A 72,089-nucleotide genomic window follows, 5' to 3' on the forward strand; every position below is an offset into this window, starting at 1 on the left:
CACAGTCGAATTGGTACATATCGCAGCATAATGTCGCACATAGAGGAGAGAAAGGCTCGCTTAGCTGAGGTAAAGTGTTTTTTTTTTCAGCAGCATAACAGGTGACATGACTTGAACAATAACTTCGTGACAACTTGTCATGAAGCCTCCAAAACCCCAGGTTTTGCGTAAACGAAAAAGGTGATGTTGTCAGAATGTGCGCGCTAGGCTGAACTTCAGGCTCTTTCTCGGTCTCTGCCTGGACATTAAGAAACACCGACTAAAGGTTTGCTTCGATGACGTCGTTTGGGCAGTGATCTTTTGCAGCACTTTTCCGAATCCAGGTTTATTTTTCCGAACATACGCATTTCAATGAGCTTCAGAATGTTTAAAAGAGGAGCTAACGTATACTTCACAAGTTTAGCAGTTTCAGGTCGAAGAAGCCAAGCGAAACATGTGGTTTCTGTGGTTGTTGAACATCGCATTACTGTTTGGTAAGGCTGTACGCTATCTATTATGAGCGTTTTTTACTGTTGTTAGGTAGAATTTTAGATCACCCAAAGGCAAATACCTATCCGTAGCTTTTCCTGATAATTAGCTAAATGCATTGCATTTTTGCATATCAATCAAGAATTTCAAGTGCGCTTAAAACCTTTCAAAGAGAGCATTACTTTTCGATGAGAGACAAAATTAAGATCGACTTAATATTTTCGTAGCAAGGCTTAGGCATCTTTTTGATGCTTGGGTTGATATTTACTCGTGAGTGCTAACTGCTTTGTATTAGCTAGAAAATACCCAAAATTTTCGGCTAGTTGACCACCCGCCTTCATATATCGGTACTTTCACATGGACCAAAGTACATCTGACTTAAATATCATTAACTTAAACATCGGTAGAATACACAACAACTCCAGCCTCTGTCGAAACGTGCTTTATAAAGCCAGATGAGGTACGCAAAATAGAGAAATGCAGAAGTGAGAGGCATAGGCTGCAAACAGGAGTAGATAGTAGAATGCCTTTAAGACACATGGATGAAACCAGGAGGCCTGAGAGGTTTGTGGTCTGAATAAGCGTGCATGTTTTCGCTCTACACTTTGTAGTGTTGGGAACTCTCTAGCCTAGAGTTTTCTAGGGCTTGTGTAAGAAGCTATGTAACTACACATGCTGATATCAAGCAGAAATGGGTCTGGGTTCAATCAACTGCAGTCAAAGGTTTCTTGTTTGGGTTGTTTCGCAATTTGGTGCTGCTTCCCTAACAGGTATCATCCATTTCTTATTCAGCTTTTTTTCCACAATCAACAAAGAAAAAAAAACACTGGGACGGGAACAAAAACCTCGCCGAGGCGTGCATTTTACTGGAGAAGAAAGGTTTCACCAAATTTTCGCCAGAAACACGTTTTTTCTAATTTTTCCCTGCTGGGAAGATTGGCAAGCGTCTTCTTGAGAAAGTTTTTAAGGTTTTCATTTCAGGGAATCAAACACCTGATTTTAATCTATAGACAGCTACTGAACATGTTCTGTGGCCAACATTCTGATAAATGTTATCGACTGTGGAGTGCTTTCTGGAACTCAGGTTTTGCTCAATTCCGTTTCCTGCGTGCTGCTGCACATTACCAAACCAGATAATTTTACGCCGCATACCCTAACATCACGGTTTGAAAATTTTTTTAGGTATCACTTTTCTTGTGTGTTATCGGATGTTAGCAATCTTCCGTACCTTAGGTGGAGGTAATGTGTTAAGAGGGTTTGCGTACAAGAAAGCATGGTTGTTGAGATGATCGCCAGCGCTTCCTATTATTATTTCTGCACTCAAGGTGGACTTCCCAAGGGTTGTCTAATGATCACTGTATTTGAAGCCTTTCGTGAGTTTTCGAGAGCAAATCTACTACTGTTATGGATGTTCTGAATGTATTTTGTATGTATGAATGTATTTTGTATGTATGTATGAATGTATGAATTTTATGGATGTTCTGAATGTAAGGGTCCCGGGGACGTAATAAATAGTGCTCCAGAGGCATGAAGTGCGCACATTGGACAGACAGAACAATGCCTCTGTGCATAGCTTTCTCCATGTCTGCGCGTCTTGCATTCATTTATTGCTCTTCGCCTAACGACCCACATTCAACTCGCCCAGGCATTCACATTGCTAGGTTCATTTTTAAGGGCTGCAACTATGATATCATTTGGTGTCCACTGCATCATTAATGTTTTTCTATTGTCATCACCTCCTTTTCAACTCCCTTCCTTGTGTGCCTAATGCCATGTCCTCTATCTTAGGCTGTCAGTCGGAGTATACTATTATGCGACCAAAATGAGACACACGAATGTGCTCCAAGGCAACTGTAAGGACATAATAAGGGTATAAGATTCTCAGAGACCTTTATTAACGATAATGTAGTTAGCCGAGCTTTCTCGGCAGCCTTTTCTTGCAAAATGAGCACTCAGTCACTTTCTCAGTTTTATGGTGAAAATTTCAGCGCGATTTGAATTTTCGCTCTTGCACTTGGGAGTGTTGTTATTTTCATGCCAGTGCCTGGTGGTATTTGGATGTTTATAGTGCCATTCAACGCAACCTCGGGCCTCGCGGCTGTACAGGCTGCAGTGATCAATGTTCTAACATGAACACTTGCAAAGTGATAATTTTGCTTTGGTTTTATTATGAGCCTGCCTATTTATTTTGGAATATCCATGACGCAACGGAACCCATGATCGAATTTTTCTGCTCAGTAGGCTCCTTCCGTCCCACTGTTTATATTTTAAAATTTACAGTTCAAAGAAATAAAAATTTTGTCACGAACTGATAATCATAATCCGCATCCTTGGCTTTACAACTTTATTGTATTCCATTACAGTTTTCGAAACTTCGGTGGGAGACGCCCGTGGTGGTAAGAATTTATATCTATTGCAGGGCTTAAACTGAAGATGTGTGCCGTTTATATATATACCGCCCATCTGGTATGCAGGTTTTAAGCTTTTTCGATGAGTTAAACTTGTAACACGCAGCAAGATCAATAACAACATTTAGAGAAGCATTGAATGGAACGAATAAGCACAAAGGGATTTTGGCATGGTCGATACTATTCCGGGGGTAGAACTACATGAACAGCTCAGTTGGGCACGTTGGTCAGGCATGATTTGTAGCGCAACAGCGCAATGGCGCGACGCCGAAGAAAGAGAAGGGACGAGACACAGCGAGACACAGCGAGACGCAGGCGGTACATGCTTGTCATACCATACTTTGCATCCATGTAAAATGATACACAAATTTCCTTAACAACCGTTATGTGTCGTTCTAAAAAAGCGAGATGTGTTTCTGATACAATTATTCGAATCTGTGAGAAGCTATAAAAAGATTCCTGCATTCCTGCACGTTGCAGAGAATAAATTTCTTTCAATTGACTAGAAGCACAGTTTTACACACAGCTTAAACTGCGTCGTATTTGCAGTTAAAGGTTTTGCTTCGTAAACTCACCCTTATTTCTTTAGTTTGCATCTTTCTAAAAAGATATAGCTAAACCGCTATGGTAAATAAAGTTCTGTATTTCTGTGCTAGCTTTAGAGAAAGCCCGAAGAGTTAGCATCCAAGTTTGCTATCACCCATTTTTTGTTAGAAAGCTGCATAATACGTCACTTTGGTTGAGCTGACTTAACTAATGAAAATAAAGTATTTTATGACGATAATGAATTTTTTATGGTGCAATAGAATTTGGGGCCAAAGAGCGCCTAGGCACAAGGCTTTTTTCTTCTACTCAAGGTGGGGTCAAATACCTATTTCCCAAACATTTCAACGCAAAGAAGCCGAGCAGCTGGCAGGGGCATGCTTGTACCCTTTGTGCCAACTTTGGGCACCCAGCGGCACTCGTGAACGAACCCCGCACACTGCCACATGCGAGGCGGATATGCAGTATTTAATGTGAACGGAATAAGGATGACTTTGTCTGTTCACCTTTCGTTGCGAAAGCTCATAATACTAAGATTAGAGGCAATTATTAGGTGTGCGTAAACGGCGAGAGTGTTAGAAGAAAGGAACTTTGTTCTGAGGAGTGGATTACTGTTGCAAATTCACCGAGTTTAAATATTGCTGTACATAGTTGTTGGGGGCTGGCTTCTATTGGTGAAGCCTAATTCCGCGTTTATTTTTCATGTAGCAATAATATTTTTGATTTTATTCTGCCTTCTTGTGAATACTGATGAACTATAATCATCCTTTACACAGGTGCCGCAAGTGTTCCCGCAAACGCCAGTAAGCATAAAAATTTTCTTTATCAAAATTACCGGATACTCAAGCCTACTTCATGAAATATACTCAATGATTAGCTTCTAGATCTTGAGCTGTCAGTGCCATCAAAGCTGAGAAGAGGATAGAGGCAATTTCAACCTATAAACCACATAGATGAATACAGGTGTTTATACACGAAAAGTATCGTATATATCAGGCAGAATAAAAAAAAAAACCTATTCAGGTACAGCCTGTGAAGAAAAGTGCAGGCTGTATTGCGACACTTTGTGACAGTGCGACTGGCGCGACTTGACTGGTGAGACGCTAAGTTATATTGTGATCAATGCATCACGTACATCTCCGAAGTTTGCGATCGCATTTAGAGAGTTTTAGAAAGGAAGCTGCGATGGGAAGTAAGTTTTCATTTGCCAGGTTAGATTAGATCGTGTGAACTTAAAGAAATGCATACTGCTCAAACTGCACAAGCTGGAGCCAATGATTTCTTACCGGGGTCGTCATGAATAGACACTGTGGAAAATAGAAACATCTTCGATGTTCATCGTGCAACCTTCGAGCATACATGTACTCTTTTTATCGAAAGTGCACAGGCAGCGTGATTTGTTTGTCACTCGTATAATGGAGCCTTTCGGTTTCTCTCAAGATCAAAACATGACACAGGTGAGGGCAAGGGTTCACCTGCCCTTAAAGAGATTTATCGGCTGAAAGGTGGCATAGGTATCCCCTATCTAACTCAGAAGGGAAGCGTACTGCTTGGATAATTTTTGCGAAAATTGTACTTTCATAAAAAATAGCTGACAAGCACTACAGTCATTGAATTTCTGGAACGCGTGAGCAGACCGAGACTCCCACAGATGGTGAAATTTTGCTGTTGCGTAAGAACAGCTCCACGTAAGCGTTCAGTACTTTTCCTGCACTTGAGTAATGACGTGTTTGCGAAAGCAGCGCGTTTTAGAAGTTCTGTGTTCCCATATGCAATAACCCTAAATAAAAAAGCGCAACCACCCCCGACGGGACAGCGTACTGATTAACATAGCGTGGAAGATTACCACCGCTGTGCAGGTGATGTATCACCAGGGCACCGCCAGAGCTGCTGTCTGAAGACCTGATGGATCACTGTGATTGCGATTTCCACAGCAATGGTGTAGCACATAATCTTAATGTGTAAAGTTTACACTGTTTGATTTCTCAGCTGGAGGAGTATTTTGTAAATATATCAAAAACCTTGGGTCGAATTACCAGATGACGAATAAACACCGGCAAGACATCGAGCCTATCAAAAAAACAGCCTTTTGAGGCTCACTTGTCTCATTAGCTATACACTTCTTTTCTCTATTAGAGTGTTTTTATTTAAACATTTTTAGACAATTGTGGTAGTAAAAATGGCGTTTAAATTAGGTGTTGAAACAGCGAAAACAAAGTTAGGTACTCTCGGTACCCACCCAGCAGACTTCAAAATAATTCTTGTGTGCTCAGCCTGTTGTCATTCATAATTAGATTGATGATAATAGAAGCAAATATCATTGACGAGTAATGCAGGAGAAGTTAAAGCTGCAATAAACAGAATGCAATCAGCAATAAAGTACGCCGAGTAGAAAATGTGTGGGTACAGACATTCCACACGGCACCGCTGGAGTTACTACGTATCCTGCCAGAACGCGTTATTAAGCCAGCTCTGATGTTTTTGTTTTGCAAATGGCTGGGGAGGAATGATGGAATAAGCGTTCCAGCATTCTATAATAAATGATGTCTACTTTTTAAAAGGTATACCTGGATGCGAAGATGCCCAAACAACCCCAGGTAAGTTAGAAATTGAGATCGTAATCACTAGCCCTTTTGCGACATACTTCCCGCACGTAAGATCTCTTTGTGTGTGAGCAGTAGGTTTCTCCAAAGGGACTACATACCTCTGGTGAATGCTGTGGGTAGAGATGAGGTGAAGAAGTTATTTATGCCTATGAAGCTAAATGATGCTGTGTACTATTGAAAATAATTTCTAGGCCTGAGTGGCTTGATGCAAATTTAACTGCGACAAAAACCACACAGTTTTTACCAAAGGCAGTGGATTGGAAACATACAGCTATAAACTGCAAACAATTAATATTTTCCCACTACAGAGTTTCGAATTTATTGTAACGTATGATGTCTAGACTATACATGGACAGTTATACTTGTGAAATGGATATCCATGATACAAAAGAATAAACATAATAACATCATGCAATGCAGAGAGTCAGGTGTTTAGGTGAGCGTGTTTATCATAACAAAAAAGGGTCATGAAACTGTTTTTGTGAAGCCCAGCCGCAATTTAAATTTCATCGCATCGCTATTTAATGGCGTAGAAAATACTCGTATTGATTATAACTGCATCAGGGATCAACGGAATGGCTTTTAAATGAGACATGCATGTAGAACGTACTGAAGGAAAATTAGCCACCTGGAAGACTATCAGACAGGTCAAAATAATTTCTCTTTTATTTCCGTAGAAAAAGAGCGAAGGTATTCCAATGACAGTAAAAAATGTTGTGACTGGTAGATTGCGCACTAATTTTTGTAGCGAAAGTCCACGCTCTATTAGTCTTGGCGTCATCGGGAGCATTAGAGGCCCGTTGCGTAGTGGGCTGATTCCTTTATTGCTTCCCTCGCACTTGTGCTCGAAGTGGACGTACCGCGCCACTACTAAGATAAAGCTTGTCCCGAAAATAAATACGTGCAAAAGCTGAATGAAGGACAGTAGCTATTTTAAGTGTTGAAGAATATGCACACGCGATGCTTGGCCACGTCACAGTGTGCTCGCGTATATTAGTCACTTAATACACTAGCTAAATAATAGAAATAATAAAATCCACAGTGGTTCCGGAATATGCCAAATATAAATTCGGGAGCGTTGCTTTTGGTATCACTCGCGCAGATTGTTCACCACATTTACAAATTTTATACTTTTGCGTATACTACTTTTGAACTGCGCAAATGATTAATGTTTCGTGATGGGGATGCACAGGCACACATGATGCTCCTTGAACAAACCTCCTTAATGTTTCGAAAAGCTCTAGCGGATAGAGACCGAATCAGTGAGGTATATAAGGGAAATAATACTTCGAAATACTTACTTCGGCGTGCGACTGAACCACCGGCGAGGAAGGCAAGAGAGAGAGAGAGAGATACGCCTTTTTATGATTACAGGAGAGGTGTGCCAGGTAAAGCTAAGCTGGCATGCTACGGCAGGTGAGGGCGAATAAGGAAAAGGAAACGAAAAAAGGTGAAATGGAAATAAAGCACGCACAAAACTCATGCACCGACATACAGAGACTATTTTCAAAGGGTGCACGTCTATCAAGCCTGTGTCTTTAAGATAAGCTACTGGGGACTTCGTCTCACGTGGAGCCGAAGTTGCATCACGGCAGTGTCCAAGGAGACGCTCCAGGCTCAGAATGCCGTCTTGGCAAAGTGCTATGGGTATTTTTAGTGCCTTGCGAAATGCATTATAATTCTGGCAGCAGCAGGGCAAGTATTCAACATCGGCGGGCACACCACAAGTAGTGGCCTGTATCGACGCTCCGGATCACACCGCAGAGAGCGTTACGCCCATTAGGATTCAGTAGCCGCAAGTCTGGAACCATCACTTCGTGAAAAGGGTATGAGAATTGTCATGCGCAAAGGGAAGAGAACAGAAAGTAATGTGAAGATAGTGAGCTTTGCAAAGCAGAAAGTTTCATTTTCTCAGAGAGCAGATTCTATTTTTGGGCTCTAGTTTAGAATACCCAAGCCTTGGGCATTATGCTTAGAGCCCAGAATTTGTAGGCTATTTTAAACATTCGTTCGCATGTCTTCCCACATTTAGTAAGATTGCGGGTCAAATTAGTCTGAATAATAATTGCGCATTTTTTCTTCAGAAGTGATACATTGCAGCCATGGCATAGCAAAGTAGCTTGAACTCCTTCAATAGTGCCTTCACTCGCTCAGCTCGCAAAGTAGGGTTACTGTAGTTAAAAATCAAAGATTTTTGATATTATTTCTAAACGTGAGCATTGAATTTTACCATCACAAGAAGTGGTCTGTTTAACGTGACCTGCATACAGTGTGCGGCAGTGTTTAAGTGTTTAACTTCACTTCTCGTAATTTTCCAGTGGGAATTCAAGGAAGCACCCTAGAAGTCTGGTCGAACTTTACCTGTTGCATGATAAGAGAGCGGAAAGAAGTGTTATGAGTATTTTAGTTTGTTCGCTACTATAAAGATTCACCGATGCAGTGTAGCTTGAAAAGAATAATTTTCGTAGGATAAAAGACACAAGGCCTTAAAGTATCCTCGTGGCTTTGTACTTAGCACACGCGCGGCTATGCAATCATACTTTTTCCTTATTGAGTGCTAAATAATGACATTTTCTATATGCGAGGCACAAGGTTATTCACATGCTACTTATCTTACTTCTCTGAAGCAGCACCAGAAGATCAGCCGAAGCATTATGGTAAGTTTAAGAACGTTTACTTTATTGGGGCATAGGAAGTACTACTTAACTAAACAATTTTGCAATGCGCCTGAATGTGTACTACTCTCTTAAGATGCTCCAAGACGCTAGTTCAGGACAGCATTTTTTAAATTTAACCTTTGGTGTCAAGAAAAGAACTCAACGGTTTTATTGCAAAAAGCTGCCTTTATGGTTCCTAAATTTTGAAGAGCGGACTTCGTGTTTTATAACATTCGCAACAGCGAAATGGACATCTTTTAACTTTGTTACATGCATGGTGCGGAGACATGAGTCCTTTTAGAAACCAAAACAATAATACATGCGCAACACAGTAAATATTGGACCAAAAGAAAAAAAAAACATACTTCCATAGTACGTAGCTTGTTATCTTTATTTGTAATGACTCATGAGAACTAAAAGAGCACCTTGGCTGCCAGGTGCTACTTTAATGATTCTGCCACAGAATGAAAGAGACCGAAATGAAATGAGGCAAGGTCTACAATACTTCTGTTCAGTTGGCTGTCCAGCGCTAAGAAGTAGCCAAAAAGGGGCTAAATGATGGGAAGGCAGGAGTTGGTAGGTGAATCCAACGAGAGACTATGCGCATCAACAGTATGTAAGTGATAATTTTTTGATGTGAAAATGCATACCTTCCTTTTTGAACATTACACATCGTGTTCGCATCAGGCTTGGCACAAAGGAACATGCATGCTCTGAATCTGAACGAAAACTCTTTACTCGAGGACACTTAGGTTAAATCTTTTCTGCCTTACGATTTATCCTATTCGAAGTGGTATTGAACCGCATGAGATTTTAACAGATTTCACTATAGGCCAAGTATTTGTTCAGCGCAGTTATAGGAGAACAAAATATGTTTTTTTAATTGTGGGTCTTTTTTACACGCAATCGCGGCTGTGCATTCCTGCAGGAAGACACAGTTATTGAATCACCTAACAATAATTTACATTTTTAGAATCTAAAATTCATGTGGTGCAAGCTGAAAAGAGAAGCGATTTCGTTGGTTTATAAACTGCGCTCCCTCAGTTCGTGTTCCAAAGTAAAGGTTTGTACTAGAATGAGCTACGTGACTTCAAGAAACTTTCCTTACTGAGATGAAGATTTTTGGGACCCTAGACACGGTAGAAAAAACAAAAAGTGCATGCATGCGCCACGGAGTGAAACAATCGAGAAACGTCGTTTTTCCTGCCGATAAGTGTTGTTTAGAGGCTAAAGACTTTCATGCCTGGATTCTCTAGGTAGTTAATAAAGGCAGACGATTCCTCTGTGTTTGTGTACCAATGGGATTGTACCAAATAGATGTTGCAAGTTGTTTCAATGGAATCGTTGTAACGGAAGTTGAAGGTATGTCCGCCAAGCGATCGAAAGGTAGTAAGGTGTTAGAATTATTTTCAGGCTATTTATTAGTACATATTTGATTAGCGGCACTTCACTGAACATGGAGCGTGACAAGCAGTTAGAATGCTTTTTCTTGAAAGATACATTCGTGCATAAAGAAACAACAGGTCTCACACTTGCCACTTTGCGTATAGCGAGTAAAGTTGCTGGTCGTCCTTTGAGAAAAAAGTAAAGGCATCAGTTTATTTTTTCGGTATCATCTTTTTGAGAACAAGCATTTTGGTTTGCGCAAAGGTAGAACGTTGATATTGTTAGTTCGTGGCTCAGAAAACACTAGTGCTGGCGCACACACGGGGCAGATCAGAGTCGTTGACAGGTCACTAGCGTAGCGTTTTTTAAACCTCACTACTCTCTCTTATGGCCAGTGGTCGGATGTTGTCTTGCTGAAGATTTGTTCTTGTTTCATTGCTTCAAACCCTGCATACTTGGGGCATATTAACGTTCTGTGCGTGATAAGCAATACTGATGATTAAGCAAAGATTGTTTCATTTTGGAGGCTAGCAGTTGGCATATCGCAATTTCGCGACGATCAGATAGATGTTCAAAGCCAGGGTGCGCAGTTGTGAGCTCCCCAAGCTAGGTAAATGAAGTAGCGGCAGGTAACGCTGCCTGATTGCACCAGCTGTGATATCTTCATTTTTTTATTATGCCTATTTATAACACACTTTTGTGTTTTTTTTTGCAGTCGTATACCGTGACGGGAACGGGTGTGAGGTCAAGATTATTGGAACGTGGATGACAAAGGTACGCTTATTCGGCACTGCTGACGTTTATTATTGCCAATACCTTTTAAGAACGTGCCTTGTATACGTGACGTGGTGACGGCAAAACACGGACAGTACCATCATTGCAGTGCTCTCGGTAGCTAAGCCGCCATGGCAGGCGACCGGGCATGCCAGAGGGGTGCAGAAAGCACCTTTGCTCGGCGCGCGACGTGTTCCAGTTCTTAGATATACTGCTTCTAAAATTTATATTTCTAATTTCTTAGACGATAAGGTTATAGTGCAAACCGTGAACCCTGTACGATTGACTTTATTTTTCGAAAATTCGGGAACGTTGCCAGTTAACATTACTCACAAATGTTTACTTTTGTAGCATAAGTTCATAAATTTTTTAAAATGTTTTTGGGACGCTCATACTGCAATCTGAACTTACCCAAGTTGCTTTGTTTCGATGCGTGCATGAAGAAACCACATAGCTTTGTTGCACACACAGTCGGATATAGAAATGTCTGTGGCTTTTAGAGGTTGTTAGAAGTATATCATGCTTATTTTATGATGAGCTCTTATAGTTCAGTGTGAGGGTCTTGCGGTTATATGTTGCGAAGCACACAGACAGGTTGAGGCTGAGGCAGGCAAGCGGAGGAAAGTAGTGAGAGAGAAAAAAAACATGACATGTGAGAAATGAAAGACAGTGCTGCCTAGCAAACCGAACAAAAACCTCCGAGATATTACAATTTAAACAGATGCTGAAACAGTTTGAACTCTCAAAATAAACTACATCAAACTGCCAGATCGTGTCCTGGTGTGCTCTGGCTGTTTTGAGGCAAAGGATAGAGAAATAAATTAAGTGAAAAACTTAATAATGTGCATTTAACTCTCATGTTACCGTTTAGGTCTGATTTTTTTAAGACCATAACACGACACCCCTCTATGAATTTTGGTTAGATGACATGAAAGGTCCACCTCCAACCTAATCCGCCGTATAACGTCAGTGGAAGGAATGCTGCGAAATTTAGCGGAAAACCTGTATATTTAGTGTTAGCGTCTCGTGCACACTGTCTGAGAGAAATTAAGCACATAGATGAGAAAAAAACTTATCAGGAATCGCGCTTTCCAGTGTATGCTCCTTGTTTTATTCTCTTCGATTTTCGGAATTAATGAACCCAATATATTGTGCTGCAGGCTTCAAACGTGCCGGGCGAAAGTAACGAAATGGATGATTTCTTTTATTCGCAGGAGGATTACAACTGTTTGCCAGATACTTTCCGCAAGAATCGCGCACCACACGGAAAAGTTAAGGTGAGAGAGTAATTTTGTCGAATCAGGCAGCCATACATGGTTTCTAGCGCGATTTAAAAACTTTAAAGTACTTGTAACTTGCGAGCTTTGCCAATACCATTAGCTGACAGGTGCGCACACGAACTTAAAGGGCTTCTCCTTTCGTGCCTCTGCTGCCATGCCCATATGGCACATTTCTAATTTATAGCGCAGGTTGCTAACAACAAAGTTACTCGCAGAGAGTCTTTCATGTCATAAAATGCTTTACGCAACCAGAAGTTCAGAAGTTTAATGGCTCAAGACGGGGCGCGTTTTTCTGGGCGAGAAATGTCTCGCAAGCGCCTTGAGTAAAAAAAACACATTTTCAGAAAAGTTGTGCCAGAGTTGAAGCTTTACTTGCAGACTTTGTGAATGCTAGATGAAGATGATGAAATGCCTTCAGTTTCATATTTTTTAGCAAAGTGTGCTTGGTTTTCATAAATCTTCAAACTCCACTGCTTCAGGGATTAAAGCATTGAAAGCTAGGCTACAAATATTCACAGATTTCAAATCACCTCTTTTGAATTCTATTTCACAAAAATGGCGTTGAACCTAAAAAATGGGACCTGATTTGCAATAGAGTTTGTTATTTAAGTTTCTTTTCTTCTGATAAAAAGTACATAAATGAGGATTCGTAGACTCAAAACTAAAAAAGTCTTGCTAGGAAAATGCTACCGGTCCGTATTTATAATTGGAGGGGATAAAGCACGAAGTTTTGTCCAATGCCGCCTTTTCTCTTGTCTTTCACAATGATACTGGAGTTGGCTGGTGTTTTAAAGCATCCTACCTATAATAACGGCCTTATAATGAGACACACTGCCTGTGTAAAGGGAAGAAAAATAGAGAGTTATATCAAGCCGACGCAACGACATCAGAATAATTCTGTAATTAAGAGCATATAGTGCAGTGCAGTGGCATGCAGTATGGCAACAGTATTGAACAGTGTGAATGCCTAAAGTCGTTTTGCTCTCGTACCTGTTCTTCGTGTTTCAGTGGGAAAAGATTTGAGCAGTTCAGCATGTTCGAATTATAAAGCCGCGAAGAGCTTTCTTTTTCTAAAGAAAGCAAGCGAAGATTTCTTCCTGCTTCCACTTTCATTGTTTTCGCGTATGTGCAGTTGCCCGCTTCCTGCAAGAAAACGTGCCGTGGTGCTGTGAAGAATTTGAAGGATGGAACTCCTTGTCGTCAGGTAAAGTTAATTAGTACACATTTTGTTATATAAATCAAGTTCATCTAAAGAATAAGCAAGAAGAAAACGGAATTTCTTAATGCGAAAACATTATATGACTCATGAGGCAGAAAATCTGTCGTCGATGTCCACAATAGATAGTCCAAAAACCTACGTGACCACATCACGCACAAAAAATGAAAATAAATTCTCTCAAATGAAATTTCTCCCGAAGTGAGTTTCCAACCTAGGCCGGCGCGAATAGATCAGCTTCGCTGTCCACTTCATTCGAGCACTCCGCCACCACAGCATCATAACAGCCCGCGCGCTAAACTTCCAGTTGATGTTGTTGTTGCTTTTGAAGCAATGGCCCGTACGCATAGGGGGGGACTGGACAGTGTTAGGGGCAGATCCGAACTGGAGAAAAAGTCAGTCTCCCACTGGATTTGGGTACCGTTGTCTTCGTCAACCTCTATTCGGACGGCGCTACCAAATCAGCTGCGCTAGCCACTGCATTAGAGTTGTAAGCAATCGCCGCGGTCGAACACCCTGCGTGCATGCTTTCGCATTCAAAGCACGTAAGTAGACTTAAGTGCCCTCCATAAGTTCTTCGTGATAGCGCATCGAAATATTTACAACTCTTATCCAGCCACTGTATATATACACAGCCAATGTAAACTGTTGCAGAGTTGGAGACATTTAGGCTAGCTGGTGTGGGTTTATCTTAAATAGAGCGCAAAAGACGGGACAAGAAAGAGACAACAGTATGAACCTTTTTTAAATGTAAACTGTTGGCGTAATTTGGTGATTATAATAAACACTCATTCCAAAGAAAAGAAACAGGTCATTCATTTTATAGGCTATGTTACGTAGATGATCGGAAGCCACTGCGATATTGTTTAAAACCCTCAGAAGATGAAACCTAAGTTCAAAACAAGCGCCAGATTCGGCCTTGCCAGGATGCCGCGATGAATAGGCAATAGTTCTTTATCGTTTTACATATTCCTGTACCAGCCCGTACAGCCGGTTCGGCTTACAGCTTCTTAATATGCAATGAAATCATCCAGTGGTATGACCTAAAAGGTACCACATACCCTGCGTAGACTATAAATAGGCAGCTTACTTATAATATTGAAACTGAGATGGCAATAAAACGTAAACCACAGAATACGATTCAAGCTGACGTCATCGCGCTGAACGCAACAAAGCAAGTAAGTTCTTTATTGCCTTCTTTTAACCGAAGGACATGCAGTTGCGATGCTTATATCCGCATTATATGATGTTATCCTCATTGGTGAAGTGCCGTCCTCCTTGCCCTGAGTAGAGCTGCATTGTCCTGAGTTCGCGTTTTGCATGGGAGTTTCTGCTATAATGGAATCACGCGAGAAAAGCACTCTTTTACGCTGAAAGGTAAAAGAAAAACTATAGAGGAAGCCTCTAATCTACTGCAATAAAAAAATCGAACACAATTAATAGGGAGATAGAAACATCACAGCGGTTGAGATAATTGACTTGCGGATGGATTGGTATCCAGCGTACATAAAAAGTGCAGTTCTTCAATTGTGTATTTAAGTTGCCGGTTGAGTAGTGCAGACTGGATATTAGAAACACGATCAGTACACATTGCGTCACATTAAAGAATCTGAGGCTTCGGTGGATAGCTGAACTAGTGACACAGGAAGTAAACTTCAACTCTTGGGTGGAGGGGTATTACGTTCTTCGATCGTGGGAACTTGGAGCTTATCTGTAGATCGGGACAAGTAGTAAGATGAAGCTGTCGGAGGAGATCAGCCAGCGCCACCTATATATCGCGGGTAGCAAAAAGAGACAGCCTTCTTCAACAAGGCCAGCAACAGAAGCGCAACTACAAGAGCGCATGCACTTTATTTCGCTCTATTGTTCGCATGCCTCCTTTAAAAACTTTAGCGATTAATGAAAACTGTCTTGTACGCAAGAAGTACGGGAAGATTTCTCTGAAATGTAGCTCTGCATTTGCGGAGGCGAGTTATACATATGCGTTTCCAAGTGCATGTCTTTTGGGCTTGAGCAACACACCCACACGGAGGAGACAGCTCTTTCAATTCAATTCAAGGATTTTATTTGTTGCTTTCAAAATACAAAACAGTTGCTGGACCCATAGCCATTGGCAGAAAAGCTCTCGAGGTTATAAGGTTGATTGCATATTTCCGACATGTGCATGAGTTGTTGCTGTGCGTTCACTTTCACGGGCCGGTGAGCAACGATTTCAAATGTGTCACTCGCCGCAGTGGCTCAGAGGCTGTGCAGTTTGACTGCCTAGATGAAGGTCGGAGGACCGAGTCTCGATGTGGCATCTGAATTTCGATGCAAAGGAAATGCAAAAAAGGTACGAGAACTCTACAATGTCAGGGAAGGTTTAAGAACTCCGAGTGGTTGAAATATACAGGAGACCTCCATCGCGATGTTTTGCGTAAGGAGTACGTACGGCGGGGATGTTAAACCTTAGATCAAATATAATATTCAAATATGAGTAAGAGAGACTGTGGAACGTGTATAGAATATACAGTAACATGTATGATTGGCCTAAGAAGGCTAGAATAAGGCATACGGACATCCAAATGCGAAAAAAACTTGAACTAAACGAAAATTGAAGATGCGTAATGTATAATCAAAGTAGAAAGGCGAGAAAGGTATACGCTACGATTCCCACCAATGAAAAGTTTTCAAATATTCGTGGCCTCCCTCTGTATGCGAGAATGTATCAGGACAGTTTACTACTAAAAAAGGTGCCTCAGTAGTCTCAGTAGTCAACTTAAGAGGTGTAAAGAAAATTTGCACAGATAGTGCTTGCTTCGGTTTTAGAAAAAAACCCGCAGAATTAGACCTTGGATGGAATCTGGAAAGAGCCGGAAGATAAAGGTGTGGCCTGAGGTTGCACCGTCTATGGCACTAGATTTTGCACGAAATAAAAAAAAATGCAGGGAAGCGGGGTATTCCAGTTGAATTTTAGGTCTGACGCAAAATAATTTCCATATACAAGCATTTAACAAACACTTAAGGGAAGCCATCAGGATTTGAACTTGTGGAATTGACGAGAAGCGCAAGTTCGTGCCATACAGAACATCTTTTTCTATGATACATGTTATTGAGGTGTGAGGCACGATGATTAAATGCGCGTTTGACGAGCGGCCATAACAATTGAGTTAATATGCTCAGCCTCAGAAATTAGCCCATGAACGTGTCGTAATGAAAATATATTCCACGATTTCGGGCCTCTGCTTCCATCGGGAACATGTGTGATATGCAATGTTGCAGCATTGATAATTTTGCACGCACCTGACAGCTGTCATGTGCTGTCAGTTGGACTTGAATTTACAGAAATGTGAGGGGGAGGGGGAGCGGGAGCGCATTAAAGCAGGGCGAACTAAAAGGAAAATGATAGTTTCGAAAAATGTTGTGATTGTGAGCAACTACCATGCAAAGCGGTTGTGTGGTTTTTGGTGCGTTTATTATGACTGAATATGCAACGCATGGAGTGCTGACGTTCGCATGGAACGTAAAGTGGCACATAAAGTAAAAATAGCTGGAACAAAAACTGGCTTAACTTGCACATGCCCTTTGCTTATTGTCGTTGTAGTCCGTCCTTAAGTTGTACTCTTCGAAGCCGAAAAGGCCCTTGTATGAATTATACTCTCAACAGGCAAACTGGAACGCGGTATCAGTATGAGGTCAAGAAGTTTGATTAGTTGGGAGCAAAAATAATTTGGCTTGTATGATAAATGTGAAAATGTATTTATTAGTTATTGTTCTCACGAAGGAAACTTCTAAGACTAAAATTTCTCCACAGTATCTTTCATAACAAAACTGGCATAAACCGGGAGCATTATCTGCGTCATCCCGACTATTTCTCACCGCGTCTTGATCATGCCTCCAAAATTAAAGAGATCAGGTGTAAAACAAACTTCTTCAAGATGTCCTTCTTCCTCCAAACAATTCGCGAATGGAATAAACTCCCACATGATATTGCTACCATTACCTCCCCTGATCTATTTTTTTCCTCTTTGCGAAATATGCATTGAATTAAGCCGTTGTTTTTTCTTCTTGTCTTTTTGTTTTTGTTAAAGTGTTGCCTGTTTGCTTGTTTGATTCAGTTGCTTGCCTATTTGCTTTTTATCTGCATTTCCTGCTTTTTCGATTGTGTTTGAGTTGTCGTCCCTCCCCCCCCCCCCCCCACCCCACTGTAATGCCTCACGGCGCTGTGGGTATAGTGATAAATAAATAAAAATAAATAAAACGTTGTAGATGGGGCACCTAGAATGATGGAATAACGTATTTTGTCCAAAGTTTTACACTGCTTTTGTCTTGAAGTCACTTTTCTCTTCCATTATTTCAGGTATTTGGAGATGCCGGAAGACGGAACCATATAAAGAATGGATGCACTGTAGGCAAGTGCGACTCCGGACTGTGCGTCGGCGACCACAGGAACATCAGTTGCTATATACCGCCAAATAGCACGGACACTACACCCACTATCGTGTCGTTCGCCGAGTAGCCAATACGCTACTATTGTTGTTCCTGGCATAATATAACAACGAAGAAAACAGAACCAGAAAGTTTCCTGATTAAATGACTACTTGCAGCTGAGGTCATTTCTTGCTATAAATGTATTTAATAGTTATTGTTCTCATCATGTGAAACAAGCACACTTCCATTTTCTGAAATAGCATGTAAGCAGATGCTCTCATTAATTTCGGCACAAACAAACCACTTCTTTCTAAGCCGTCTCGTGACAAAGATCCTCTGTTGCCATGCTCCCTCTGCAAGCAGTGCAGAAAAAAAAAACGTCAAAAACCGCGAGGTAAGGCATTTAGGCTAGTGGAAGGTACACTTGACGGGAACAATGACCTCCTCCCCGGGAAGCGTGTGTCGCAGCAGCTGCATAGCAACCGTGCTACATACCTCTGTTCGCGACATAATCTTACTCCTATCCACCTTGGAATGCATCTACGGCAACCATCCTCCAAGCCCACATTGCGCTCTCGTCATACATACCTCATTCCACAGCAAACAGCCTCCGGTTATTCTTTCCTAAACTCTAGCCATACCCACCTGCTTCCAAGGTAACCATCCTCCTGTTGCGAATTCCTGTGCTCTTGCCGTAGCCTCCTCCTTCCATTGTTTCAATAGCCTGGTTACGCCTTTCTACCCTCGCCACATCCTAGGCCTTTGATGGTAACCCGCCTCTTCCTTTCAGGGTAACTACCCTCCGGCAGGTTCCTGTGGCAACACCCCCATCGGTTATGCCTTCTTACGCTCTCGCCATACCCTTCTCCTCCTACGGTAACCGTCCTATGATTGTTGGGGATTCCTCCACTCAGCGTTACGCCCATTCTTCCACTGAAAGCACCTGCCAGATGTTTCCCGTCGTAACCACCCTCCGGTTAGGCCGTTCTACGCTCTTACCACACCGCCCTCCTTCCCTTGTAAGAATTCTCCGGTTACGTCTTTCTACCCTATCGCCATATCCTCCTTCTTCCAAGACAACTCTCCTCCGTCTTCCAAGGTAACTATTCTCCGGTTCGTTCCTGTGGCAATCATACACCCTTCGCACTTTTTTCGTTCTGGCCGTGCAATACTCCTTCCACGGTAAACACCTTTCAGATCAGATGGCCCCTGTCGGCTACGCCTTCCTACGCTGTCGCCATACCGTCCTCCTTGCAAGGTAACCCTCTTCTAGGGTAACTACCCGCCGGGTGGTTCCAGTGACAACCACCCACTCCATGCGCCTTTTTGCGTTCTGGGTGTACCCTCCTCCTCCTACAGTAAGCAGACTCCGGTTGGAGATTCCTCCCCTCTCGCGATACCCCACTCCTTCCACTGTAACCACCCTCACGGTAGTTCCCATGGCAAAGTATCGCTAGTTACCCGGAAGACTAATACGACGCGGAACCCAGAAACGGGCGCCTACAGCTGCCGATGTAAAATGGCTTTGAAGAAAGTCATTAGAATACACCATCTGCTGAGCGGCTTCATCGACTTCTCTGACTGGTGCAATTACCTGACATTCCTCTTTGTCAGACCACGCATAACGATGTTTCCGCCGGCGTTTCGACAAGAAACACCGGCGCTTTCCCTCTCTTTGCATTATGTGCACACCAGTACATGAAAAAAGTGCCTGCCTATAAGGTCTCCTTTCGTCAAAGTCAGCCATATAATTTCCCATCATACTGCAATTTTGCGTTGTAGAAATTCAGTAAAAGCTTTAGCGTGCGAATGACGATGCGCGCATGGCTGCGAGGAGTTCCAGATGTTTATGAGACTTTACCAGGTGGGCAAATGAGCAGCCCAATTTGCCGCGAACTGGCCCTCGGATAACCTAGCTAACAAAGAGACTCATTCAACAGAGATGCACCCTACTTCAGGTGAGAAGGGGACAATATTTCAAATGGAGCACAGCGCAAGATATTGAAATATCTTGCAAGCTTCGTTGTGCGTTGCTTAATAAGCAGCTTCGAAGAAAATTGATCACAACTACACTACGCACCCTCTTACTCATTTCGCCTAACAATAAAGAAATTAGATAAAATCACGCAGAAAGGCTTTCATTGCCACCCTATAGCCCTTATATAGAGCGGTTTTATTGTTTGCCGGTGTTTGGTGTTTGAAAAGCCAGGAGCGAAGAAAATGCTACGAGAGGCCAATAGCGATCGTGGCAGCAGTTCGTTTCTCTATGCATAAAACTCAAGGCGGGTACTTCCATATAGCCAGGAAACGTTCGCAGGAGCAAGTGCGAAGTACTTACAAAAGTTCGAACGAATACCTCTAAAATAAAATCATACATACTGTGGGGACCTGCCCTGTAGCCCCCTGAGTTTGCTTTCCCGCGAGGCACCGTGCAGCGGCGGTCTCACCTCGAGGCTGAGCGCATTCCCTTGTGAGTTACATTAACTGGCAAGAGAGGGCGCCAGCATCGCAGCGCGGAGACTGCCATAGCCCGCGCGCGGGAAAGTGGGGGCTTCGGCTGGGATCGTCGGCCTGAGCGGACGCGTCGCTCGCGGTTCCGCTCTTCGCCGGCGGGGCGAGGAAGCGACGGGGAGACAGGCTCCCGCACTCGTCCCGTCCGGCCTTCGGAGTATATATCCCTTGCCCTAGCGCGGGCGAACATTCGCTTGGAACCTTGCTGGTGAGTCGGACGACCTCGATTCATTAGCGTACCTTGTTGCTAGCTGGCGTTATTGTTTTTGTAGCAATAAATGCCTGTTTGTGTCAGCCAATGTGTCGTTCCTTTGTTTCCCTCAGAGCAAGGCCCGCCGTGATCGGCGAGCGCTCGGTAGCGTACGCGATCACGGGGTGGGGTCCGGGCGGCTTTGAACCGTGTCAGCCGCGATTGAGTGGGGAGAACGTATTTATCTCCCCAACTCAACTCCACAATACTTAATTTCAGTTATACTCAGGTACAATTTTAGAATTGTTGCTCACTACTTTTATGTCGGCTTGGAGCGTATTGCTCAGTTATTGTACTGAGTTTAATATAATTTCCAAACACTGGCGTTTATATTTCTGTGTTCAAAACCAAATAGAAAACATGACAGATGGAAAAAAATTACAACGCATACATTTCAGGGAGACAATATACAATAACGTGATATATAAAACTCGTGTGAGCACTTGAAGGGGGGGGGGGGGGGGGGCTTAAGCTTTATAAATGGCCTCCGCAACTATAGCATATCCGTAGTTCGACAATGGATACAAACTTTCCCCTTCCAGTTGCTCGGCTTCTTAAGGGTGAAATGCTTGGGAAATGGGTCTTCGACCCCACCATCTGCAATAAAAATCTACCTTGTGGCATGGAGCTCTGTGGCCAAAGCTTCCCTTGCGCCATAAAATTTCATCATCATCATCAGCAATTCTCGCTTTTATTTTTTAGGTTCTCTGGAAGACTCTGCAGTTAGCAGGGGGGCTCCAGAACTTTCATATATATTCAGAACAATAAATTGGCATTCACGTTTTTAGCTGACGAGTCTAATTGAGACTGATGTGATAGTTGACAGAGATCTTGTAGCTGACAAATATCTCTCACAAACTCCTTTCTTTATTCGATATTTAAGCGTCGCCACAATGAAGTAATTGACGTCATTATAACGCTGAACCCGCAGCTAACAACCCAAACAAAAAATACTAATCTATAACGTGGTAGCACGTCACCAGACATTATGTCAGGCTTGCAAATGATAACCAGAGATGAGCTCACAAGAACACAGCAGAAAATATTTTAAATATCGGAGGCACTGACGAAAATACCGGAATCTAACGCGCTCCCGATTCTGACGAGCACTGAAGTTTAATCCTTGAAAAAAATGAAAACATGTCAAAGCTTTCAGCTCTGTCATAGATTCTCCCGCATCAATCCTCGTACTCTCTTTATGAATTCTCAACGCTGTCATAATTAAGAGACGCCTAACAATATGCTTTCAAGCGCAGCAAAGTCAAGCGAATATCAATGACCACAACACAGCGCACTTTTCCCAACTTCCACAATCTCTTGCGGCCCACCTGAATACCGTGGTACGCTGCGAATCGGACTGCCACCGGTCACCTTAATTTTTCATCCAGTGCGACGGGCGCTAAGGAGGTTACCCTAAGTTAAGCAACAAGCCGGATATTTCCTCTCGCGCTGACTATTAGCGGTTAGGAAAAGAAACTGCCAGCAGGAGCCCATCCGGAAAATTAGTAAAGCGGGATGAAGAATTCTGCGCGTGCAATAGAGCTGCAAGAAGTTCCATCACTAAGGCACGCTACACACCCCGCCACTGGCCTGTGCATCCGGGTGCAAGTTCGTTGCCGAAGCTGGTGGGCAGCGTTGAGAGTGTGAACACATTGTGGAAATCAAGCCGTACTGAATAAAGTAACCTTCATAATATCTCTTTTCTACAGGCTTCGGTTTTATTTTGCACTTGACTGCTTCCAGAGCACAAGGGTAACACCTCTTGGTTACATGCCAGGATCGGTCTTGGGGTTGAGCAACAAGTGCTGGTAATTTTTCGTCTCCGTCTATCTTCATCCCGTCTTTTTTTTTCCCAAGTTGTTGTCAACTGTCCCTTACCAAGAACTGCAGAATCCGGTTGGTTATCACCGTGTAATGAAATGAAAAAGTGGAATTTACTAACGCTGCCCTATAAATTTTAGGCGCGCCGACGGTTTGTGGTGGAGGACCGATGAAATATCTGTGAAAAGCCTTAAAATATATTTGTCCTAAACACGCTTCTGCGTACGCCCGCTAATGATGACTGTTAACAAAAGCATGATGGCCGAAAATTATGCATATTGCAATTGTTGCAAACATATGACCAAATTATCTTCTTTCACTCCTTCCTTTATCCCTTCCCTTACGGCGCGGTTCAGGTGTCCAACGATATATGAGACAGATACTGCGCCATTTCCATTCCACCAAAAACCAATTATTATTATTAAATTCAACTGCTAGCCATGTATCTCGGGGTTATTTTGTCACTGTTGACAGCACAGGGGCTAGGAGGATGGCATAAGAGCGCTTCCTAACACAGCTTTGTATTTCAAAAAATTGCGCTCAAATAGAAAACATTTCGGCGGCGGCGGCGACAGCACAAAGCTTGCGCTACTGGCTTCGGTAAGAGATAGACATCCAGTTTGGTTACATTCACGGTAATGAGCACTCAGGAAAACTTCAAGTTATTATTCGCAGTCAAAGTTCATTCTTTTGCTCGTCGTAGATATGTTCACCTTTGTCTGGCAACAAATGACGCAGTTATCACTGAGAAAATTGAAGCCGCTACGGTGGGTGAGTGGTTATGGTTCCAGACCCGAAAGTCGCCGGTTCGTACCCGGCCTGCGGCGGTCGCTTTTCGATATAGACGAAATGCTGTAAGGCTGTGTTTCGACGGAGGCGAAACGCTAAGGCGCCCGTGTGCTGTGCGATGTCAACGCCCGTTAAAGATCCCCAGGTGGTCGAAATTATTCCGGAGCCCTCCACTAAGGCACCTCTCCCTTCTTCTTTCACTGCCTCCTTTATCCCTTCCCTTACGACGCGGTTCAGGTGTCCAACGATATGTGAGATAGGTTCTGCGTCATTGCCTTTCCCCCAAAACCAATTGTCATTTTCATTTCCGTGTACTGTGTGATGTCAGTGCACGTTAAAGAACCCCACGTGGTCGAAATTACCCGGAGCCCTTCACTACGGCGTCCCTCATAGCCCGAGTCGCTTTGGACGTTAAACCCCCATAAACCCGCAAAACCGAGAAAACGGGATTTTAATAACCTTCCCGCCAGACGATTCAAACTCTTGACGTCACTGCCTAAAAGTACCGGCTGCTGCCGTTTTGAAGTAAATGGTGGTGTGTAGCCTCTGGGATCTCCGGCTCAGTAATCTGTGTTACTGGCGAAATCGGCCGGGTATGCCGACACGTGTACTTATTTTTTTTCTTTTTAAGGTTATAACAGCTCACTTGTTGGGGACAATGATCTCTTCGTTATTATAACGGGGTGCTTCTCTGGACAGAGGCCGACTTCGATTTGCTGTCAGCGCCCCTTTGAGTTTTAGGCTTATGGGGTTTAACGTCCCAAAGCTACTCAGGTTACTAAGGACGCCGTAGTGGAGGGCTCCTCTGAAGACCACCGCAAACTTTGGCGAGAACAAGACTGAAATAGTGACTGTTACACACGAGTCGGAGAAAATACATGCAGACCGCTGTCATTCGTGTTTCGCGTCCAAAACATTAGCTGTAAGGACGGGAAGAGGCGGCGCTGACCGATGAACATCACAAAAGAAAACATCAAACCTCTTCTCACTTTTATATCTGCAAGGGACACCTGTTAGACTTCAAGCGAACAAGTTTATGAAGACAGAAAAATTTTTGCCCGGTTTTGCAAACTCTGATTTCTTAGACTTTTACATAGTCATTACAATGTCTCTTGTATTTGCTAACAGCGACGTGCGTTATGTGGCAAGTTATTTGAGCAAAAAGATGTGCGGTGGAGTTCGTTTGCACAGCATTAAATCATTAACGAATATATTTATTAGTGATATTGCTAAAGTACAGGTATAAGAGGCCAAATATGCTTCCAGAAAGGAAATATATAGCACGGGATTTCAAAGCAGATAAACACGAAATAAGAAAACTGAATTTTTTAAAAGTACAATATAATGCAGCAGCGCGGGAGCTAAGAGACTGGCAGAAGCACATTAGTCTAGTGTGTCGTATATTCGAGGAGCATGATTGGGCTGTTTGCTTTCAAAACCCTTGCTGGCGGACAAGACCACATGAGACTTAAAGGGGCTGTGAAAGCGGGTCTCAACAAAGATGCAATGTAGGATGCTAAAGGACGCCGCTTCACAAGTATCCTCCAGCAAGAATTATTTAGATGCGTTTTGTGGAAGCTAAGTTGTCTGTAGTAAAAATTTGAATTTCCGCTTCTTCGCGCCTTTCCCCCTCGTCTCGTCCCTTTTTGCACGCCGGTCTCTCGCACTCGCCCCCTCTGACGGCTGCAGACGCGTGCGGACCAATGCTAGCAGTCCGCTGCTGACGGAACGAGCGCCACATGACGGAACGAGCGCGGATTCGAGCGAAAGCCCAACACCGCAGGTCGCCGCTAGGCGCTAAAGCGGGTATTTTTAAAACTGTATTGAAAATTATCGGCTCGCTTTCGTGGTCCCGCACGCGGCATGAACGCTCGTTAACCTGTACTCTACATAAGGCGAGCATTTTATGGATAATTCAAACACCCTTTTCAGGGACCCTTTAAAGGTTGCTTCGTGCGTCACGGTAAGGAGCAGCTATGACGCGATGCATTGCATAAATAAGCAGTGTCTGTTTAATATGCTTCTGTCGCACGAAATGACAAAGTCGGGATCGTTTAAGAGCGAAAGCACTAAGCCAAAAGGTTCAGAGACTAACTAGATCGTGTCTTGCCGACTGTATGCCCGAGAAGCGGTAGCGTTCCGTCCGCGGCGCTGCCCGCGTCATTGTCGGCTTCTACGCAGCACAAATCCGTGCTGCTGCGAACGACTGACTGAAGTCAGAAGAATTGATTGCAACTCGTATACTTATACACCTGTCCATATGTGTGGTTTTATACCATGCTTGTGCGTGCTAAATGTACTGAAGGTTTACACAGCGCCATTTAGATTGATAAGCTACAAAGAAATATTAATGAGCATAAAATCCTACCAGGCTGTGCTGGATGAAAATACAAGCAAACATCGTCCGGAAACCGCGTCGATGCGAGGCCAGCCATAAAGCTCAGCTTTTCTGAAACATTAAGGAATCCTACTTCTGAAGGTTGCTGAGCTGAAAAATATCCTTCGCACAATAGTCGCCGTGCAGTTCAAACGAGTCCCAGTGAAAAGAGTGAAGCTTTGTTTCCCAATGTCTTATAAACTAAATAGAGTGTTCCCAAGAAATACTCGAACATACTACAAACTACAGAGGCAGAAGATTCCGATATCACCCGTCGCTCACATCTCTCACCAGTGAGGAAGCTGTCACTTGGAGACAATTACATACAAGTTCTTACCCAAACTTGCAGATACTGAACGAAGTGCACCTTAGGATATACGCAGACAAATTCCCTGGTGCGACGAAAAAGCCACAATATATGAAATCACATGGGCCTGTCAAAACATTGACGCGGTCCCCAAAATACAAAACCCGAGTGCAGAGCAGTGGGAGACTCTGCTGTCGAGCGACCGCTGTGCAGACCAACGAGGTCTGGAACAGCGAACTCAAAGGGTGGCAGTGGCCATTAGAGCTCTGGACTGAGGGCAACCGACCATTGATTAAAATTGGATGAGCTCGACAGAGAACACTCCCTGGGGATACAACCAAGGAGAAAACAACTCTGAAGATGCCCCAAAACCCCAAAACCGCAGAGTAGAATAAAGTTTCCTCCTCCTCCTCCTCCTCCTCCTCCTCCTCCTCCTCCTCCTCCTCCTCCTCCTCCTCCTCCTCCTCCTCCTCCTCCTCCTCCTCCTCCTCCTCCTCCTCCTCCCAATGTCTTACATTACTCGCCGCAGATTAAAATATCTTCCCTACGAAAAAACAGCACCCTCCTGGACGACCTAATGTGTTAAGTAAAGGAGTCGCATTCTGCGATCTCATAAATGCCTTCTGATGCCAGCATGCGCCTCATTGCACTCGGATACCGAAATTGCGGCAGAGACATAAGAATTTCAAGAAAGGACACCCGTGGAGAGGTTGATTCTGCCCATAATATACTTCCGCACTTAAGGTATAGCATTCTGTACAGACTTCCTTTGGCATTCTAGTTGTTCATGGCAACACATTATGCTGATTTTCGACACGCAAAACTGTCCCATGACCATGAAACGAATGCTCTCATTGATTAACTATTGAAATAAATATAGAGCTGTTATGGTTCATGGCGTGGTTTCGATGAGAGCTAATAGTAAAAACAGCCGTGTATCATTGGATGTTAGCAGAAGGTAAGACTCCTTAGTGCTGGAAGGTATACGGGAGGCGTTCTGCAAAAGCCAACTTCTTGGTTTTTTAAACGTGTTGACTTGATAATCACATCGAATCCCATAGACTCCCCTCACTGCGGAACAAAATAGCATTTTCATAAATACCGAGTAGAAGTATTTAAAAAGAGCAACAACCCAGGAACTGGAACATAGTTTCTTAATACTAAGTAGAGGTATTGAAAAAGGACAACAGCCTAAAAATCGAAACTTGGTTTCGGTGGCTCAGTGTTCAGGCTACTGAGCCGGAGTTACCGGAGGCCCAACTGCCACCTATAGTCCTTCTCTGGGGATCATTTGTGGATTTCACGCTCACGGCCAACGACGACGACACCGGATTTTCTGCTACACGAAACACTTAACAACATCGCGTTAATAGAAGTGGCAAGATCACATGACCAGGTTCATTAAACGTACCTTCGGACCTTTGCCATGCATAGTTACCTCTTGCGGATTGCCTTTTGTTGAAACTGGCAGATTCAAAGGTAAAAGGACGTTAACTTACAGAAGGTTCAAACACCAGCAGGAGAAGCATATAGGAAATTAATATTGACCATCTGTGAAGGTACAGTCTTGGTCAAAAGTCCTAAGGCCACAGCGTTCAGCTGCAGCGAAATGAATGTTCCAAGAATACTCCGTGTAGCGGATCATTCAAAACACAAGTCAAGCAGGAAGCTTCTCTACATCTAGAAGAAACCTTCTGCTAGCCTTTCGAGGTGATACGGTCTTTAATAGTGCCGTAATGGCTCTGTTGTGCGGCTGAAGCGAGAAGCCTTTGGCCTTAAGACTTTTGACCAAGACTGTACATGATTTCGTCCTTGAGGCAGAGAAAATCAATGGCTTCCTGACGAAGTCCCCCGCTTTTTTGAAAACAGCGAAAGCTTATATGACCTCTCCTGTGGCGACGTCGTGTTAAGATTGACCTTTCTTCTATCCAGCTCTTTTCTTTTTTTTTGCAATTATTCTCCAACTAGCGAAGTTCTCCACTTTGTTGCTCGCTCTTTGTTCTTGGCGCATCTGTGGTTCTCTATTCTAGACGATGAGGGCTCGTTTCGTTACATCACCGCTACAGATAATGCTTGCTGCCCTCAGGCGCAATAAAATGTCCACAACTTCTCACGAAGCATCTCTTGACCGCGCTAGGTACATAAAGGAGCTGAGGTCAAGCAACGCCTTCTTTGACGCTCTGAGAAGGGGGAACGCAGTGACGTGGCGGCATTACAACATAGACGCAGGAGCCAGAATGCCAAAAGCGCATGCTAGGGAGCAGGTGGCTCTAATATCAGCACGCTTATGGTGACGGTTTCTTCTTTTTTATAAGTATAGATATTGCATTAGGTCTAACACGTGTATTTCGCTATCACGCGTGCATAAATGTTAGCAGCAAATGCCACCGGCCAAACAAAACAAAGCGGTATTTATTACAAGAATGCGCGGACGTCAGCATCTTCGCCTCTTCATATCCGCAAATAATAAATTGTCCGCCCGTCTGTACATCCATACAAACCAGAACTAACCTGTCAAAAATATAAAACGCAATTTAAAATTTGACCCGCCGCGGTGGCTCAGTGGTTAGGGCGCTCGACTACTGATCCGGAGTTCCCGGGCTCGAACCCGACCGCGGCGGCTGCGTTTTTATGGAGGAAAAACGCTAAGGCACCCGTGTTCTGTGGCCACGGCAGCAACCAACTAGGTCATGCCTTAGATAACATCTGTATTCAACAAAGTGCTCATTGCACAGTAAAATATTGCAGGCGACGCTCCCACGCGGCTTGTAAGGGCGGCCATTGAAAAGTGATCTTGAGCCGCATACACCTCGCAGCAAAGGGCAGAACTCTGTGCAGACAGATATCTTTTAACGCGGCGAAGCTGTATCCAGATTCACCAGGTGACCTTTTCACAAAAGGTCCCTTGCCACAAAAAGAAAACTTGTACTGCAGGACGTGAGCTAAATGTGGCTGTAAAGTGACCGCTGAAGAATGTTCTATTAGAACCGACAATTAAGGCGCAGCATAACGCAAGGATCACTTTTCAGAGAAATGCTCAGACAAGCGGCAGTTTAGTGACCATGGCATGAATGTCACTCAAGTGCAGAGCTGCATCTTGGCTTTGAGAGTAAACGTGTAGAATTTAAAGCACAAAGTTTGCGCCGGATTGAATGTACGGCCTTAGTGAAAAGCCGTCCGCCATAGTCTGCGTTTGAGCCTTAAAGTGGAACACTCACGGGGCCGTTAAAGACCAAAGAGCCCTGAATGGCTGCTGCAATGGCTATTGTCGCCTTATAGAAGTTTCCAACCTGACGATTACCTGGAATGCTTCACTACACGGTTGAAAACAAGCCCTGTAGCCTGAGGAAATTTTGCAGGGGAAGTCATCATCATCTGCCTGACTACGCCCACTGCAGGGCAAAGGCCTCTCCCCATGTCTCTCCAATTAACCCTGTCCTTTGCCAGCCGCGGCCATCGTATTCCGGCCAAGTGCTTAATGTCATCCGCCACCTACTTTCTGCAGCCCTCTGCTACGCTTGTCTTCTCTTCCATGGAATTCAGCCCTTTGCCCTTAAGGACCAGCGGTTGTCTTGCAAGACACCGGCCGTGCATCCTGCTGTCAACTGGCTTTATTGCAATCATCTGGGCTTATCCCAGCTAAGGCTACCAGCATCACGGGAACATAGGTAGCTGAAGCATAGCGGACTACCCGAAAACGCAGCAATTAGAGTTTATAGTTGCTGTTCGCGCTTTCTATATAAAATTTCGTTACGTTGACAGGCGGTAACTGCTGTGTTAAAGTAGAAAACCAACGACGAGAAGCGAGAAATGGAGAAAAGTAACATCAACACAGAGGACAAGCGATGCAAATCCATTACGCCTCGATGGGAGTAGTGTGGGTCGGCCTGGGCTTCTTTCGTCTAGTTTAGGGTAGGAGAAGAAGTTTTTAGAACAAAAGCGAGGCCATTATGTTGACATTTAGAACCGAAACAATAACTACGAGTTTTCGAAAAGAGCGAAGTGTGAAGCGCCGCGCTCTTAGGACAAAAGAAAAACACATCCCTTGAAATTTTCATCTTTCAAAGTAGCGTTATTAGAAGCGATGTCCTTTGGATGTGGCCTTTGGAGAAACCGAATATGACAGCAGGCCGAAAGGCTGCGCTGTACGTCATAATCGAGAGCAATGAACTACAAAAAAAGCAGAGTGACGAGTTCATACCGTTAAGATGCCAGAAGAGAGAAAGAGGGTTGCCTCCCTCGAAACATGTCATCTGAGCACGATCAAGGAAAGTGAATTCATTTTCAGATGTTGGTTGCCCTTATAAAAAGGGCCTATGGACAGTCTATAGACTTCTTATAGACTATTGCCTTCCTATATATATATATATATATATATATATATATATATATATATATATATATATATGTCTATTTATAATCTATAGACTGTCTATAGACCAAAGTCTACTAAAAGTGTATGGCCATATATGTATAAATTGCCCATAGACTGTGTATAGGATCTGTATTGCCTATAGACTGCTCTCTATAGGTTTCGTGTATAGAGAGTCCATAGCCTTCACAGACAGAATGCTATGGACAGTCTATAGACTGTCTAAAGAAGTTTTGTAGCGATAGCTACATTACGGTAGTATTTCGAGCCTTCAGCGTGGCAGCGCCGTCACGCTGTCACGTGGTATGTCACTTGGTGCGGAACAGCTGCCGGCGGCGCGACCCCGTGGCTGATCACGTGGTTCGTCACCTGGTTCGTCACGTGACCAGTCCCGTGGTGCGGAGCAGCTGCTGCTTCCGGCGGCTCGCCGGCGAAACCGAGCTGCCACAGCTGTGCGCATGCGCCGTGTCAAGTGGGACGAAGATGAAGACGGACCGCCCAGCGAAAGGGAGCGGCGAAAGACTGACTGCAATTCAACTGAGCAAGCTCCAGTCGGCCAGCTGAGGCAATCGCGTCACTCCATTTTTAACCAGAGCTAAACGACCGCCATTTTTTTTGTAGGGGTGGTATGTTGATAGGCGAAGTGAAACGTTCCCAAGCTTCTCGCCGTAGAGGAGGTCTACGGAAAAATTGTGAACAGCACCGCAAGTTGAAGACACTACCGCAAGCTACAGAAAGAAAAATTATAGGTGTGACATCAAGAGACAGGAAGTAAGCAAGCCGGTCAGGGAAAAAACGCGGGTTTATTACACCGTAGTCAAAATCAAGAAAAAGAAATGGGCTTGAGCAGGGCATGCAACGTTAGGGCCAGGTAACCGATGGTCGTAAAGGTAACGGATTGGATTCCAAGAAAAGGCAAGCGTAGCAGTGTGTAGCAGAAATTGAGGTAGAGAGATAAGATCAAGAAGTTTGCTTAGATAAGGCGGCCGCAGCTGGCACAGGAGACGGTTAATTGGAGAGATATGAGAGAGACGTTCGTCCTTCAGGAACGTTGTCAAGGTAATGATGACCATACAGCACAGGACCATTTTTGCAATCCAGGTCCCCGAAAACGCGGTCGCTGTGATGGAATTTGCACCCGGTGTTCTTGCGCTCCGCTGTCGAAAGTTACAGCCACTCAGGAATTGCGGTGTGCATTTTGCTATAAGTGGTCGCACAGCCGATGCCATGAGGCAACCAAAATGGAGCAAGTGCATCTGTGCCTCCTGGCTAGACGGCGAATCCTGAACTCCTAAATGCTTTGAAACCGACAAGCTTTAATTGCAAAATCATGATCATAATCTTCATAATCATCATCAGCCTGACTACAACCGCTGCAGGGCAAAAGCCTCTCCCATGTCTCTGCAATTAACCCTGTCATTTGCCAGCAGCGTTCACCATATGCCTGCCAAGTTCTTAATCTCATCCGCCCCCTTAACTTTCTGCCGCCCCTGCTACGCTTGCCTTCCATTGGAATCCACTCCGTTAACCTGAAGGACGAGCGGAATTACTTGAAGCATTAACATAGCTGTGCGTTGGCTTGGCTGCATTTTGTAGCGATAGCTACATTACGGCAGCACTTGGAGCCTTCAGCGTGGCGGCGCCGCCACGCTGTCACGTGGTTGGTCACGTGGTTCGGGACAGCTGCCGGCGGCGCGGCGACGTGGCTGATCACGTTGTCGGTCATGTGAACAAATTCCACTCGGCCAGCTGTAGCTATCGCGTCACTCCAGGTTTAACCAGAGCTAAACCACCGACATTTTTTTTTCGTGTATGAGTGCTTTAGCTCTTTTTGCTATAGCAGCATACGAAAAATCCGCAACTGGGTGCAGACAGATCCGGCCATTATGCCATGTTAAAATCGCCTTTTATAGTTTCGTAAAATTATTGATTCAAAAACGTTTTGATTTGCTCGCGAGCATTTCAGATTTTAACATCCTTCAGAAAACACTCGGTAAAACAAGCGCGTTTGGTAATATGCTCATAAACGGATGCTTTCAGATACTATAGGGCGTGTCTGCCAAGATATGCAGCACAATGGATGCACACTGAAGCTTACTGAAGGTATGAACGCATAGAGAATCCGCGCAGCGCAGGGGAGTGTAGTGCATTTAGCATAAACAAACACGGTCGCGGTAGCCGGGCTTCGATTGCGCTACCCTGTGCTTTAGAGCAGGACGACGGCGTGCGCTACACTTAAATGTCGAAGCGCGACATCAGTGCAGACCAAAAGTTTCCTTAAGCCTGTTGGAACTGCCGTAGCCATCCTCCGTCCCACGACGAAACCTTTGTTGTCGAACACACCAAACCAAGCCATAGCGGAATACTAACACAATTGTGACTGCAATTATTACACTTGTATGGCTAAAAGGGCTGGACTCTGATGTCTTACCAACCAGATAGCTTCTACTGGCTTTATATTAACTCGCAAATCTAAGCGTGAATGCTGAAATTTCATATCACTGTTGGCATGATTTTGTAATGTGCGGTCTTGAGATTTTTTTCATAGTTTTTTGTTTTGTTTTTCTTCTTACTCTCATCTTGACCAGATCATGCCCTTCACTGCATTTCTTTAAATTTATTGACCGGCTTTTTTACTTTGCTTTACTTTTCACACAGCACTTTACATTATGTTTTGATATGTACATTTGGTTGTAGTGCATTATTCTGGATAATGCTGATTGTTCTTGTGCAACTGTTGCTGCGGAGAGCGACTGCTGACGCGCCACTGTTGCTGGCACTGTCTGCGCCCTCTGAGGCCAGGGCTTAGCCAGGAGGGCATGTTCCCTCATTTTGCCTTGCCTCAAGGGCATCAATAAACATCAATAAACAAAAACAAACAAAACAGAACCTAACAGAACGTTGGCGCCACGATTTGTAAATATCCGTTCTTTATTGGGGGCAGTGAACTCATGGATGCGGAGAAAGTAATGACGCTAGAAAAAGTGTCACGTGCTGGTTGCAATGTTGCTTTATTAAAATGGCTTACGTGCCCATGGTATAAGGCAAATGGGAGTCATTCGATCCACAAAGACGAGTAATTGCATTAACCACAGAGCCTTTTGAATAATTTAGGCATGACGTGATATTACCGTAAGCCGAAGGAAATATCTATGGATGAAGAACTACAATTTACTGAAATGCAGAACACTTTTTACGCCTACACGAAATGATTTATACAAAGAAATGTGTCGCTAATACAAATCGCGCACAGTGAAATTTGACGCTCAGCTGCAGATGATATATTAAGCTAACTTGACACTGCTAAGCTCTTATGCACAGCTGTTAATAAAAAAAAACTTTTTTGACTCTTGCTAAATTAAAATTATTTGCATTAGTGAAATTGAGGGTTTTCTAGGTAAATAGTCCTATATGTATGCGTCGCACCAAAATGCAATACGTAGCGCTTCAATTTAGCCGGACACTGTCGGCAACTTTTGATGCGGAAATAAAGGCAGTTCGAAAAGAAAGACTAAAAGCTTAACACGTGTCCCATCGTGCTGGTTCCATTGGCTGTTTACTGGAGATATGCCCAAGCGTGGATTGGGAACAGTTGGGGATAACAGAAACTGGAGAATATCTTAGTAATCTGTGACTCGCTGATGATATTGCCTTGCTAAGTCACTTAGGAAATGTATTGCAAAGAATAACCGATAGCTCAGACAAGCACAGCGCAACAGTGGGTTAAAATTTAATATGCTCAAAAACAAATGGATCTTCAACAGCCTCAGAAGAGGACCACAGTTTACGATTGGTAGTGAGGCGCTGGACGTTGTAAGGGAACGATTGAAGGGCGCACTTAAGTTCCTTTTTAAGGGCATGAGCGATAGGGCAATGGGTTAATTCCCATATATGCAGAAGGTCATTCTGTACATTGACAGATCTCTGGGAGTCCTCGTAGCCCTCCTGGCGCAGTGGTGCAGCGGTTAAGCGATGCGCCACTGCACTGCGATGGCAGGTGCTCCCAGTGATGGGCCTTGTGCGACACAGGTTGCTCTTCCGAGCGACTACTGACTAATTTAACTGCCATCTGCCACGGTGGGCAGTTCGCTCACTGTGTGGTGTGCAGGTTGTGATGACGCAGCAAGGTCACGGGACCTAGGTGGCCCACCTGCCTCCTATAGGTTGCTCTCTGGGGAACACCTGTCAGAGCCATACTTGTGTTTTTCGTTCACAACACCGACAAAACCGACGCTGACAGTGCTGACACCGGTTTTTATAGTGAACGGCGCCTTTAACGCTGTCGAGTTAATATGTGTAATTAGAGCTGGTAGTGACCGCAGATCCCATTCTTGATAGTGAAATAACTAGAAGTATAAGAATCGAGTGAAGCGCATTTGGAAGGTTCTCTCAGATCTTGAATGGCAGTTTGTCAATATTCCTTGACAGAAAAGTATATAACACCTGTACCTAACCAGTAGTCGCCTTTAAGGTCAGAAACATGTAAGGTAACGAAAAGGGTTCAACCTAAATTGAGCACAACACATCCAGCTATGGAAAAAAGTGATAGGTGTAACGTTAAGAGGCACGAAGAGAGCAGAGCTTGTGGATAAAAAAACGCGGATTAATGACATCCTATTCGAGATCGAAAAGAAAAATGGCTGTGGTTTAGCTCTCGTTAAACCTGGAGTGACGCGATAGCTACAGCTGGCCGAGTGGAACTCGCTCAGTCGAATTGCGAAGTCATCCTTTCGCCGCTGCGTGTCGCTGGTCGTTCCTTCTTCATCTTCGTCCCTGGACGTGGATTCACTCTGTCCCCCTCTACACTAATTTCCCACTCGGTTTCGCCGGCGCGCCACGCCTCCGGCAGCTGCCACGTAGGAGCATATACAGGAACACTACTGCCACGGTGCAGAGGAGACACGCGCGTTTAACGGGGACTTTGGCAGCTGCAGCGCCTCGAGTGCGAGTAAGAAAGGGTAATGTACCTCTTGAAATTGAAGAAATAGCCTTTTATTTTTGTTTTTCTAGCTTTTAACTGCACATAACAGAATTGACGGGCCACGTCGCACAGAGAGACGCGCTCAAAGGTTAAAAGGGCGTCGACAATATGACTCATGCTTAAGTAAACGAAAAAAAAAATAAAACGGATGCCCGCTTAATAAAGTAGCATGCTAGTCCGAGACATCGCACACAGCTTCTAAGGCCAGAGGAGGGCGTTTGGAAGAGGCATGGCGTTCTTGTGGATTTTCGCGCTTGCCATTGTCGCTGGTAAGTGATACGTCGCTTAATATTTGAAAGATTTAGTCCTGCGAACCGCGCACCGAAACAGAGACTTGAGGAGGGCTGCGAAATTGAACAGTATTGAATAGAATCGCTTCTGGCGAAATTTCAGCATGTTTTTTAAGAGATAAAATGCTAGGTCCGCTCAAATGCCTCCGCACTATGCAAAGCAGACCGGTTGATAGAAATGAGGAAAAAACTGCAGAGAATGCTTACTATATTCGAATAAGTGAGAAAGCACGGATTTATGCTGCAGAGAAGGTGACATGAGCGGGCAGTGCCGCGGCACGGAGCGCTCGCGCTAGGCCAGCTGCGAACAAAGAACGAAACCGACAACGGACGATTTAGCTCGCAGTTGGTACCCACCGGATTAGAGCTTACGCAATAACAAATTTCGTACTTTGCTTCTTTGCTCTAGAAACGTATCCCTCGGTAACTAAATAGTTAAGGACTCTACTCAATCAGAATGTGAGGTTTAAAAATATCTTCGGTGGCTCAACCGACATCCCATGTGACATGAAAGCCAGCATCTATATATAGGCCACCAAGTACGGCGTTCTGACAGAATCTCCACAGGCCTAAATAGATTCTTTTGCTTAAATTTAATTCTTCAGAAGTCTCATTGCCATACCGCTGCGCCTGTGTTGTCACCACACGAAAATGCGCGTCTGAGTGAAGATGTTTGGATAGTTGTCTTTGTTTATAGACAATTGAAGCGACAGCATTCGCAGCTAACAGATTGATCTGCCGAAACTGTGTTGGCTGAAAACTTCAGTAGGCGATAGAAGGCTACATTTTCAGATATAGGCAGCTAAGTTGTTGAAATTGCTAGGATCCCTGTGTTTTGATAATGACCATTACCATAACGGTTTACGGGAGGAGTTGCGAATTTCCTATGCCATCCCGTGTGGCTTCTTTTCGAAGAGAGAGGGCGGTGTATTCAGTTGGAAAAACACAATAAATACAATAAACGGCGTTACTTCTGCTGGCCAGAAGCGGGAGCTTGTCATTTCTGCATTTATACGTGTCGTCGCTTATGAGCTTTTGACCTTTTCTTTTGAAAAATTTAGGTGACCAATAACTTCAAATGCACATAAAACATACAAAGTGCGCATGCAACTGTTATTTTGAGAGCTCATCTACATCAAAGCACGTAGGAAGGATTATTTCAAAACACCTTGCGTACACCCTGTGAAAAGCTACACCACACATAGTCCCCCCCCCCCCCCCCCCCCCAACATCACCAACTGTGAAATAAAGGCAGTATATATATTTGCCTCTTTCCGCCATCTTAAGCTGGACTGCAGCTTCAGTGCGCTAACGTGCATGCAACCCGGCCTGTTTGTGGTCGTAGCTTGTTGACTTATGCTGATATCGGAGCTCAGAAATGCCTGTGACGTTTATTACATGGGCAAGTAAACATGGAAGCCAGTGGTGTGTTAATCCTAAAAAGAAACTACCTTGCGTTTATGTTTGATTTCTTTAGAAGTCTTTTGAAGCCCACAAAGATGAAGGATTCTCCTAAAGTTTTATCAACGCCATCATCGTTCACATGTTCTATATTTTCCATTTGAAATGAAAATATGCTACGAGCCATAAAGCAGCCGGCTTCCTTACAAGGGGCACATGTTTACGTAGCACGGTAAAGGACATTTTCCTCCGTTCGAGGTCCGCTGCATAAAAATGGCAGTTTTGGGCACTGTGAAAATTGCTGTGTTGCAAAAAAGCTTTTCGCTGTGGGGACTAGAAAAGCAGACGTCACAGCTAATGAACGCTGGAACATACGTCGCCTTTATGTGAATCGATTTACGTGGATCTAAAACCGATTGGCTCCGATGAACTCATTAGTTATCCTGTGAAATGACGACGGCTACTTCATATCAAGCCGGTCTTGGCGTGTGGTGTATAGCAAAATGCTTGGTGGCCACTGTGGGGTGTAATAAAAACTTTCTGCACGACATTCTGGATTATTGTGCTACATGGCGGCCAGGCGAACAAAAGGCGATGACGGATGCTGGCGAGATAATTTAAAGGCTGCTGTCCTAGTGCCATCGCTCTTTCCCGCGTAAACTGCCCGCTACGTCATCCACTAGTATGCGACTATGTTCGGTTGCAACCGAGTTATCGCCCCGATCACGAACTAGAAACATGACACTGAATATGAGGGCCTTGCGCTGTGCTGAGTTCTAGAGCACATAAGGATCTTAGTCTATTATGCTCTAAACACGAGGTTAAAAGTCTTTCTTTATTTATTTGACTACATTTTAAGCAATATCTGCTTTGCTTAACACATTTGAATCTTGGAAAGCATGAAAATTCAGGACATATTAATAACGCCACTTCCACCTAAAACCAGTTTTAGATGAAATGGTAAGCGTTATTTGTAAAACGCAGCAAAATGCCTTTTCCTTCACATGTTCAGTTTCCTGCATGAAAATAAAACATGGTCTACTATTACCTCATCTCCTCATATTTCACAAAGGGGCTTGCCTTTTATTGTGAGTATGAAGTTATGTGTAAGGTGAGCGTGCCCTATACGAAAACGGCAGAGAATAACTTCATTGAAACGTTCCTGCTGTGTGCAAGACTTCCATTCACGTAAAACTGGCTTTACCAAGTTAGTTTGTTATTTACTTTGTTGCTCAAAGCGGCATTTATTGCGGCATGAATCGGGAGCCAGCAGGGTTTTGTTTTCTCTTTGAGCTATGGCCTGTTGTAATGCTGTGTATGATGTCACCAAGTAGTGAAGTGATTGAATTTCTAGACTGGCACGGACAATGAGACGGAGGAGATGTAAATGAGCGTGACAGAATGGCTGAACACTGAAGAGAAGAAGGTTTATGGTTTGGTTTATGGGGGTTTAACGTCCCAAAGCGACTCAGGCTATGACGGACGCCGTAGTGAAGGGCTGCCGAAATTTCGACCACGTGGGGTTCTTTAACGTGCACTGACATCGCATAGTACACGGGCCTCTAGAATTTCGCCTTCATAGTAATTCTGCCGCCGCGGCCGGGATAGAACCCGCGTCTTTCGGGTCAGCAGCCGAGCGCCTTAACTACTGAGCCACCGCGGATGGTCTGAAGAAGAGAAGAAGGTGAAGAGCTTGCCGCCTCAATAAAAGAGATGAGCGGATGAACCCTGTTCGTCGAACGCTCGATAGCAACCGGTCGGGAGAAGCCAACAGCCGGGGCCCATGGCCGTACCCAATGGGAGCTGCGGGGCTTCTGAGGCGGAGAGGTGGCAGAAGTCTTAGATCAGTGGGGTGGAGTCGTCATGTCGTTGTGTCCTCTGGTCGAGGCTGGCGAACGCTGCGGAGCGGGGTGCCTCTGGCAGTCAGGGGCAGAGCCAGAAGGTGCAAACCACGGCTATGCCACCGAAGGCTTGGGCGGTCGACAGGATGCGAAGCAAGGAGACCAGTATGATGAGGACCATCAGACTACATAGAATGTTACGTGGTAGCCAGCCGATGAGACGTGATGACTTATGGCGATGAGACGATTTAATGGATGCTGGCCTAGCGCCAGGACTGCTTCCAGCGTCACTGCCCGCTTCATCTTAAAGTCCGTGGAAATATGATTGATGAACACTGCAAATACTTCTTTAGTCTTTAGTGCGAAAGTCATACTTTGCGAGATGTAACCGTCTCACTTATTTTCTGTGAAGCTTGACCCTCAAAGTAACTTTGCCACAACCTAGCATAGTAACAGACCATAGTGAAATAAAATAAATATTGCCGCGGCTGGATTTCGAACCCAGGGCGGCGCGAACAGATCAGCTTCGCTGGACACTGCACGAGGGCACTATACTATCGACGCAGCCGATCACGCCTCGTGTTAAACTGCAGCACACTCTCGTGCTGTGCACTGCTCATCGTCATCTACATCAACTTCCATCTGCGGCGCAAGCAGATTAAGGTCAGCTTAACCTCGGTCACAGCTTAACCTGGCTCTAATATCATCGCGAGACATGCCGATGTAAAGAAAAACAAAACTATGAGCCAACCAGGCTATACACATGCTTTCGCACGTCTACTCGATTTGGCTACGTTAAACTATCACTTTTTCTTCCTAGCACATCGGTTTAAAACCGTCAAGTTTTCTGAAACTTCTGACTTTTATGGGTATGGTATTAGGGGTAGCGACCTCGCTTCTAATCCACCAGATTTTTCATATTATTCAAGAGAGTTTTCGGTTAAAAACCGCGAGAGGTAATCAATCAAATGTCTTCATGTTTATTGTGCTGTAGAGCGTTTATTATTTTCGTGACAAAGTGGCATAAAAAGATGAAATCATAAAAAGCGAAACTAGGCCGCCAAGTGTAGGTCAACCCAGGTTTTAAGAGTACAACTGGCATCGAGGTTGGTGGTCTCAAATGTGAAAAGAGTGCTTTTGAAAGTTCATGTTGGCATATCCACGTTGCATTCTGGTAAAAGAGCGTCGCATCGGTCAAATGGAGTCGCAGTTTTAGCAATATCAAACGCGTCAAAGCTAACTTAGGGCGCGACTAAGACCGTATCTTTTCGTTCGATATTTCGAACCACAATTCTGATTAATCTATTTCATAAACTTCGTTGGAATTTCACGCTGAAGAACTTCAAGGTTTCAATTTAAGGTTGCGCCCTATCAAAAATTAAACGGTTGATTGGTAAGTTATTAACCTTTTTATTACGTGGAAGAAGATTTTCAATGCACAATACGAGATGCTACCAGTCGGAGTATTATGCGTGAGGCAACGCGCCTGGGTGAGCCAATAAAAGAAAATCAAGCTTGACGAGCTGTATAAGACAGCTCAAAGGGAAGTTGCTGTGTTCGCGCAGGCACATCTCTGAATCACGCTAGGGGCTATTGGTAAGTTGAGGTTATGTCTACTGCGTCAGTGATTCTCGCGGTATTTCGTGATTGACAGCGTTCATCCATGTGTTGTGGGTTTCTTCTAAACGTGAACGTGCTTCTTCGTTGCAGTTATGATACAAAAAAATTGTGATATTTTTATTGTTTTTTTTGAAGCACAACTTGAAACATCAATGGAGTATGCTTGTTGTCTGCTTCACGTGAGTTTACGTGACTGACATGTACGGATTGCTTCTATATCTTTTTTCTCAGTGTGCATCCTGGTCATAGTTTCCTCATGTTTTCTCTGTGTTGTTCTGAACTGTTCGAAAATTCTGGGCACGTTTGTTTAGGTTTGTCTACTTCAGTTATGCGTTCTGTTTTATAAATACTACCCTGCTGATCTCTTAGGGTCTTCGTGGATTTTAAGCAAGCAAATAAATAAAAAAAACTATTTAGGCTTCGCATAAGAAATGTTTGAGAAGCGTACATCGTCTACATTTGCAAAGACAAATTTCATTGCCTCTTTGGTGACAGTAAATTTTACGTAAGCCGAAACAGAATGAGAACTATGCAAATAAAATTGTATTTTTGTTCTTGAAACACGCTGGAGGAAGACAGCAATCAACTGAAACATTTCATTTTTATTTCACTCTAGTGGCTACAGCAGATGAAGAGAAAGTCGGCGGTGAGTTTGCAGCTATTCCTTGGATCTCATTTCTCAGTGTTCTACTATACTTGCGGCGAAAGCAATAACCTATATTTTTCTTCGCAACATACGCAAACCTTGGTAAAATATTACAATACCAGTAATGGGACTTTTATGCCCCTCAGGTTACATCCAAATCAAAAGAAGCTATCAGCCGAGGTATAGTTCCTGGCAGAACACTAAAACACGTAACCGATGGTGTCATTTTGCAAACTGCTGATTCTAGCTGCACTTCTGTCTCGGTGGTTTGCTTCAGAGAAAATTGTACACACCCTGTTTGCTATCTTGATAGGACCTATGGCTTAGCAACTCTATGAAATTACTCCTCATACTTGAACCATTGTATCATCTGTGCAGCAACTTGGCCGACTGAAGTGAAGGGGGAGTAGGGCATGCACCTAATAATTTATTTCAGTTTAATCAAGATCGTCTGGTCAAGCTATGCTAAGAGCGTTATTTTAGATATAGCTGCACACTGAACTTCTCTTTTACACTGTAATGAAACTGTTTTTATACATGCTACGAATGGGCGATCTCACACGTCTTCAAAAGCAGCCAGCTATATTGGTAGGAACAATGAAGACAATTTTTATTGCACTAAAAGTACGGCCTAAAAGGAGGCTTTGGTTTCTTGAGCAATTTTTCCGTAAATTCAGGTTGGTTTTTATACATTGTAAATTAAAACAGAATAATAAAAACAAGCGTCTCTTTCAAGATGCCATTGCTGAAAAAAATTGATCCATTTGGCGAATAAAATTTTCCCATAATGTCGTTGTTTTTATTTAAAATTAATAAACCTTGTCATATGATTTTAAAATTTGGTTATTTTCGTGCGCATAAAGTTTAATTTTTGTTTCATTTCGACCTGATTTCTTTGCTCAGTAGTTCAAGTAGAAATTTAACGGGTGGTGTTCGATGTCTACATTGTTACTTGTTATTTGGGGTTGACGTCTACATTGTTACTTGAAAATATTATAGCTGTTGCAACGCACCATGATTTTTTGGTAGTCGTTCTAAACAACTACATAATTTTTGTTTTTGTTTCGGATGTACGAGGAGGCTCGATATTTTGGCAGATATCAATAAAATTATAAATTAAAGCGCAACCATGGTTCATGCCGATTTGTTCGGAAGCACGTTGTGAACAGCCAACGCCATGTTTTTTCTTTTAATAGCTTCCTAGTTTTCCCGATAGTCTTGTGAGAATTACAACTAACACTAGGAAACCGTGGATGTAAAGCTCCAAATATTTAGCTCGAAAGAACGCTGCTAATTGTCTCAAGACCATGCCGTTGCCAATCGATATTTCTTCACTCATTACTGGAAGTGCGCCAGCCAGTTAGGCGCCATTGTAATGGTTTATGGTTTAGGGGTGTTTAACGTCCCAAAGCGACTCAGGCTATGAGGGATGCCGTAGTGAAGGGCTCCGGAAATTTCGACCACCTGGGGCTCTTTAACGTGCGCTGACATCGCACAGCACACGGAGCTCTAGAATTTCGCCTCCATCGAAGTTCGACCGCCGCGGCCGGGATCGAACCCGCATCTTTCGGGCCGGCAGCCGAGCGCCATTACCACTCAGCCACCGCGGCGGCGCCATTGTAATGATTGAACTATTTCAACGACCTAGGCTGAGGTCGGTTCGGTCGATTTAATTCTTGCAATTCAGTGAAACACATTTATGAAGCAGGCCATGAAAGTGATACCTTTCCGAGTCGCTGACAAAAACAGCAGCGCGTAGCAGCGCGTACGCACATACAGTGTCTCAATTTCTGCTACTGAACAGAATAACTATGACATTGTTTCTTTTTGTTCATATTAGAGAGTAACTAAATTTCCGATTTTTTAAGTAATTCGTAAACATATGCGCTAACTGACCAGGCTGTTCAGTGAAAGTGAATTAAATAAATTTTGCATAATGCTTAATCTTTCTTTTTCGCTCGATGACAGCTGTGCCCGGATGCGGTGAACCTGAACGTAAGTTAAACATCAGTTTATTTTGTTTCTTTATAGAACATATGTGAGTGAGAGAAAATGGACCTCTGCTAATTCGCGAATTTGCTGGCGTTGTACCTGTTCCTAATATGAGAGAGGTGGGATAATTTATTTGTGTAGTGTTTGCGCTCTGCCTGATCTATAAAACCTTGCAGAAAGACGTATATAGCCTGTGGTAAATATTATGTACACGTAATTTATGCAGTGATATTCAGCATGCTTGAAGATCACCTTTTTTTTAAATACACCAAAGTACTAATTTAAAATGGTATAGAATGCTTCTATCTTTTTGGATGAATTCCAACGTGGATCTCACGCACGCGTATTTTATGCGCACAGGTATGCACGCCATACAAGAACTTTTGGGTCAAACTGCAGCTTCAATGCAAATTGAGAACCATGATAATTGTTTATTGGTTGTGTACTTTGTATCTATCTGAATTGCAACCTACTTATTGGTTCTCTGGCACTGCTGAAATATGGGTCTTTGATCTCTCTCCTGGCATTGATGTAGTCTACCTCGTTCATTTCTCACTTGTTTTTGTTTCTGAGAGACCGCCCTAAAATTTTATACCTACAGCGGTGCCCTTTGTTCAAGATTTTTATGATACGCAAAAATGAAACAGAGGTACTCCATTTGAAATCGCTGATTTTTAATTCAGTGCACAGACAGATACGAGCTGCAATAAGCAGGAAAAAAGTTAGGGCGAACATAATGGCTTTTAGAAATAATTCAGGAGATGGTCATAACCAGAATGTAAAGGATGCGCTACGTTGCATGAAGCAATAAATTGTTTGCTGTTCATTCCAAAATGCACGCAATTTACAGAAGGCGGAATTCTCGGACAGTGGAGAAGACGACTGTCTCGCTGTCACAGATCGCCTAGCTCTATACTCGCAACCTTTAGACTTAGACACAATTTCCTTTTGCGTCGCCGAATTGTTATACACGCTACTTAGGTACGACAGATCTGAGCTAGAAGCAGTTAGAGGTTGTGGTATTGTTAATATCAATAACGGACACTGCTTCAATATATAGGGTGTTTCTTGACTGCGGCATGTAGTACTTGCGCCAACCAGCGCCAGCGGTAATGCTGCAGAAGGTAATAGTACTGATTGTTTTTGACTCACGCTGACAATGAGTATAACAGAGGAAAGCGGCTCTTTTTTTTGCTGAGATTCTTGGATATAAGGCACTCAGGCATGGCAAGAGGAAACAACTGCTATTTCGTTTTGGCATTTCTGGGCTATTCGAGACAGTCGCCAGGCCTACCAATTTTTGCAAAAATTTATGCAGTTTTGCATCTTGCTTGAATTAATGCGATGGCAGAAAAATGCAAAATGTCTACGTTAAAAAACCATTATAGCTTTTCATATCGTATATTTCCTTTTGTTAGGAAATCAGCGCCGTAGGATTCTAGCATTTATATTTCTGAGTTTTCAGGTTCAGAGAAATTTACTTCCCGTTTATTATGGACACAAGAAGGGCCGTCTTTGGAATGTTCGTGTTCTGAAGTGTGTATTATTTTGCATGCGAATGTCAGGATCTAAGCAATTGACGCATATTTGGTGCACTTACTCCAAGGAGTCGTACACTGCTGCTTTTCGCAAACGTGTTACGGGCTGTAACTTAAACACCAGTACCAACGCGACAGATTATTTTGTTTATTGAGAAATGATCTATTTTTTTCCTGTGAACCAACTACGAATGCTTGTCATGATGCGTTACGAGCGATTCGCAAAACACAACTGATCACAAAGTATTTTTTTCTTTTTATCACAGCAGCCGCGAAGCCTAAAGACCGAAAATACGGTAAGCGCATGCCAACCATCGAGCTGAGAATTTCGCCGAGCGACAGGTAACCTTACACAAATAATATCCAGTGTTTCGTATAGACCCCGAAAACCCGACTGCACGATACCAAGCATGAGTCTGAAATAAAGCTAACTTAATCACTTCACTGGCAAAAGCTGTAATTGTTTTATTGGCTATGCGCTAGCTACAATGACCGCAGCAGAAAGCATCGAATGAAAATTAGGTTTTCAGTAGGCTCCGCTTGTGAAGCGGCAGAAGAAATTTACGCATATAACTCTTCAGCGTTTACACAATATTTGAAATATATGTATACATGTTAGTAATGATAGGGCAAAACTCAGTGGTTGTAAAATAGCGATGTAAAAACAAAACCATGAACAGGAGAGAATATGTCGAAAAGCAACACGAGGACATAGTATAATACATCATGGCTGAAAGAAATCTACCACTCTGATTGCATCTATATGGCGCCAATTAAATCCCCTGCTGCCGAGGAAGAAGAAGACGGCGATTAGTGGGCCGGCTCTCTGACACCGGTCCGTAATTTTCGGCTTTATTTTCTCACTTCGGAGGTTTTCCAGTCTTTTTGGCGTGTGTCCTCGACGTGCGACGACCTGGGGGCCCCTGGCCGCCAGCAAAAGCACGTCAAGCGACCTCCTCGGCGCTGTGCGCCGTATCAACGCCGACACGGAACATCACCGCCAGCTGAACTCCATGCTGCACTGATGGCAGCAGCGCCAGCGGCGGGTCCAGCGGCCCCTGTAGTTGCGGCTACAGACCAGGCCCTGCCAAACAAGAGACTGCGCGACGACCAAGCCAGCAACGAGCCTCTGACCGACCATCCAGACGACATGGACCAAGCATAATTTACAGTTGTATCGTACAAGAAAAAGAGAGCTACCGGTGTTTCTGTAGTTTTCAGGCCCACTGAGGAAGGAGGAAGCCTATGGAAAGCCAACCCCAACATTGTGGCTTCGGCGGTTGTAGCATCGGCTCAAGAAAAAGTCCTCAGCCATCGCATTCACAAGGATGGGAGCCTGATGGTTACAGTATCGACGCTGCCCGCCGCCAACCGTCTGCTCACGGTAACTAAGCTGGCTGGAGTGGCTGTAGAGGCCAGAGTCCCATACTCTTACATGGCAAGCTATGGCAAAATACAAGATGTACCTGTCACCTACACAGACGAAGATCTGCAGGAATATCTACGCTACCAAGGTGTCCTCTCAGCAAGGAGGCTAATCGCCTACACACCTGAGGATGGTGGAAAGATAAAAGCGATACGCCGTCGCACAGTTATATTGGAATTCGCAAAAGATGCGCCGCTACCAAAACGAGTAACGCTGGGGTTCTGTAGTTACCCTGTAACTGAATACGTCGGAGCAGCAACTCAGTACTATAAATGTCAGAGGCATGGCCACATATCAAGACACTGTAACGGCCCCGTGCGCTGCAAAGTGTGTGCTGGCCCCCACTCGCACAAAGAATGCACTTCGAGAGCGCAACCTAAATGCGCTAACTGCGGTGGCCCACACCCTGCTTCCTATGAAGGGTGTTATAAAAAGAAAGCAGCCACAGTTGCTCGCACGGCAGAGCAAACACAAGGGTAACCCCCTAAGCGCCATGAACCACCACCTAACCCCGACGTGGTTTTCACGACTACGGCAGCTCTTTCCGAGAATCAGTCAACACAGCGTGGCAGAGCAGCTGACAAGACCTACGCAGATGCGGTAAAAAAGAAGCGTGGGAAGTCCGTTGGTTCTTCTTCTTCATCAAAGCTACTGCAACGCACTACACAAGACCCGACAAACAGCGTCGCTTGCTCTGACCCTAGGGCGCCACAACATGACAAGAAGATCAGCGGCAGGCAGCAAACCGGAAGCTCTCAACAAGATGTCACATGCCTACTGATTCCGATGCTGTTTGCAGCCATCAAGGCTCTTATCCGTGCAAACCCCTCGTCAGGAAGACTCCCAGAAGTAGAAGCTGTCCTTGCAATGAAGCCGTTGGTGTCGGTCTCCTACGCTCCGCAGGGGCGTAATACCACACTTCAGTAATCATGGCTTCCACAGCGAGAACTTCACCGCAGCTGACCATCCACAACATCTTTCGTACATGCACCATTTTCCAGTGGAACGCTCGCGGGCTGCGCTCTAAACTCTCAGATTTCCGACAGCTCGTGCGAGCGTACCGCTTCCCCTTCATAGTCATCTGTGAATCACGCGTCGAGGAAACTTTCCGACTCAATGGATACTATTTCCATCATTCACAACGACCAGATAACGTCAGCAGATTGCTGATAGGCTTTCGCAAGGATATCCCGGCCTCACCGGTTGATGTCCCGCCTCACAGCGACAATGAATACGTATGCGCTGTCACAGTTATTGCCGGACAACAGTACACTCTGATTGGAGTATATTTTGAGCCAGGCACGCCATTTGATGCTTTGAGACTTGAAGACTTGATAGCAAGGACGCCCTCTCTGCATATTATTTGCGGAGACTTCAATGCTCATAATGAAATTTGGGGCAGCTCACATACATGTGCCCGAGGTGCCAAGCTTGCAAAACTTCTCTCCAAGCATTCAGTTCAGCCATTAAATGACGGCAGCATCACCTACCTCCGATGCCCGACGACTACCAGCAGCATCGACGTGACATTTGTCACAAGTTCATTCGCCCACAACTTTGGCTGGTGCACTGATTTGGAGACACGTGGAAGCGACCATTACCCAATCCTCATATCGGCTTTCCATGCGCAGAGGAACCCAAAGAAATTCCTTATAAAATCTACAGACTGGGACGCTGTAAGCAGAGGAGTTACTGCGGCAACTCGCAATGAGGAATTAGCATCGACAATTGCGTATTGCCTGAGGGCGAGTACACAACTTACAGCTAAAAATGATAACCTACCTTCAAATGATGACACATTTCAAAGGCTTTGCGCTATACGCAGGCGAGCTGAAAGGAAAGCTCTGCGCACAAAAAGCCTCGATGACCTACGTGCATGCCGACGGGCACAACGTCACATTCGACGCTACATGGATAAACTCAGTCGGCAAAAGTGGCGTGACTTTTGTTCTACGCTGGATGTGCGCAAACCAGTAGCCAATATTTGGCGGATAGTTAGAGGTATGCGCACGCCACTTCAACAACTCCACCCCTTCGCTGCACTCTCCCTTCACGAACAAAAATCTATAAAAGAAGTCTCAGAAGAATACTGCAAGCTGCTGTCGGCAGGGTCAGGGCATTCGACACTCTCCGCAGATGGTCAAACAGGCATCCCAAAGGCGGCAGTGCCAGCGTTAGACCTGCCTTTCACAATGGAAGAACTATCCACAGCTATCGCGGAGACAAACAGGCACACGTCTCCGGGTCATGATGAGGTGACCTATGACGCCATTGCAAAGCTACCCCACACCTCCCGTCTTCGACTCCTGGAGTATTACAATTCTTCCTGGACGGCTGTTGAGGTTCCCACGGAATGGGAGCTGGCGAAAATCGTGCCCGTTTTGAAACCCTGTAAGTAGCCAACAAGCTACGCATCATTCCGGCCCATTGCCCTACTGAGCTGCGTAGGTAAGCTCATGGAGCGCATGATCTGCAAGCGCATAACTTGGTTCCTAGAAAGCCGAAATGAGTTCCCCCAAGAAATAAACGGGTTCCGTCAAAACAGGTCTGCGACTGACAATATCATCGCCCTCGTCTCATCAATTGAGGAGTACCTTCATGCTGGGTACATCCCAACAGCCGTTTTCCTAGACATCAAGGCCGCTTTTGACTCCGTCTTTCACCATGCAATTCTCGCAGCCTTTGGCAGTCTTGGCATTGGAGGAAGGCTATACAAGTGGATTGGGCATTATTTAAAAGAACGACAAATTTTTATTACCACTCCAAATGGTCCAACACGCTTTCACGCAGTGGAGAGGGGCGTACCACAGGGAGCGGCGCTCAGCCCTCTCCTGTTCAATATTGTCCTTATTCATATAAGAAGACAACTTCCGCGAGGGGTCCGCATAACAATTTATGCTGATGATATCTGCATCTGGACCGCGTCACGTTCACGCTATATTACCCAGCAACGTCTTCAGAGAGCACTATTGCACATTTCGATGTACCTGGCTTCCAGAGGTCTTCGTTTCTCGCCAGAAAAGAATGTTGCAATGGCGTTTACAAGAAAAACGATGACCCGATATCCGCTGCTCCTAGGCGGACGATCGCTGCCATATGTACGATCTCAGCGATTCCTGGGTGTTGTAATCGACTATAATCTGTCATGGTCACCTCAGATCAAAAAACTCCGTGCGAGGATTACTGCAGCATCGCAAGTGTTCAGGTTCATGGCGGTAACAATGTGGGGTAGCAACTGCCGATCAATGCTTCTGCTTGAAAAAGCCTACGTTGAAGGAACCTTGCGCTACTGTCTACCAGTGCTTCAAAGATTATCTACATCAAGCAATAAGACTCTCAATGCCGCACGGAACAACTGCCTGCGAATATGTCTTGGCCTCCCAAAGGGTTCCTCTGCATCAGGAACAGTAGCGGAGGCAGGATGTCTCCCACTAGAGGTAATTGCCGCCCAGGAAACTCTGCGTACCCACCTCCGCCATGTCCTGCAAGGGAAGAAGCACTTCCTACACCGTGTCCGCCTAACTCACAGCAACTCTAGCTTTGGCCAGGCAGTGCAGCTCCTGCCCCTTCCTACTATTAATCAGCCCCAGAAACTACTACCTCTGGCCTTTCCTCCATGGACTCTCTCTCCTCTAAATGTGAAGAAGTCTGTTCCAGGTGTGAATGCAAAGAGCCGCATGCCACAGGCAGCACTTCTGCAAGCTACTCTCGCCTACTTAATCGAAGAATATACGCAGCACACCCATATCTTCACCGATGGTTCAACTACTAAAGAAACTTCTTCTTGTGGCCTTTATGTGCCCTCAACAGGCCATGCCCTTTCTTACCGGCTGCAGCGGAGGACCTCCTCTACAACAGCTGAGCTTCACGGCATTAAGGAAGCTGTTTCTTACATCCTGCGCCGAACCGCCGGCCGTTGGGTTATCTTCACCGATTCAAAAGCATCTCTGCAGATCCGGGCCAACCTGCTGAAGAAAACGAATCACCAGCCAGTTTCCCTGGACATTGGGTATATCCATCATTTAGCTATTGCCGCAGGCCACTGCATAACATTTCAGTGGGTACCTGCTCACTGTGGCATTATGGCTAATGAAAAAGCAGATGAAGCGGCCCGCAAGGGCCATCAACATCAGGGATACATTCGAAGTTTTCTCACGAAATCTGATGCGTCCCAAATGGCTAAAAGTTTTGCGTACGAAGAAACATATCGTCTTTGGAGTTTGCCGACACATCAGTACCAATTTCTTCACTCAATCGACCCACATCTTAGATCGACTCTCACCCCGAATTCCTCGACAACTCGAAACACTTTATCACCGACTTCGTCTGAATGCTGCATATACAAATGGCCTGCGATACCGTTTTGGACAAATGAACAGTCCGCATTGTGACAACTGTGCTTCGATAGAAACTGTGGAACATATCCTGCTTGAGTGCCCTGCGTATGCTAACGAGCGTGCGTACTATGAACATTGCATGCAGAAGCTCTGCCCAGTGCCCCTAACAATGGACAAAGTTTTAGGCCCCTTAGCCTGCTTCAGGCAACAGAGACTTGCAATGAACTTTCTTTTTACATATTTAAAAGACATTGGACATCTCGACAAGCTCTAAATTCACTTGCAGGTTACCTTCATGCATTCATCTTGCAGTGAACTTCGTCAGCCCATTCGTCGGACTATGCACTCCATCATTCCATAGGTTACCTCAATACTCGCCACTGAATCCTTAGTACCCATTTCATGGCTGCATTTTATCTTCGTTTTTTTTCCACCTCTTCCACGCTGCTCTCCTTCAGTCTTTATCTCCCAAATTCCCCTCCCTACGCAGAGTAGCATGCCAGCGATATTGAAACGCCGGCTAAATTCTCTGTTTCTTCATTAAAGAGTCTCTCTCTCTCTCTCTCCCTGCTGCCGAATTGCTGTTGTTGTTGGCTTCTGGTGGAGTGGCATATACCCACAGTGGGGGATTGGCCAGAGTGTGGTGCCGAATTGAGAGATAGATTCGTTTCTGAAAAAAAAAGAAATAGTGATATTTTCAGAGCTTTTTGTGCACACTGGAAACCTGGATATTATGTATGACAAGCATATCATGTAAAGGAATGAAGGATCAATGCTCCTAGTGTACTTTTTCAGATTTTGAATCGCATTTTTATTTACTGTATGCAATTTTGTTATATATGGTCTAACAAATGAAGAGGCCCCGAAGTTAGTGATTGAAACGGGACCAAATGGAGAAAATAACGAAATGAATGCAAGAAAAGAATAACACAAAAAGTAACTTGGTCATAACGGTTCGAAATTGAATTGGTTGCAGGGAGTAGGAAAGATAGAAAAAATAATGTAGTTATCACAAAACATTTTCATAACTGAAGAAAATGTTTAAATAATCAGGACTCATCAGCCGTGTGGTGAAATCCTCGTGACACTTCAAGCGTCGTCATGACTCGCTCACCACACCATATTCTGGGCGTGATCCCTGCTCTACCGAAGAGTTTGCTCACTCCGTCGGCGGCGATTTTCCTCCGCCGCAGAGCATAGAAATTGCCAACCGACTTCACCTGTACCAATCCTTGTCAACTACCAGCAAGATTTGTAGTACCAAACTTTAACTGACACCAATGAACTTGTCATTGGTAACCATACACCGCAGTGGTGACGCCCCTATCATGTGTCTTCAACCGTGTGCAAGCAGTTGAAGAGCAAGACGACCAAGTGCTTCAGAACGGCGTCATTCAGCCCTGAAGCAGGGCTTTGGCTTCGCCTGTTGTGTATGCGGAAACGAAAGGTGGCTACATATGCGTCTGCGTGGATTACCGAAATCATAAAGGTGACGCGTAGGGACGACTAGATTGTACTCTAGACTTCCTGTAGGAGACATAACTCTTTTCTTGCCCATATTTTCGCTCCAGGGGCTGGCTGGTCCCCATGGAAATAGCCGATCTCTACATACAGCCTTGGTGACTCCCCGATAGTTCGTATGAACTTAACATGATACTTTTCAGCCTTTTTAGTGCCCTTCGAGCAGAAGATGAATATCATTTTGTGTGGACTCAAGAGGAAGACGTCCTTCTGCTACCTGGACCTAATAGCGCTTTCTTCGAAGATATTTACCGGTCTTTCCCGTATGAAACACATCTTGACCTCACTGTCGTAATCCAGCCACCAATTAAATATAAATTATATTAGATCTAAGCTTGCTGGGTTAGCGCATTAAGTACCTAAAGCTTATTGACTTTAGCGTCCGAGAGGTCTGGAGTGGCAGGCACGTTGTGACGTTTCCAAGGCGACTGCCCGGTAGGACGTCTCACAGGCCCGTTTAGGAGCCTCTACGCTCGCGTGCTTTCTAGGCCTCGTTCCGCTCGCTTGCTTTTTGATTAATTGTCAGTTAAGAGGTTGCCTTAGTTTTTGCTTAATTTCTAGTTAAAAAGCACCACATTAGTTGCTGTTGAGCAGACAAGGGAATGGAATAGAGGTGCTCTTTATGACAAACATGACGGAAGCCAACAGTCACCGAAACGAAGGAGCATTGCGGATGGTTTTTGTTTATATTTATGATGTTAGTCAATGGAAGATTAATAGGGTATTTTTTAAAGACTTTGATTACAAAGAAAAAGAAGAAACAACGACATGCCGCAGGTGGGTTCGGTGAATTTTTCGTCCGGTGCTCTACCAACTGAGCTACGCCGACGGCTGCAATTTTTTTCCTTTTGAGTTAAACATTTGTGATAACCTATAGGTGATCTCTGTCCTTACCGGTTCTTGTTTTCTATTCACTCTTCAGGGATTGTTACTAATGTGAATTTATGCAACACTACCATTCTGGAGGCGCATGGGCGGGAGGCAAGTATCATATTCTTTCATGTTCCTTACTGTCCAATAAAGCGAGAAGAAATCTAAAGAAAAGTATCCTATCGTCACACTGATATACTTCCCGCCTGTGTGTTGAACAGAGCACCTGATTTTCCTCGCTTTCTCTTTCAGGTGCCGGCTACGTGCAAGGTCCGTTGTCCTGGTAATAAAAGATTCCCGGTTTCTGATTTTACGCCTTGCCTCAAGGTAAAATGTTCTGCTTGTATGCATGCACCCTGCTCACAATTTACTCTAGAGCAACAATGAAACTTCTTAGCTGAAAAAAAAACAACAAAAACAGGGAGCCCTAGCTGCACCGGCCAACCTCTCCAGCTCCGCTTGCTGACCGAGCAGCCCAGATGGCAACCGCTAGTAGCGTGACTGGAAAACAAAAACCGTGAAGGTTGAATGAATCAACTTTTCTGCGGATGGCGTGTCACGTATCCGCGCTACAGCATGCACCATTAAAATGATCTTTTGTTATGGTTATGTAGAGGGGTGGTCAAAAGTTCCCAGGTCAGGGGGTCTGCTTTTCATCGGTATATGCTGACACTTAGGATGCCGATAAAGCTATCAAGATTCTCAGACGTTAGACCGATATTTCTGCCTTCTACAGATATTTTCAGCTTGAAGGGTTACGTACCTGCTCGATTATACTGCTTAAGAATGGTCCATGTGGCCTGGGAATTGTTGACCGACACTGCACATGATGCGGGAGACTGGTATTGCTGCCAACTCACTTGTTCAGAGGAGGGTTGTCAGTTGCTAGTAAGCGAGCTTAGATCCGCTAACGCTGAATAAAAAAAAAAACCTTTACGGCGTATGATCGGAGGCACGCTGATATAATACTTAATAATGCTATCGTCGATATCCACCTTCTCTTGGCTGAAGGAAGAGAAAAAAAAAATGAACACGTGGAGAAAAAACCCGCTTTCTGGCCGTCTATAGTTTTACCGTTTTCAAGTGTACATAATCCTGCATGAAGTGTACCGTTACTGCCGCAAATGACGCGTGTGTTGACCAGCCTTGAGCGCTGTTCACTGCTGTTAGTTAACCATTATTCCCACAAATCGTCACCCTGCGAGAAAAAGCTATTTTTTGATAAACGAACACCTATAAGTTATGCAGACGAGAACCTTGGAGACGGCCGCAGACAGCACGTTTTTGCGGCCCAGTAGAAAGTATATTACTTTGTTTTTAGAAACTCTCATTATGTGGAATAAACTCTCCTTTTACTTTGTAGTTGCTGTATTACTTTTCTGATTTGGTCTGGAGGCTGACATTTCCAATGTTACCAGGGAGCGCCCTACATTGCAGAGGTCTTACTTATACAGGGGTGAATGCCTCATTTTGTGCACTCCTCATTTAGTACAGAGGAAACAATTTATTGCTTATTTTACTAAGATGCTACAGTGTGAATTATCACCAACAACTCTTTTTTTTTCAGTTCACTGAAAAGCGCTTCCTGCAAGAGCGTAAGGACGAGCCACTGTTCACGTGCAAAGTGGGCCTTTGTATACATGGAACCTGTCAGATTAACCGTCCTGTACACAAAGTACCCTGCAAGATTCCAGCTGACAGACGTGACTGGAACGAATAAACGCTCTCCTCAAGCCAGTTGTGCTGGTCGGCTTGCTTAAGAGATGAAGACACGAATAAACTCGATACTAAGAAAACAGTGTAAACACGCATTGATGTCGCTATGGGTGACGCACTCATTTTATTGCACATTATAAATTTGCTCGAAAAGTTAAAGAAAGGTAACAGAAGGGGAAAAAAACAGAACGCGATGTGAATAACAAGAAGCAGTCTAGATCGTCAAAAATACTTTAAAAATGTTGGGCTACAAATAATTCATTTCTTTTATAGAGCTGAGAGGTAGCTATGAAGTTAAGCTTTAGGCGCCTGCGGCGGCGACGGAAAATCAGTTTTCCATAAAAGAAAGCGATAAAATGCCAATAAAGAAAGAGTGTTAATCAAAGAGACATGATCTCTCTGGCGCAACTGTTTGGAGGAGGTATCCGAACACCTGGATTGGGAGCAGTTGTGGACACGAGTTAATGGAGAATACACGAGTAATTCGCGATTCACTGATGACGTTCCCTTGCTGAGTAATTCAGGTGAGGATCTACAAAAATGATAAATGACGTACACAAGCGAAGCAGAATGTCGCGCTCAAAACTTAATAAGCATAAAACAGGACTAATGCTAGACAGTCTCTTTAGAATAGGCAGCGAGGCGCTAGAAGTGGTAGGGAGTACATCTGCTTAGGGCATTTAGTGAATGCGGATCACTGAGATGATCACAAAAAAGTAGAAGAATAACAGTAGGGGAGAGTGCATTTTGACAGTCTTTTTACAACACGAAGCGAGGCGCTGGAAGAGGTAAATACATCTACTTAGGGCACGTACTGACCACAGATCACTCAGATCACAATACTTAGAAGAGCAACAGTAGGGGGGACGCATTTAGCACGTTCTCTAAGATCATGTATGGCAGATTTTTCTTTATTTTTTCTTTGGCAATACACACGTATTTGCCTGAGAGTAAGGACTGAAGGAGGGCGTAGGCCTCCTGACTAGATCCTTCCAGAGAGAAGGCTATCATAGATTTATTTTTCCGGTACTAACCTAGGGGCCATAAACGTGAAAGCTAATGAAGATGATTCAACTTAAATTGAGGAAAACACATCGAGCTATGAGAAGAAAATTTATAGGGAACAAACGCAAGCTATTGATATACTAGTCGAAATCAAGAAGAAATGAGCATGCGTATACATATGAAGCGGAGGCAAGTTAGCCAGGGGTTGTTAAGGACAATAGGCTGGATTGCAAGAGAAGGCAAGCATAGTAAAGAACAGCTGAAAGTAAGGTACACGGCTCAGATAAGGCAGTTTCCGGAGATCGAGTTGATCACAACTGGTACAGGAAAGGGCTAACTGGAGATAGATATGGGAGGGGCATTCACCTTGCCGTGAGTGTATAGTCAATATAATGCTGATGATTATTACGAAGACGTACTATGGTAGGGACATAGCTCGCAACATAGATAGATTCTATGCATCAAGGAGAACGTGGCGGTTTCCTTAATTAGGTTTATAGTTTGGTTTGGTCTACAAGGGCTTAGCGTCCCAAAGTGACTCAGGCTATGAGAGACGCCGTAGTGAAGGCCTCCGGAAATTTCGACCAGCAGGGGTTCTTTAACGTGCACTGACATCGCACAGTACACGGGCCTCTAGAATATCGCCTCCATCGAAATTCTACCGCCGCGGCCGGGATCGAGTAGGCGTCTTTAGGGTCAGCAGCCGAGCGCCATAAATACTGAGCCACCGATGCGGCTAGGTTTCCTTAATTGGGAATAACAAGAAGCACACATTGCAGATTGTACCGGCTTACGCCCCGAAAGGTAGTCATGATGATCAGATAGTAGAATTGATGTATGAATACCTAGAATCAGTGATGCGTAATGTAAAACACAGAACACTCTTTTAAGGGGAGACTTCAGTGCCAAGAAAGGCAAGACGAAAGCAAGAAAGCAGAATGTTGCTGGCTATTTCTTTGTTCCAAATAACAGTAAGATTGCAGTTATTTGCAAGGTTCGCAGGAAAAATTGACGTAATAACATCAATACCACCTGCCGCAAGCCGGATAATTTAGAAATGGACATGGAAGCGCGACTGGTGAGTACAAAGACGAAATAGCCTTCATATCTCCACACTGGTAGACACTTAATTGCGATTCTATGTGGTCGGCCTTGGTTCATTATCGCCCACCCGAATGCCTCATCTCGGCCCGCGTTCGAGCATCGGTTGGCTGAGGCGCGCGTGCCGTGCCCAGTGCTTCTGTTCTTCCTCGCTTCAGTCAGTCGTCTTTTGGTGGAGGTAGTGTGAGTTGCCTCATGTACAATGACCTCCTAGCAGCTTCCTACGCCATGCTACATTTGTAGACATGACACCTGTTTCCAATGGAAGCCGCTACTTGAAAGGCTTAGACTCCAAGTTTAGTACCCTCAGCACACCACTCCGAAATATAACGTCCATGGCAGAAAGGCAGCTCCTCCAGCACTCAGTGTGTTATCAACGGCTGCTATTCCGTGCGCGTCATACGCCCACGCTGCTTCATAGCGGCAAGTTTGAGGACGTTGACGACTGGCTGCAGAGAAACGATCGGATCGCCTTGTTTAATACTCGGGACGAAGACCAAAAGCTGCGGACTGTCTATTTTGCCCTTCAAGAGGCCGCCACGAGGCAATCACCATCTGGCGGGATTTCCTGCGGCAGTTGCTTGAAACATTTGGCAGCAACGATCGGAAGAAAATAGCTGAATATGGCCTGCAGTCCTGACTGAGTGAAGGGCGCAAAGGAGAGAGTCACCATGTTCATGGAGCAGTCGTGTGTTTGTTCAGCTATCCAGGCTCGGAAGCGAAGAAGGTGCGTCATCATATCCAAGGGGTAAAACAGCGGCAGTTCGTCGGGCTTGTACGCGGCCCTCCAAGTAGCATGGCCGTATTAGGTAGGGAAGCGACAGGCATGGAGAGCCCACAGCAGCAGATGTTTGCTCGTCACAGCCATCTGGGGACTATAACTGCTGTGTACTCCGACCTGCCGTCGCACGGCAATGAGAGTGACGCACTTAGAGCGTTTGTTAGGAGCATTGTGCGTGGAGAGCTGCCGAAGCTTCACTCCGTAGAGAAACAATCCAGTGTCGCAGGCGTGTCAGAGGCCTGCACTGAAGATGTGCGTTCGGCGGTGCAGCCAATGCTATCTCTCCAGCCGTCACAGCCGCATGTGATACGACGACGCTCTACGCAGCGGTACGCCACCCCCACTGACGTTTTATTGCCCTGCTTCTGTCCTACGATGTCAGCAATTCTAGAATGCGACTTCGCTACCTTACGCCAGACTACCGGTTTGGAAAGCACATGGATGGCGCACGTCAAACACCCGGCATTTTGCGTCCACTTGTGCTAAGCAGGCCACATACTTCGCTACAGCCCGTACTGTCTGATGGGCCTGGGAAGGTTTTTACTAGACGCATCGGCTACGCTACGGTGAACGGCCGCGGGACATTTACAGTACCTTACTGACATCGTCGCTCTTGCGCCGTCGCCACTTCCCGAGTACTGACCGCCGTCACCGAGATGGTTTTCTTGACAAGTCATCAGTAGTCTCCTTGACGGCCCTGTAGTCGACGCCGGCAAAACTGAGGACGGCGCCCTCTGGTGGTAAAGCAAGCGTCGCTCAACATTTCAGCAAACATTATCCGCTTGCCGATTTTATTCAACGACCCGACCTCCGATTCCCCGCTCTGACCCCCTTTCCACGGCCAGGGCGACCTCCGCTCGGCGCACCATTTCGTCGAACCACCCGCCCCACGGTGCGAATCCCTACACGACGCTCTTTCCAGAGAGTCCGGTAGTGTCCGCTGAAATGCCTGTCGTAGCTGACAACCACATCCTGACTGCTCTCGTAGAGAAGGGCGCTAATTTCTCCGTTATGAGTAGCTGTTTTGTAACTGTCCTGGAAAAAGATCTGACACCTTGGCACGTAATATGAATAGCCAGCTAGATTGAAGCCATGTGGTGGCGCCGCTTGCAGTCTGCACCCCTAGAAAAGAGAGTCGCGGTGCAACCTTCACTGGCTGCTTCGCTGTTTTGGGTCAATACTTCAAGAGCCAGATCCTCAGCCTCGATGTTCTTGAGCCAAATGATGCGATCACTGATTTCAAAGAACACGTGGCGACATTCCCCACCAAATAGGCATTGCGACGAAAGGGAACGGGGCTGGCAAGTTTTAGTGCGAACGCACTACTTTACGGGTTCAAACTCAACCAATTATCTTTTGGCGCCCCTGACCTTGAGGGCGCAGAAATTAAATAAACATTGCCGCGACTCGATTTCGAACCCGACAAACATGTCTGCTTCGCTGACCACTACACGAGAGCTGTATGCTATCGTCGCTGCCGATGACGCCTGGTGTTAGAGTGCCAAACACTCTCGTGCTGTGCGTTGCACATCGTAGTGTTCATCAACTTCCATCCTCTTATTCCTTCTCATTCACGAGTGCTTTTCGACCACCCATAAAGTCGGGATGAGGGCAATAATGAAAAATCGTATGGTAGTTGATGTGAGCGAAAGGCCTATCCCTCGAAGCCAGTGTGGAGTGTCGCGGAAGAACGTGAGCCGATTCGTATGTTGGTTGAAGAAATGCCCCGGGATGAAGTAATACAGCCATGGGCTTTGCCACTTCGCATGTGCATGGGAAGTAATATCACTGGTTTAGCCAGTTGTGCTGGTGGCCAAAGTCGCCAATAAACGAACGTACCAGGCGCATGCAGCAATAAACATAACTTCTTCGGAGTCAATGGTGACGTTAGGAGAATATCATGCAATTTAACTACCCTAACGTCAAGTAGCAGCCACTGAGTGTGTTCTAAGTAACTACGAAAAGAAACAAAACATTTAAACGTTCCACGAAGACCATCCTCCACCACAAACGTGCTCAATGCCCGAACGCTCGCGATTTCATTATTCTACCGCCTCCATGAAGATAGCAGCGCGCACGCGATGGAGGGGAACGTCTTGTTAAGCTAGATGGCAATCATTCACATTTCGTTAAAAGCACCTTCCTTGTGTCCGTCTGTGTTGCGCACCGTTAAGAAACGACGAAGGGGGTATCCATAGTGTCGCCGTGCCCCAACAGTGAGCGACACGCACAGAATAATTTCACCTGCTATCCGTGCAAATGCCAAAGCCGTAAAGAGAGCGCGTGGCTCTTCGCTACTCTCTAGCCCGGCCCGGAGTTCTGCACGCGTGAGCTATAGCCTTACTGCTCGCGCCACCTACCATATAGAGCAGCCCCTGAAGCCAAGCCTCGTGCAGTTCTGTGTCACTCAGTAAGTGTGCGTGGGTTCGTTGAGCGCGCACAGTTTTGGCGCGTAGTTGGGCACCAAGCTTCGCCAACTAAGTGTTCGTTTCTTTACGTGAATGCTGAACGCCTCGCCCAACCTCCATCTAGCCTTTCCTCAGCCTTAAACTTTCGCCGTCACAAATGGAGCAGTCGGACCTCGTACCATGCTGGAAATGTCGCCACTCGCCAGCCTGATGAAATAATCGCCTAACTTATCGCCCAGTTCTTTCCTTTGCGCTGTTTTGTCGACCGCCACGTCACCCGCCTCCTCGCCTGATGGACCGTTTCTCCTGCTTAGCTTCCAACGTTAGCCTCCACTGAGTGGTGGCTAACTTTGCTGGCTGGCATCGGTGTGCGCTTCCGGGTCCGCCTCCGGGCCTTTGGAAGCATATTAAAAGCGACTTGACCGCCTCCCGCTGTTCTTCGGTCCAGAAAATAGGTTGCTCAGATTTGTAAAAGGGGTTAGAGGCGCGGCTAACGAAGAGAATATTTTCTCAAAACATCTGTAATACGCTCAGATACCCAAAAAATGGCGCATAGCAAACTTATAGGGGGGTGTCTGGAACGCCGCTAGGGGAGCCGTCTTGTAATGATCAAGGCTAACAACTTCACTGAACACGACGTGCCTCAGAAATTTAGTCATTTGAATACCAAGTGTCATTTTTCTGGTTTGAGAGTGAGACAGGCCGAACGCATTGCTTCCGGCACGGTAGCCAAGTGCTTGAGAAGGTCTTCGTAGGAAGCAAAGAAAATGAACATTTTCGTCAAGGTAGCCGACGCACGACAGCCATTTGAAGAAGAGTATGATTAGTCAAAAGTGGCAGGCAGCGAAACACAAGCCGAAAGGAAGCAACTTGAACCCGTACAGACTATTGGGGGTAATAAACGCCATCTTTTCGCGGTCACACTCAGCCATCCGAATCTGCCAGTACCCACTGCGGAGATCAATAAATAATATATCGCGCATGGCTCAGGTGGTCATACAAGTCATCGGTTCGGGCTAACGAGTAAACGCCCCTTTTCGTATTCTCGAGCCGCCTATAGTCCACGCCATTCTCAATAAGCTTCAAATGACTTGAAGAAAAATTAAACAACGGCTTATTATACCTTGGGGAAAAAGACCAGTGCACTTGGTTACCCTAAAAAAAACAAAGACAGACCAGAAAACTAAATTCATCCGTTTCTAGAAGCTTCAAAAGCAAAATTCGAGCCATCGCACCTTTCTGTGAAAGCCTTCAAAATATCGACCATTACAGGGGTGGGGTCACAACAATCCAGAAAAGCAATAAAATCATCAACATAACGGAAAACTTTCGTGACCATTTCTTGCAAACCATACTGAAGAGACCTATCAACCGCGCACAGAAAAATATCGCTCTAGATCGGAGCAACTTTTGACCCGATACAGATACCAGATTCTTTAATGTATACATTTTGTTCTAGCCAGTCAAGGTCGACGTGAGACAAAAAGCCAGCAGCTCAAGCAACTATCAATCGAAATCCCGCAGCAGGAGGTGAATGAATTTTCATCACTGTGTTGCGCAATGCATTTCCTAACATATTTCAGAAGCTGCGCATGCGGCAGCGAACAGAATAAATCTTCAGCGTCAATGCTGAACGCTGACGTAAACTGCGGTTTTTCGCGCTTCAAGAACTGAACTACTGATGTGAACTGGGATTAAGAAAAGCGTCTGCTAGGCTCAACGACTTCAGGTGCCTTTCTGCCGGTTGGGTCACAAAGCCATCGTCCTGCGCTCATCCTGAGCAAGACCTACCCTTCCCCGATCCCAACCAGTATTTTGTGTACCAATGAAATCTAGCCACGCGCGCAACAGTACAATTTGAGTGTTTCTCGATGAAGTCTAGAGGCAGGGTGAATAAACACGAGAGATACAAGAAATCGTAAATGCTTCATTGCGAAAAACTTCTCCCCTTCAACCGCCGTTTACCGGCGAGAGCCGAAAACGCAATTGAATGTCAGTCGTTGGCTGAGTGCCTTACCTGGGAGGAAGCAAGATCTACGACATCGATATAAAATAACAGTTAAGTTGTGACAAGTCTGTCGTACACGGAAGCAATGGTTACTGGAGTCTTGATGTAGGTGCTGAGGCGCCTTGAATGATTTCCTTGTACTAAAATATGCGTCTATACAAATGCTTTGTTTTGTCTTATATCTTTGACATACACGGCTCATAGAAGGTCAATGAACACGTGGGATCGACAATGAACAAAGTAAAAGCACAGTACACTGCACTTATGGGCGACTTCAATGCGAAGGCAGGCAAGAAGCTGGCTGGGGGCCAGGTGGTAAGGGATTACGCCTACTTAGGGCAGGTAGTGACCGGCTATCCGGGTAATGAGGGAAGTAACTAGAAGAATAAGAATGGGGTGGAGTGCATAGGGCAGGTTCTCTCGGGTTCTCTCAGATCATGAATGGCAGTTTACCGATATCCCCCAAGAGAAAAGTGTACAACAGCTGTATGTTACCGGTACTCACCTATCGGGCAGAAACGTGGAGGCTGACGAAAAGGGTTCAGCTTAAGTTAATGACAATGAAGCGGGCTATGGTAAGAAAAATGATAGGTGCAACCTTAAGACACCGGATGCGGGCAGACTGGGTGAGGGAACAAACGCGGGTGAATGACATTCTAGTCGAAATCAAGAGGAAGAAATGGGCTTGGGCAGGGCATGTAATGCGAAGGCACGATAACCGCTGGTCCTTAAGGGTAACGGAATGGGTTCCAAGAGAAGGCAAGCGTAGCAGGGGGCGGCAGAAGGTTAGGTGGGCGGAGGAGATTAGGAAGTTTGCAGGCATAGGGTGGACGCAGCTGGAAAAGGAGAGTGTTAATTGCAGATACATGGGAGAGGCCTTTGTCCTGCAGTCAGCGCAGTCAGGCTGATAATGATGATATTTTTGACTTCCAAAGTAAATTGTCTCAAAGTTCTCTCAGAGAACCAGCGAATGCAATGATCAGTGTGCGTAGTTTTCAGTATAACACAAAAGCTGTCAACATGGAGAAACATTCAGGCAGCCGAGTTAAAATGAACACAAGAAGTATATATTGCCATTTTCTAATTTTCCGGACAAACTACCATCTGAGACTTCGCAGAGAGAGAAGACAGGATATTATGCATTTTGACTGGGCTAAAAACCCCTGGAGTAATGCATATCCTAAACTCCTCTTCGCCACTGTTGTGTTCCTTACCAGTTTTGCAATTTTTAGTTTAGAAATTGACGGACGACTTAGAGTAGTTGGGCCTAATACAAAGTAGGTGCGCTAACGCTTCGGTTTTCATTTTGAGTTCGGTTTCAATTCGAGGCTTGGTTTTCAAGGTCAAGCAGGCTGCTGAAAAAGATTGCTGAAACCGGTTAGTGGAGACCATAGTGTTGCGCACTGCAACTGGATAGGACAGTTCAGTTAACCTCCCCCTTATTGGTATAACGCAATATCTTTATTCGGTTAATGCCAATATATGCAGAATTGGTCAGTGTATACTTGACATCCATAGGTCGCTGAGAGTCCTCATACCACTCCTGGCGCAGTGGTGCAGCGGGTAAGTGATGGGCCACTGCCCTTATTTGCAGAAACTGCCTACGGTGGGGCTTGTGCGGTCCGGGTTGCTCTTCCAGAGCAACCTCTCGCGACTGCGCATTAACTGAAGTGCCTCCTGAAAGGGTGGACAGTTTGCTCATAATCCGGTGTGCAGATTGTGATGACGTCACAAGGTAGCATAACCTGGTTGGCATACGTAGGTAACAGATGGTTAACCGGCGGAGCCAGATAGACGGCGAAATCGTTTAATGGGGGTTCTAGTGCTAACGCACTCAAACACATAAAAACCAAAGGCAGACCCGCAGAGAAGTTTAACAAGACTACACGTTACAGAGAAGCCTCCATTGTATAGGAATAAATAAAGGTACTCCTGCCAATACTGTTAGCTTGTTTCGAAACTCAGTCACTATAGCGTTTTCGTGTAATGAAAATGTGCAGGGCTGCGCCTCTGCAAAGGCCTCCGGCAACAACCTAGAGGTCCAAGCACACATATGTCACAAGACCTACACAGCATAAACAAGAAACGGGTGATGTCACATACAAGTTCTCTGTAGAGCTGGAGAGGTCGGTTCAAAGGACATCGAAGTTGTGCTCTGTTTCAACACAGTGTACGAGAAGCTAATATTACTGGTTATCGTTTGAGCCTAAAAAAAGAGCAATAAGGTTTGTGGTGCTGGCGATGCGAGTTCTTTCAATTTAAGACAGAAAAAATCAGTGGTGCTTAATAGTAGTACATTGTTTTCACCTATAAGATATTCAAAAATGAAGAGCGAGAGAGAAAAATACTTTTGCGCTGACTCGCCACTTGTGGTTGCATGAAAACATAGCTATGCTAGAATAATTACACATTTAATTAGGGGAAGAAAATAATATGAACCAATCGCTGCCCTATAGAATAGTACAAAACTGCATAGAAACTGGTGTAAAACTATAGACTACAGAAAAAGTATAATTGTTAACACTAAGAAGTTATACGACTTATTACGGTGAAATGGAAGCGAGCATGCCAAAGGAAGAGTGAAGTGTTGAACGCGTTGTGCGCAGGCAAGACGTGATCATTTCAGCAACGAAAATTGTCAACCGCCCTTTTTATGACACACGCTTAGATGTCCACTTTCGTGTGACGAAACAAAACAACAAACGAAAGGTTGCCTTGTGCGTCAGAGTATGCTGCTGCAAAAGTGCACCGCGCACGTGTTATAGTCACCCCCCTGCGGTAACCCTCACCCGCGGTCTAATTCGTGCCGAAGAGGTTGCGGTTTGGAGGGCACTGGTGTTTGTTGCACTTACCCCTCCCATCACTCGGAACTTTGAGGCCTTCTTCCCTGATTTATTGTGTCTTATGTGTCTATAGCTCTAAGCACAAGTCGGAATTTAGCAACTATTATTGGTTTGGCCGCCAGTGAAGCCGACAAGTAGTGAGCACTAAGCCGCTTTTGACCTCTTATCTTTTGACCGCTTTTGACCTCTCACACAGCTACGTCCTTTGCTGACTGGATGCAGGGACCGGATCAGTGGTCTCTTCTGATCTTCTTCAGAGCTGGAAACAATTTATATTCGTGTAAAGCTCATCCTTTTAATGCTATGAAGGAATAATCATAGCTTATAAAATTGGAAAGGAATGGCAATCCTCTACGCTTCATTTCTAGTGGTGCGCGAGCAAGAAATGCGATTGTCATCGAAGGACACAAGCAAAATCAGTGCGCAATGAAAGCTGGTTTGTCAGAAAGCCTCACAGAGCTGAGAGCATGAAAAAAATTTATGCAAGGAGCCCGTGCCGATAAATTTTGATCAGAAATCTGGCAATTCCAAAATTCCTGAAATCAACACGTGTTCCAGCCATAATAGCAAAACGAGAACATTCGCGGCTTTCATCTCAGGACCTTGAGGAAAAAATAGAAGGTCGGTGTTCATTCAGGACACCGTATGATGAGTATTTCGTTCTTTTTGCGACAGCAGTATACCAGAACAAAAGAGTTTAATACAAAAAACAAAAATGCTTTTGATGAAGAACGGTAACTGAGAGGTTTTGTAGATTTCATGGGTATTCAATCGCTACTTCATGACACTGAGAATTATGTGGCTCGCGCTCTTCGGTTTGCGCTTCGGAACTCCAAACTAAATACCCAAACACCTTACAGCGGCTGCAATGGGAAACATTGAATACCGTGAAAATTGGTCTAAGCTTTTTGGTGCATCGTCCGTCGTCCAGCGGACATAAAGCGGAGCTTTGGGACAAGAAAAAAAAAACGCCGGAAAGTGGAGTGAGTTATAATATGTGCGCAAGAATGTGCACAAACCGGGAAAACTTTCGTTATGAGCTTACGTGTTTTCAAACAGCATTGAATGAGCCGACGTACCTTTTATACGTAAAAGAAAAGAGTTCCGTGAGTTACAAGTGACTTTTGAAGCTATGCTAGTGCAGAGCTAATGAATGTGCCTGCTTGGCTAACACTTGAAACAGCGCGGCAATCACTGCTAAGGAGCGGACTATGCGTGGAAAGGGCAATTGTATGCATATGTTAATCACGTAGAACGTGATGGCAGCAGCAGGTCTGCAACCAGTTGGTAGGCTACGGTAAGTGGAGAGAGCAAGTTGCTCATGAACCTGGAATGCGAGGCGGGTTTGATACCGGAGGAGAAAAACATTTATTTGTGGACTGACACAGCTATAGGTGCCTTGCCTAGATAAATTCACCAAGTGCTGCTGTCCGATAATGCATGACAAACTTTAAGGGAAATCTGAAGAGCGAGCCCTGAAAGAAGTTTTCTTACCTGTCTATGTTACCCGCCGCGGTGGCTCAGTCGTGAGGGCGCTCGGCTACTGATCTGGAGTTCCCGGGTTCGAACCCGACCGCGGTGGCTGCGTTTTTATGGAGGCAAAAAGCTAAGGCGCCCATGTGCTGTGCGATGTCAGTGCACTTTAAAGATCCCCAGGTGGTCGGAATTATTTCGGAGTCCTCCACTACGGGCACCTCTTCCTTCCTTTATCTTTCACTCCCTCCTTTATCCCTTCCCTTCCGGCACGGTTCAGGTGTCCAACGATACATGAGACAGATTCTGTGGAATTTCCTTTCCCCAAAAAACGTATTATTATTATTATTATTACTATTACCTGTCAATGCACACCAGCATCCCTATGACTAGTGTATTGTCCACTTTATTCTTATTTCATTTGTGACGTACTATCAAAAAAAAGTTTCGAGTACGAAAACAGGTCGGGCACAAAGCGGTCGCGTGTGCCAGCTTTCACCTTATTCAAGACTAGGCTTTAGAGCGTGTGTGCCCTACTTTCACCGCCAAAAGTGAACGCAGAATTTGTTATCTTACAAAACACGTATAGACTAAGATGAAACCAGCGCCTACCTGAGAATTTTCTTGCCGTTAATAATTTAGGCTACACTTCACGAATTAAGAACTTGTAAGCTACAGAACAAACGACGTGTAATAGTCTATATGCACGTAGTGTTCCTATTGGATGATAAATTAAGCTAATTCGTTTAGATCAAGGTTCGTAATGTGTTACTTTCGACTTCGTTTGGCCGTGACAGCAGTCCTGACGCAATAGATAACAGGTGGGGAAGCGAACAATCTGTCCCGCTGACGGCTGGTCTATGAGATCCGACACCGCTAGCCACCGAGCTCTCGGAGCATCTAATGCAGCCTAGCAACGGGATTGTTATCCCGTCGATCTGTCCACGACAGCTAAGCTCATCACGTGTGCCGAATCCGACGTCTTGCTCAGTAATTCCAAGGAGTCTGCACCGGTCTATACCAGCGCGTCATGTGTATAAGGCGCGAGAATGAAAGTGGTAAAACGGAAGCGTTTCTGCTGTGACCACTGTAACGTTATCCCCCCCCCCCCCCCCCCCCCCGAGCTACGTCACCGGCAGCAGCGAACGATGGTAGAGTACAAAGTGAAACTCAAAGCGGAACAAGATACAGCTGAGGCCCACAGACCCCTGGACCATAGAACGCTGGCGCCTGTCCTGTTGTGTTCTTGTGCCTGTCTTGTCCTTGTCCCTTTCGCGCCGTCCTGACGTCAAATATAGCTGTCAACCAACTAGCCCAAACCAAAGCACTCCTTGAGCGCTGGCCACTTTGTCAACATCCTGCTACCCCGTGACCCTTCGTTTGGAGATCAATTAAGTTATTCATTATTCGCAATCATAAGCGGCTTCTCACGCCGCTTGTATGGTTAAAAAACGGTCTGCGATTTTGGAATCCCTAATTGTTTTTAGGAAATCTAAAAAGAGACAGAAGCGCGCTACCTGCACGAGAATTCGAGGCGAGTATACTACCCCCCCCCCCCCCCCTCTTTCTGCCCGTTCCTTAGCGTCTCCAACGTTTCCCTGCGTGCCGAACTTCGATCTGCGAACCCTATGCTGATCTTGATCATCGTCTTTCTTCCTGCCCCACTGTCATTCAGCTCTACAATTATCCGTACCCCTGTCTCCTAACGTGGAGGGTCTGGCTACTCTCGGACCAGGTGAGAGACCAGTTGACATTGATGACCGTAGAGCAGGATATCCATGACGCTTATTCTACAGTTAATACTGCTGTTTCTCCCGCTCTTTTTTTCTTACCTTTCTTCATTCGATCACAGAAGCGCCACAGGCGTAAATATGAGTAAGCGGAAAATATGGCTGTGCAGATTCGTCGAGGGTTGAATTAGCTTTAGAATAAGAAACAAAGGATCCCGGTTAAGGCATAATATAAAACTGCGGGGGGTAAGTCCTCTCGTGCTGATTTTCAGTGCAGTAGACATCTTTAGGTCTATTGCACTAAAAATTGACACGAGTATAGAGTGGCTGAGAGGGAACAAATAAGCGGCCATGTTTTGATTTGGCCTATTTACTTTCTATGAACCGTTACAATTTTCTGAGCTCAAAGCAGTTAGGGACTGACTATTGCTGCTTATCTACATTTAAGTGAGATCACGCAATCGGGAATCAACCATATTGAAGGGAAGCTGGTGCAAAAGCTCTGCGCAACAAAGAGCATTGCTCGCGTAGTTGCCCTTTCCGGGCTGGACTCCTAAGCAGGCTGACATGTAAACTGATGGCGAAACATGTGATCCAAGTCGGCAGTGACTTTTCAGCCGTTGCGGTTCGACATTGAAGGGGCATCAGGACAACGATAATTTATCAAAATGTCAAGATGTAGTGGTGCTGTGTTTCTCCTATGTTGTTGCAGGAACTGGTCTCGAAAAGGTCGACAACATTTCAAGCTTAAATATGAAAGGCTATCTCCCTTGATGTACCCAGCTGCAACTGTGGCTGTAGAGAAGACATTAATACGCTGTCTTTCTTTAGTTCTGGCGCTTGGGGCGAACTAAAATGTGACTTTTATTTTTATACTTATTTTCACTTCCAAGGAGAAGTGGCATCAGCTTGAAGACGTCGCCAATAGTAGTGTGCCCCCATGAAAAGCCTTCCACGAAGCCAGGGTTTATGCTGACCCGAAAGACGCAGGTTCGATCCCGGCCGCGGTGGTAGCATTCCGATGGAGGGCAAACGCTAGAGGCCAGTGTACAGTGCGTTGTCAGTGCACGTCAAAGAACCCCAGGTGGTCGAAATTTCCGGAGCCCTTCACTACGGCGTCCCTCATAGCCTGAGTCGCTTTCGGACGTTAAATCCTATGGAACGAAACGAAACCATGGTGGAAAATTCTGCGTCTATCGGGTCGTCGACACCATATGTAAGTGCAAAATGCATACCTCTGTGGAGAAGGTGTCATAAATGGTAGTATTTACAACATATTATTCTTCAGGTGTTCTACAAGCTGAACGTGCCCCTGTTGTTCGCGTTCTTGCGTTATTTTGATAGGTGGGCGACCCATATGGTGTCTCGTTTGCCGTTTACGAGTCCTGTAGCAGAACCTCTAACAGCCGGTTTTCACTTGGCTTTGCGAACCACCGCGCTATACCACTTCTGTCTGTAGTGGTGAGCAGAACGCTTGCCGGTACTTGCAGTTAGACGCGGCATAGCGTTTGCCGGATTTTCAGCGACGCTAGCAAGCATTTTCAGTGGACAAGTAAAGTATGAATAATGATGAAAATGTCTATTTTTAATCCATAAGACGAAGTGGTGCCAGTTGGAACATGTTATGAGACAGGCTGTGGCAATGGCCGAGTGATCTAAGACATAAGGAAATAACGCTCCTCTTTTTGCGCCTCCGTTGGCTTGGAACCCGCTTCCTGCTATATTATGGTGATCTTAATTTTCCTGGGTACTACTCAGAATTTCCTGGGTACTACTACATTTGTACGGGAACTACCGTGGCTCAACGCATATTTACACTGATGGATCTGTCCTTCCAAGCTGCTCCGCGGCGGCAATCGTCATTCAAGCGAAAGCTACAACAATCAAATTTAAGACGACCCACGCGACAACATCGACGGCAGCAGAGCTCGCAGCGCTCTTAACTGCCCTTCATCACATTGGTGATGAACCGCCACACAAATGGACAATATTCTGCGATTCGAAGCCGGCACTGCAGTCTCTACTGTCACCTCTACGACGCGGACCGCACGAGCAACTAATCTTCCATATTACCGAGACGTTACACCATATAATTGATGCCGGCCATGAAATAACGTTCCAGTGGCTTCCAAGTCACTGCGGGATTATCGGCAATGAACGGGCGGATCACGCTGCCCGCTCAGCCCATAATGAGGAGCGCCACGTCCCAATTCCTCTTTCTAGAACTGAGGCGGCACGGAAGCTCCGCCTACTTGCTGGGCAGTGCACCGAGTCGCAATGGAATGAGCCACATTTAAGAAATACGCGACTGTACTCACTTGATCCAACATTAAGTATTCGAGCGCCATCACAGCTTCGCCGTAGAGACGTCACGCTTTTATATCGACTTTGGTTGGGTGTTGCCTTTACTAAAGCCTATGCCTTCCGCATAGGGATGGCCGACACCCCAACCTGTGATCACTGCGGCCATGAAGAATCAATTGGCCATATATTGTGCTCCTGCCCGCAGTACAGTCCACAGAGGGCATGCCTTAGCCACGAACTTGACCAACTGGACGACCAACCGCTATCCGAAAAAAGAATTCTCCAACATCGAAAGGACCTACCGTCGCAGAAGAAGGCCGTGCAAGCGCTTTTGCGCTTCTTACAATCTACCGGCCTGTGTGAAAGACTTTAATTGGAACGCCTTGTGTGTGTGTGTCTCCATGTGTGCACGTTCCTTTTTTTTGCGTTTTCCTCTCTGTCATCTTTCTAACCCCTATCCCCCATCCCCAGTGTAGGGTAGCAAAACGGAGACTCACATCTGGTTAACCTCCCTGCGTTTCCTTCATTCTCTCTCTCTCTTCGCTTAATTTCTTGCTTCACGCCTACAGGTTTACAGATTACGTACACCTCCTGAAATGAGAGGCAAGAAAATTTCATGCTGAGTAGAATGTATGGTAACACCCCCCCCCCCCTCCTCCCGTATTTGAACCCGTCGTTGTTTGAAGGGTACGTTAGAGAGCCCCTTAAATGTTTTCAGAGAAATCTGAAAACAGAAGACTCAAAAGAAACTTAGTCCTTGGAATCAAACAGTGAAATAGAGTGGGGGGTGAAAGAGGCAAAATAATTTTACGCCTATAATCATACCGACAGGGTACCAAAGTCTGCTCAGAATGGCGTTGTGTCTTAAGGGGCTCCCTGTGATGTTAACTTTCATGTGACAGTTTGCTTCCTGCCAATGTTGCTCCTAAAAAAAGAAAGGAAAGCTATGAATATAGCTTTCTTTATACGATTCGGAATAACCTAGTCTGGTAAAAAGTAAACGGGAAATCATGTTTTGGGAGATTTTAGCATAGTTGAAACGTTTTAGGCACTGGAATGGCATTTCGAAGGCACCCACTCAAGCCTACCGCATCCAATTAATTAAATCTTTGTCGACAAGTTGCGACAGGAAATGCCAAAAAGATGTCATAAAAATAAACCAGTTCAGGTGATTAATATTTTCCACAAATATATTTTTGTCCCTGATCGCAGGTAGGAGGGAAGTACTTGCGATAAGACCTCTTCTAAATATTCACATAAAGCTACGGCTGCATGCTTACGACGAATTTCAGTAAGGGTATTTTTGCTGATGTGTTCTTGTCTGATAATGACTGCTTGCGATGTTTTCTGTGAGAATATATATATTAGTAAAAAAATATGACAGTGTTTGATTGAAGTCAAACCGTGTAGACGTGCGAAAGCATGTGTTTAGCCTGGTTGGCTCATGGTTTTGCTTTGCTGGGTCGTCGGCATGTCTCGCTACGATAGTAGTTCTATACTAATATTAGCTGATGAAGACGACCATATACAATACACAGTGCTCGAGTGTGTATATTAGTTTCATAGTAGTGTTAGTTGGGGAAGATGGTGATGTGCAGTGCGCAGGGCTAGAGTGTATTGCAGTATAACACAAATCGTGATCGGATGCGGCGATAGCACAGTACTCTCGAGCAGTGGCCAGCGAAGGTGATCTGTTCGCGCCGCCGCGGGTTCGAATCCCATTGCGGCAACATTTGTTTTTATTTATTTTTAGCCAAGTCCACCCTAAGGCTCAAGCTTCACACAAACTGGGTGAGCCGGGTAGGCCTCGTGGAGCAGTTCTTTCGCACAAAAAAAAAAAGGTGCCCGAAAAGGAAAATGTACGCAACTCTAGCTTTCGACACATTGTTGAATTTAATTTTAGCCGCAACCCACTCTAATGCCTTCTGGAATATTCTAAGGGAATTCTGACTGATCGCCGAACATTTCGAGGGAGAAGAGTGTTGAATATTCTCGCTCATAACTTTAGTCACAGAAGGCGATGGTAGACGAAGGTGCATGATGGCGGTGATTGCAAGTCCCGATGGCAAACACAGATAGCTC

The 72,089-nt window shown here is 44.9% G+C and overlaps 1 protein-coding gene and 1 long non-coding RNA gene across 4 annotated transcripts; both read left to right on the forward strand.

Moving 5' to 3' along the window:
• Nucleotides 1-336: 336 nt before the first annotated feature.
• Nucleotides 337-17,928, forward strand: LOC144100070 (uncharacterized). Of its 2 annotated transcripts, none has more exons than XM_077633112.1 (9): nt 337-473; nt 2,832-2,864; nt 4,196-4,222; nt 5,981-6,016; nt 8,653-8,682; nt 10,784-10,842; nt 12,057-12,119; nt 13,255-13,326; nt 17,678-17,928. In XM_077633112.1, exons 1-9 carry the CDS (start codon nt 434-436, stop codon nt 17,834-17,836), a joined length of 519 nt encoding a protein of 172 aa, XP_077489238.1. In that variant the 5' UTR covers nt 337-433; the 3' UTR covers nt 17,837-17,928. The 2 variants fall into 2 exon arrangements, with proteins under 2 accessions (XP_077489238.1, XP_077489239.1); XM_077633113.1 differs by having other exon boundaries at nt 338-473; nt 8,656-8,682.
• A 17,386-nt stretch (nt 17,929-35,314) lies between these two features.
• Nucleotides 35,315-44,795, forward strand: LOC144100071 (uncharacterized). Of its 2 annotated transcripts, none has more exons than XR_013307511.1 (4): nt 35,315-35,425; nt 40,925-40,954; nt 42,923-42,949; nt 44,751-44,795. It is a non-coding gene; the product is annotated as an uncharacterized LOC144100071 (long non-coding RNA). The 2 variants fall into 2 exon arrangements; XR_013307512.1 differs by having other exon boundaries at nt 44,754-44,781.
• Nucleotides 44,796-72,089: the final 27,294 nt, after the last annotated feature.

The sequence above is a fragment of the Amblyomma americanum genome, chromosome 8, assembly GCF_052857255.1.
Source record: "Amblyomma americanum isolate KBUSLIRL-KWMA chromosome 8, ASM5285725v1, whole genome shotgun sequence".
Classification (NCBI taxonomy): Eukaryota; Metazoa; Arthropoda; class Arachnida; order Ixodida; family Ixodidae; genus Amblyomma; species Amblyomma americanum.

Excerpts from the sequence above, each read along its gene's own strand:
- LOC144100070 (XM_077633112.1), top strand. The coding sequence starts at position 434 with ATGTGGTTTCTGTGGTTGTTGAACATCGCATTACTGTTTG. Across the intron at positions 474-2,831 it reads GAACATCGCATTACTGTTTG|TTTTCGAAACTTCGGTGGGA; the intron begins GTAAGGCTGTAC and ends ATTCCATTACAG. Across the intron at positions 4,223-5,980 it reads AAGTGTTCCCGCAAACGCCA|GTATACCTGGATGCGAAGAT; the intron begins GTAAGCATAAAA and ends ACTTTTTAAAAG.